A 72,089-nucleotide genomic window follows, 5' to 3' on the forward strand; every position below is an offset into this window, starting at 1 on the left:
TGTTTGGAGGAGGTATTGTGGCCCCGGTATCAAATTGGGTACCGGGGCCACCCCACTATGCAGTCCAGATACTTGTTTGGTGGAATTCCGACACGTGGAGGGTTTTTTAATTATATTGTGGCCTCGGTACCAAATTGTGTACCGGGGCCACCACACTACGCAGTCAAGATAGATAGATGCGTATTGCGTATCATAGATAAAGTACATTCAGTGGTGTGGGGCAAATTGAAAAATATTCCAAATGCACTGACATTATCAAAAACAAGAGGTTGTCACACGCTAAAACTCCAACATGTATATGATGGAGAGGATGGAGGAGCAGCCGTATGTGTAGTGTAATGCAGATCTGTTGAAGGTTTTTTATATATTTTATTGTGGTGCCCAGTGCCCACTCCTCTACGCAGTCCAGATACATTTATTGGTGCGAATCATAAAAGTTCAGGGTTTTTAATATATATTGTGGTGACCCACTCCTCTACGCAGTCCAGGTACATTTATTGGTGCGATTCATAAAAGTTCAGGGTTTTTAAGATATCTTGTGGTGACCCACTCCTATACGCAGTCCAGGTACATTTATTGGTGCGATTCATAAAAGTTCAGGGTTTTTAATAGATATTGTGGTGACCCACTCCTCTACGCAGTCCAGGTACATTTATTGGTGCGAATCATAAAAGTTCAGGGTTTTTAATATATCTTGTGGTGACCCACTCCTCTACGCAGTCCAGGTACATTTATTGGTGCGAATCATAAAAGTTCAGGGTTTTTAAGATATTGTGGTGACCCACTCCTCTACGCAGTCCAGGTACAATTATTGGTGCGAATCATAAAAGTTCAGGGTTTTTAAGATATTGTGGTGACCCACTCCTCTACGCAGTCCAGGTACAATTATTGGTGCGAATCATAAAAGTTCAGGGTTTTTAAGATATTGTGGTGACCCACTCCTCTACGCAGTCCAGGTACAATTATTGGTGCGAATCATAAAAGTTCAGGGTTTTTAAGATATTGTGGTGACCCACTCCTCTACGCAGTCCAGGTACAATTATTGGTGCGAATCATAAAAGTTCAGGGTTTTTAAGATATTGTGGTGACCCACTCCTCTACGCAGTCCAGGTACAATTATTGGTGCGAATCATAAAAGTTCAGGGTTTTTAATATATTGTGGTGACCCACTCCTCTACGCAGTCCAGGTACAATTATTGGTGCGAATCATAAAAGTTCAGGGTTTTTAAGATATTGTGGTGACCCACTCCTCTACGCAGTCCAGGTACAATTATTGGTGCGAATCATAAAAGTTCAGGGTTTTTAAGATATTGTGGTGACCCACTCCTCTACGCAGTCCAGGTACAATTATTGGTGCGAATCATAAAAGTTCAGGGTTTTTAAGATATTGTGGTGACCCACTCCTCTACGCAGTCCAGGTACAATTATTGGTGCGAATCATAAAAGTTCAGGGTTTTTAAGATATTGTGGTGACCCACTCCTCTACGCAGTCCAGGTACAATTATTGGTGCGAATCATAAAAGTTCAGGGTTTTTAAGATATTGTGGTGACCCACTCCTCTACGCAGTCCAGGTACATTTATTGGTGCGAATCATAAAAGTTCAGGGTTTTTAAGATATTGTGGTGACCCACTCCTCTACGCAGTCCAGGTACATTTATTGGTGCGAATCATAAAAGTTCAGGGTTTTTAAGATATTGTGGTGACCCACTCCTCTACGCAGTCCAGAAAGATACCTTGTTGCAACGTTTTGGACTAATAACTATATTGTGAGGTGTTCACAATACACTGTAAATTAGTGGAAATGCTTGTTATTGAATGTTATTGAGGTTAATAATAGCCTAGGAGTGAAAATAAGCCCAAAAACTTGATTTTTAAACTTTTTATGTTTTTTTCAAAAAAAATCCGAATCCAATACCTTAAATCCGAACCGAGACCTTTCGTCAAGTGTTTTGCGAGACAAATCCGAACCTCAAAAATAACGAAAATCCGGATCCAAAACACAAAACACGAGACCTCAAAAGTCGCCGGTGCACATCCCTACTTTACACGAAAGCGCCGTCATTTAAAGCAAAAGCGCCATGTTCTATTCAAAGCCGCCGGCGGCTTTGAGCATTACATCCTGCCGTGACATCGCCGGCGGCTTCAAATTGAAGCTGAAATGCGCCCATTAGTAAATCCGGCTGTTTGCAATGCAAACCCGCCGGAAAACCGCCGCAATGCATTGCGGCTTCAAAGCGCCATGCATCACGCCTGTTAGTAAATCTAGCCCTAAGTTTGTAATACCAATAAATAAAGGTGAGTTATTTAATAAGCCTCATTATGAAATAGACATACCTCGTATGCAGTAATGAATTCATGGCGCTCATGTAACTGACCCTGCCACACAATTACATAAAAATGATCATTACCAATGACATTATTCCACTTGAGACTTCTTAAATACAAATGGGTACATTAACGTCATTACAAACTTAGATTGAAATGAAAGATCAAGAGGTGCCCAGGAGAATATATTGAAGTGTATTCACTTGTTTATAGAGTTAAACACTTTACATTGACTGCTTAATGTTATAAAACATTTTGCTTCCTAGCATTCTGAAAATAAGTTGTCCACCTCAGCTAATAAGGATCATTTGGCAGACATAGCATTCTACAAAGTTGTTTGATGTTAGAACTCTAAAGCCTTTTTGCTAAAGCAAGGAATAAAAGGTTTTGCTAATTCAGGCTAATTGATAGATAATAGACATAAAGCTCTCAATAGTTTTACTGTTCTATTGTACTGTTTGTACTCAAACCCATTAATGGTCAATATTAACTTGATCAGACTCGTTTTGTTCAATTATGAATTTGTGTTTGCTAAACCCTCATTCTTTTAGTGCACCCTTCCCCGTCCAGAACTTAAACTATTTCCTGATTTGGTTGCAGCAGCTAAGTTTGGTCAGATAATTCAATCCTGATCTGGGGAAATCACTACATGGGTAGATAGAGAAAAACAAGGTAGTTGGATGGGCAGGTTCCACAATAGACAGTTACCAATATATGTAAAACCTTTCAGTGAGGTGCAAATCCACATTCTGTCATAATGATTTCTTCCCTGAATTTTTAGTGTCTTGACCTTTAGATCAAAATTTCTTATGAATAATATGTTATCACCAATAAAGTCTAGTTCCTGACAGATAATATAAAGCTGGACACTATGGGTCTATCAGACTAATAAGCTCACTGATCTGGTTGTTCAGTGCTCACTGCTTATGGCACACTTGACAATGAAGGAAAAAGATAGATAAAAAGAGAGGCCTGATGGCCAGTAACCAAAGCTGACAATTTTACCAGTAAACATTACAGCCCCATGAACAGTATACAATGTAGCCCAAGGTCAATATACATTGCACCCCCATTTACTAATATATGATACAACAGCCAACAGCATAACCAATATTCAATTCACCAGTATACAATGCAGTCTTGTAACCATAATACTATGCAAACACATGCCACTTTATTTGACAAGCATACAAATGCAGCCTAAAGAGCAGTATAAAACACATTAACAAAGTCAGCAGCCTATACAGGCATCCCCATGGTCTGAATACAATGCAGCAATAATTTGAGTCTGAAATAATTTGTGCGCTGTTAACGTTTTTTTAGAGATGCTCAGGCTCAGTTCCCCAGTAGCCGAACACACCCGAACTTAGGGGATCCGAGTACCGAGTCGAGTCGGCTTGGTACTTTTGCGCTTTTTCGGAATCGAAAAACGAAGCAAAACATCATCGCTACGTCGTCGGCTCTCGGGAGTTTTGGAATCTATAAATACCGCCCTCCACGACGATCTAGCGCCATTTGAGAGACGGACACAGAAGGGGTAGCACAGGGTGTAGAGCAGTTGGACAGGCAAAGTATAGAACTGAAAGAGGAGGGTGGTAGCAGTGTTCAACAAAGTAATCAGTGACATTCAGGCTAAATTTTGAGTTGTGCCATAAGATATATATGTATAGAGTGTTTATGTACCTTTTGTACAATATTTGGTTTCTTATAAAAGTTGTCCAATGCAGAAAGACTATCACGCGCCGGGGAATCGGGTCAAATACCCGATTCCTGGCTTACTTACCTTCTCCTGCCGTCCGCTCGGTCCGTGCTGGGCGCCACCATCTTTCCGGGTCTGCGCATCTGCCAATTAAGCTGTCCCTCTTCCTATTGGTTAGGAGTTTTGGCTCCAAAGTTTAAAAGACACCTCCTCCCTGTCCTCAGTGCCTGATCTTCATGTACCTTCCATGGGTTCCTGGCTCCCAGTCTGCGTCTCGTCCAAAGAGTTGACTATCAATTGGCTGTACTGCTGTTTCACCATCCCTGTATCCTGCCGACTGCTGCATAGAAATCCTGCCGCCACTCCAGTGGTAAACAGTTGTCCGCAGAGCTGACACTCTACAGCGTTTCTTGTGTTTCTGCATAACCTGCCGGCTACTTCCTGCAGTTCATCATCACCATCCGTGTATCCTGCTGACTGCTGTATAGAATTCCTGCCGCCACTCCAGTGGTAAATAGTCATCCGCAGAGCTGACACTCTATTGCATTCTCGGGTCCTCCTCTATTTGCTGGCTACCTTCCTTAACTCATTTCAGCGATTCGTGAGTAACCCGATACTTTTGTGGCTTATATCTTTCATATATCAACTGGTTGCTTCCAGTAGGGGCCGCGACCTGCAAAGGGGTGCAGCTAAGTCCAAACCGCCTTGCGGCTGGTCCCTGGCCACTACCTCTCCCTTGTTAGACTCCGCGCCTTACTGGGAGTTGTATTAGTTCCAGGCTGGTTACCGTTCCTTACCACTCCTGTCGCAGTATTGTGATGCGGAACCGTGACAAAGACTAGCTGCAATTTGTTAGTATCTCAAAACCATGTGGGCGGTGTGGGTAGTGCGACTGCCCAGGGCCTGTTTAATAAATTTAAAAAAGCTTTTGATTTAATTTCCAGCTTATTGAGGTGGAGGGAGGGCTATATTGTTCACTCACTGCTCAACTTTCAAGGAAGTGAATAATAACTATCTACCCCAACATTCCAGGATCCATCCAAGCAGCACAGGAACTTAAGACACCAGAAGCAGCACCAGGTAGTCAAAACTACAAGAACAATTAGGAGAGCACATCACAGTGTTGGAGAATGGTCTTACACTTGTAAAGACTAGGCTTGTCCCCACCGTAGGATGGCTATGCCTCCCCGGTGATGCACCACCATTGAGACATAGCATCTACCTCCACTATGATGGGGGAAGGCGGGTGTGCCAGTGTTCTCTCTTGCCCAGAGCACTAAAATATCAATTTACGGTTCTGCTTAAAACAACAGAAGTGGAATTGTCCACACAATGTAACATTAAAGTATGAAAGCAAATGGTAAATATGTTTCTCTACTGAACCTAGACATTGGAAATGTTTAATACAACTGGACAAGTTGGTAGAAGCTGCTGTTTCTGGTATTTATAGGTCCTGATGCAGAAAAATAGAGAGAGCTAACAGGCAGCGTACTTGTTATAATGCAAAGGACAAAAAGAGTGTGTTATACCGTAGTCAGGTCCTAGTGTGTTCTGGAGATCTGTCTGTAGCAGACAAAAAGAAACCACACATATTAATAGACAAAAGTGAAACTTATTGCAACCTCCACAATAATGTCGGATACAGCCCAAGTTGTTTTATGAAAGACATCAAAGCTCAGATGAATCAATAGAGCAGTTGCTAACTCAGCTAAAACTGATTTTACAGCACTGCATGTTCAATGACACAGACACTATGATGAGAGATTACATATTAAGGTTAAAACAGAAGGGAAGAAAAAACTACTCCTAAAGAAGATTTGAGCCTAGTGAAGTTATTAAACAATGTCAGAACCTTTGAAGTGTCAAAAGACAATATGAAAGTATTGGAGTGTTCAGCAAAAGAAGTAGATGTTATAGGACATTCGCAGACAAGCATGTATAGGTAGAGCGGAAACAAATATACAAGTACAAGGCACAAACCACACACAACAGACACAAACCACACACAACAGGCACAAACCACACACAACAGACACATACTGCTGAGATCGTAGACACAAATATTACAATTAAATTTGTCCAGCACAAAAACAAACTGGGACATTTTACAAGTCTATCTAGAACTGAGAGTTGGAACTACAGAAAAAGACAAAGCACTGCACAAGAGGGACATCGGGGGAGGCAGACACTGAAGGTAATGCAGAGCAAACTGAAGAATTTACATACATAGAGCCATAGAGGCTGTTAAACATGGAAGAGATAGCAAAGCTGGAGATTATTGTGTACAAGAAGTGGAAACGGGCAAGTACCATCTCTTTCTCTCTCTCTCTCTGACCTATGATTAAATATACAATGTAACCTCTTTAGTGAAGTCTCAATCCTGCCAGCATGGCTAATGTATTAGTTCTGAAACCAGAATGCTTGCTATATTTTCTAAAGAAATGGCCATTATGTCCGGTAATACAAGTTTACAGCAAATCTCCCTCACACACCTCCGTGCATCTACACCATACATACACTGGTGCCTGACTACCTTTCCTGAGAGTCTGAACACTTCCCCCCAGAATGTATTAATGTTTACACATTCCCACCAAATATGATAAAATGATTCAGGTGCCACATTACATCTCCAACAAATCAATAAAACCTTTTGGTAAAACTTGTGAAAGGATGTGAGATATCTGTACCAACTGGTTAAGAGTTTATATTATGTCTCTACCACTGAGACTCATAGTGAGCATTCATGGGTGACTTGATAGGTCTTAGGCCAATTGGATTGCAGCTGAGGACAAATGCATTTCCCAGGTCTCAAAAAAATTTGCTTAGGATTTAAAAAGCTCATCTAAGAGTGTATTGTAGATGTAATATATGGTATGTGTTGGGGAATTACGTGAAGCACGGACAGTCTCAAATTGGGATAGATTACTATCAAAAATTCTAGCTCAACCTGCAGACCTAAGGAAATGCTGCAATTGAATGTATCCCAAGAACTCCTGGTCCTCAAGAGACTATTTCACCTGTAGCTCTGTAAAAGAGCACATCTTTGCAATGACCACCAGTTGACATACTCTTATGATGCCCACATTTACCCACTGGCATGGGCAAAGAGAGAAATCTGGATTGAGCACAATAGGTGCAAAATGAGTGATAAACGGGATGAGTGGATAGAGACATAATTTTGCATCCTCAGTTTGTTCCAAGCTTCATGTAGGGCCTATTGTTGGGTGAAGCAATCTGGGTATTTTGGAGAGCCATGGTACTATGTATACAGGGGTTTCCAGAGTGGCAATTTACACTTCAACCCACTGCTTATCCCCATCCATCTGAGTTTACTCTATAACTTCAAGGGATATTGCATAATGATAACTTATAACCATGGTTAGTGGCACACCTCATTGATGCTTACCTCTAAATAGTATAGAATGTTTAAACCACGGCCTCTTACCTCTTCAAACAAAGTTCCTGACCACCTTCTGGAGGTTGTTAAAGAATTTAGTAGGTATTATTAATTTATTATTGGAACTGTCTAAAGAATGTAAAGAACCTTGTGGAGTGCTTTCAATTTTATAATGTTGATTCTCGCAAACCAAGGATTGTATAAATTTCAGACAAGAGAGAGGAAAATTTCAAGTGAAACAATGGTCTCTGGCAATAGCAATCCCCAGATGAGGGGATGTGGGATACCAGTTGCCATTTACATGGGAAGCAGCTTGAAGACCAGCTATAGTGTTCAGGTACTGAAGTTACTGAAATGTTAAGGGCAGTTGACTTTACTTAATTAATTTTAAAATCACATAGATGGCCAAATTACTTAAATTCCTACATCAAGTTGGGCAGGGCCGTGGTCATATTGGTAAATATGGCTAGTAAATTGTCATCAATCAAGGCCAGGCAAAAATATTTGTTACCTAATTAAGGACTAAGATATTTGGATTTTGACAGATTGCCCTGGCCAGGGCCTCCATTAAACAAGATTAGAAATTAGAACAATTAACAGCAGTGGAGGGTTCCCCTCGTGAGTGCTGTTGATTTTTACCTTAGCCAATGGGGATTTATATAGGGCCAAAATTTTGTGTAAATAAGAAGGTCCCATCCCCATGTGCCCCAGAACTTTTCTCATGAAACACAAGTCCATGCTATCAAAAGCCTTTTCGATAGGAGAATGGTGGGAATTCTAGAAGTTGAAATGAAGTGGATCATATCTATGACTTTGGTGGTGTTGCCACGTGCCTCCCTCCCACACACAAAACCCACCTGGTCATAGAAGTGTGAGATGATTTGTGATAAGCTTGGCAAAAAAAATTACATCAATATTAAGCAGCTAACTTGGGCAGTAGCTAGGGCACAGGAAAGGGTCATTACCCTCCTATCAGTGATATGAGCTTCCAAGGATTGTGCACAAAAAATGGTCTTGTAAAATATCTCATTGAAGTCCTGTAGAAGGACGGGTGATATTTTATTTTTAAAAGACTTATAATAGATGATTAGTAACATGTCATGGGGCTTTTCCCAAGAGGGGACAATTTGATAGCTTTGTCCAATTCAGCTAAAGTGAAATGAGAATCTTATGCCCAATGAGTCTCTTGGAGGAATCTAGGAAACTGTACGTCATTTAAGTATTTCATTCTCTCCGGAGAGGCAGTCCTCTGGGGAGGCTGGGGCACTTAATTATATAATTTCAAATAATAAGCCTGGAAATCCCCAAGCTACTGTATATATTTGTCAGTGTGTAACAATCTGCCATCCCCAACCTTCATAGACTGGATGTAGGATAGGGACCTCTGAGTTCTGAGAGCTCTAGGCAGGAGCTTTCCTGGCATATTTCCCCATTGGTAGTATCTGTTTTTGCATTGTCTAAGAGCCAACTTAGTTTTATCACTTAATAATTTGTTTACAGTTGATATCGTAGATTGCAGTTCATCTAACACCTCCAGAGAAAGAGAATATTTATGTTTGGTTTTCAAGTCCTTAATCTTAGAGCTTCTCTAGCCTCTTCATTTTGTTTTTTCAGAAATCATCCAAGTTAGATACATTTCCCAAGAATAACGCACTTAACACACATAACACATTACCTTAGATGTTTCTCCATTGTCATTGAGGCAAAAATAATCATCTAGGGCAGCATTTGTATTTAATAGTAGGAGTCTCTTTGAATTTCCAGGACCACTGCCTGGGAGGGCAGTCAGCCAGGTCAGCTATCATGCAAATGGGCGTGCAATCAGATTCTGACGTACACATGAGTCTACCACTAGGTCAAAGTGTCTATGACTGATGAGCAAGTAATCAATTCTCAAATGACTGGAGAGAGAGAATAAAATTTATAGTCTCTATCGATCAGATGGAGATATCTCCAGGTATCGGCTAACTCGTGGACATGGAGCTCACACCTAATTTTATAGGAGTCATTTAAGGATACTCTGGGAGTACCAATTGAGCTGTCAACCTGAGGGACCAAAGTACAATTAAAATCTCCACCTACTGTCACGGCACCCTATAGTTTAACCTCTATAAGTTTACCAAAGTAAATACTTGATTAGAAAGATTGATCTTGACTAAGAGGCCTCTGCCAGTACCCACTGGGATCTCAGACACCTCCATCACAAACATTTAGAAAAGAGGATTGCTACTCCGCTTGCCTTCGCTGTCAAATAGTTATTTAAAAAGCAGATTGGAAATTAAGTTTTTTATATTGGGAGATGCTCCTATTTTGAAATGTGTGTATCTGTGTGTAAAAAATGTAAGAGCCACAAACTTGCATGTCCAAACCAATTATATTAATAATTGGTTTGAACATTGGTGGTCTAGAATGATGCTGATGGTTCCTGGATCTCTTGTTGATTCCATTCTTCTTTTCTCGATATCTCTGACTCTAGGGTAAGGAGGGGAACATAGAGAGAGTAGTGGAGGGATAAAGAGAGGAGGGAATAGAGAGAAGGAAGGAAACATCAGAAACAGCACAAACAATAAAAATGTTTGATGTACATGCACAAAGTCAACTTGTGAACCCTCCAAAGGAGAATGCAAACTTTTAGGAACAGCAGGTAATATAACTTGGCCAGTTATAGCGTTCACACACTTGCTTCGCCATGCTCATGTTCCTGAGAATATTCAGCTCCTGTCTGATATTCGGTTTTGACCTCTGCCTGTGACCTGACACCCCTGACTGCTGCCTGGATAGACCTTTTGTTTGTGACTCCGACTATGTATTTCGCTGCCTGGACCGACACTTTGCCTGTTGTTTAACTGTGCCTTTCATCTGTGAGATCATCTCCTAGCCACAGGATTATGGTGCTCGCTTTCTGCTCCATTGGACTCACCTTCATCAGTTGTGTTTCACCGTCCAGATTTGCAGCTCAATCTTGCTCCTGATCCTTCCCTTGCATTGTGTGTTTCTCTCCGGCGTTATCTCCACACAGGCCATAACCGGTACTACACCCATCCTCAACTCTACACTGTCAAGCAGTTATACTGGTGGAGGTTGGTACTACATCTTATTGCAACTCAGTATATCTGCTTAATCTGGTTCAAGTGCATCCTGCATTCCTGTTGCCATAGAGATCTCTGCTCAGCATCAAGTCCTCTGTCGTATCCACCTACCTGAGTTAAGTTACCGCTACTCGATATTAAGTCCTGGGGACAACCGAGTATCGGAAAACATATCTGGCTCCATGGGAAAGGGGTTTACTAAATGTGAAGCTCTCGTCAACAGCAGGTTCTGAAAACAGTGGTTATATTCTTTTTGCTTGTTATACAGGAAGGGATTCCTGAGTATTGCTGCTCTTGCTGAATTGGAGTTGAGCGCAGTTCCTTTTCCTTTTATATATCTGAAAACTTAACTCGTAGGGTAATTTGTGACACCCCCTAGACAATATTTAAAAGGTGGACTAAGGATATATTGGTAAGTGTGAAGGGACAGTCCTAAATGGGTAAGTGTGGTGGGGAAGCCCTAAATAAGCATTCTAAAACATAGGAATATGAAATGGTTGGAGACTAGTGTGAAATTGCAAAGCAGAGAATATTTTAAAGTAACCGTGGGGAGAAAACCGGGGTGATTATTGCCATGATCTCCATGAATGGACTGGGTGAAAGAACAAACTATTAAGCTCTTATTGGGCTGTCAAATATTAATAATGTATAAGGAGCTGTGTGAGAAAGACCCTGTAGAAGGGGCAGTAAAAATAAATCTGTGGAGGAGAGATGGCATCCAGAGCCTCACAACGTTTCTAATATTTTGAATGAGCTAAGAGACGGAGATGAAGAGTTCATTCTTAAGGAGTTTAATCTCAACATCAACAAGGATGGATAAAATACTACAAGATATCAAGAGAGAGAGTCAGTTTTATTATCATCATCTATTTATTTATATAGCACCAGTAATTCTGCAGCGCTGTACAGAGAACTCACACAGAACTTACAGTCTAAATTACAGACAGACTAGGGTCAATTTAATAGCAGCAAATTAACCTACTAGTATGTTTTTGGATTGTGGGAGGAAACCTGAGCACACAGAGAAAATCTACACAAACACGGGGAGAACATACAAACTCCAGCCAGGTAAGGCTATAGTTGGGAGTTTGAGTTAGGAATCATGGTTGGGAATCAAACTCATGACCCCAGTGCTGTAAGGCAGGAGTGCTAACCACTAAGCCACTGTGCTGTCCACTATACGCTTCCAATTGTTAAAGTCCAAGGACGAAAAGAAAGTACTAGAAAATATTACAGTAGTAAAATGTTTAGCTAATAATTCTTAAATGTAAGTTGTAAGTCCATCCAGAGACTTGGCAAGGGAAAACAATGAGGTTGTGATGGAAAACTCAGGTATCACTCTTCTGTATAAGCAGAAGCAGTACTTGTGGGCACTATGCCAGTCTCCCTGACTGGGTGGAGGGTAAGAGTTCACAATCATTGAGTACTGATGCCAATCTGGTAACTCAACTTTTGGAATTTTAAGGTTCTCGCAAAAAGAATCTAGCTCGTCATGCACCCTGAGTGTGATGAGCATGCTGTTATGGTTCACCCGGATGTTGAGTGGAAATCCCTGGCGAAATCTAATTTTAACTCATTAGTGAGAGGCCTAAGCATCTTTCTCTGCCACAAAAGTTCTTATGGATGAACGAATCCTCTTCACTGCCTGGAAGGCAAATCTTGTCAGGCTAATTTGGTGTCCAAAAATACACTCAAAGCTGCCAACTGTACCTTAAGTGGTTTACGCAATGCCTTTTCTGAGCCCATCCTGGAGGAAGTCTAGGATCTGCAGAATGGTGGCTTCTACTGGATGGAATCTGGTGCTGCACCAGAAAACTTTTACACTCTGCAGGAACAGAGACCTGTGCTAATTCTAACTGGCACTATCAGACCAGGGACGCAGAGTCTAACGAGTTCCTCAGTGCACTTTGCTGCTAAGAACTCGCAGATCGCAGCCCCCTGGACTGGTTTAGGATGTAACACTAGGCCTAAAGGGTGGATGATGTACCCAGAAGATAGCGCAGAGGTAGTGATAGCACTGGATTCAGGGACTTCAGATGTAACACAGAATAAACAGGCAGGCAAGGATCTAGTACAGGGAATCTGGCACAGAGAGTACTGACCGGTTAGGATCAGGTACACGAGTAGTCATAAAATGCGTAGTCACACAAGCCAAGTTTGGTACACATGTGATTCAGAAATGCGTAGTCAGACATGCCAAGATCGGTACACAGGTGATCCAGCAGCTTAGGGTCAGATAGGCATGGAACAGTATACAGGAGATTCAGGCAGCGATACAGGGGAGCAGGGCAAAAGCACAGACTAGCCAGTAGTCAAACGACACAGCAACTTTGTTGCACTGACACAGGCTGCGTGTCAGTGCAGCATCTAACTAATGCTAGACATTCAAAATACCCACCCCGACAGACGGATCATGTGACCCACCACCCGGAAGTGCCGTGATCAGGATGGACGGAGCAGTGCTGGAGTGTGGAGCAGATAAGTTTTGTTACAGAAACAAACTTCTTCCAGATGCTTAAACATATCTGAAGAATTCTTCTTTCTTGTCTGTAATATTGTATTTATTATTTGTTATGGGCTGGTTCTCTGGATCTGGATGCAGAATTGGACCCTGGCAAAATAAAATGGATGAAGAGATAGAGTCTGCGGCTGTTCTCTGAGCATTTCCCAGGCCTCTCAAAGTCATGGATGTAAGCTCAGAATTAAAGAATTACTATGACTTATGCTTTTTCCTTCCTGACCAGTCTTAGTATGCAAGTGATCAGTGGAAAATGGAGGGAAGACAAACCCCATCTGGAATGCCCATGAAATAGTCATGAAATGAATAGAGCATCTGTCTCTGCTTCTTTTGGATCCCTGTTTTAAGTAAAAACCTGAGAACCTTTGCATTTCTTCTTGTCACCATGACATCCACTTGAGAAAGGACATATCTTTCCACAAGTAGCTGGAACACCTCCTTGTGAGACCACTCTCCTGGATGAATTTGCTTTTGGTTGAGGTAATCTGCAACTATGTTCTATTCTCCTGCTATGTATAATGCTGAGAGATGATCTTTGTCACTTCCATCAACAAGGCGTGACTTTCAGTCTCCCATTGCTGATTTATTCCCCCACCCACTATTATTCCTGTGGTGGATAGGAACATTCCCACCAATCTCAGACATTTCTGTTTTGAAACTTGCTTCTGAGCCTGCAGTTGATGTGCTTGGGACTGAATCTTGATAATCTTTTCCTGCATCAATGACACATTGTTCTGTATTGTGTCTGTCTGTTCACACAGGAATGTAATCTTTTGTGATGGGAAAAGATGACTTTTCAGTTTGCTCACAATCCAGCTATACTGATTCAGAAACTGTATTGCTTCATCATCTATTTATTTATTTATCATCTATTTATTTATATAGCATCACTAAATCTGCAGCAGTGTACAGAGAACTAATTCACATCAGTCCCTGCCCCATTGGAGCATACAATCTAAATCCCCTAACATACACACACACAGACCGAGAGAGACTAAGGGAAATTTAATAGCAGCCAATTAACCTACCTATGTTTTTGGAGTGTGGAAGGAAACTGGAGCACCTGGAGGAAACCCACATGGAAACACGGGGAGAACATACGAACTCCACACAGATAAGGCCATGGTCGGCAATCAAACTCATGACCCCAGCGCTGTGAGGCAGAAGTGATAACCAATAAGCCATTGTGCTGCCCATTACTTGAGCAATCTTGCTACTGACTCCTAATTTCCGAAGTTCCCACCATAACAATGTTGTCCAAATAAGGTCATATTTTGAACCCTTTTTTCCGTAGTTCCCCTATAAGCACTTTGGTATTTGCCCATGGAGATGTTGTTAGCCCGAAGGACAGAAAAGTGAACTGGATGTGTTGGCACAGGACACAATATCTGAGAAACTTCCTGTGATGAAGAGCCACAGGGATAAAAAAATGGCCATCCTGAAGGTCTATGGATGAGAGTAAGGCCCGGTAGCTTTTGGACATGAGGATGGAATTCACAGACTCCTCTGGTATGAACAAACTTGTTGAACCTTTTCAATTCCAGGACTGTGTGAAAGGACGCAAGGAAAAAAGTGGAGTAAAAACCTTTGCCTTCTTGACCTGCTGGAACAAGAGAAATATTATGAGACTGTATTAATGATCACAAACTGCCTTGTAGGGCTGCTAATTCCACCCAGGTATATGGAAATTTGGACTGAACAAACAGGTTTGTTTTGAGAGAGATTACATTCTAATTTGTACCCATTTCTTACAATATTCAGCACCCATTGATCTATGATGGAGTGAGACCATATGTCTTTATTTGCTATTCTACCTCCTACTAGTATTTTTGGGGACTGATTTTGGTAACAGTCATTGCTGAATTCTCTGTTTGACCTTCCATATTTGTTCTTAAAGTGATCTCTAAAGTACTGATTTGCCAAAGAAGGGTATTTAGACCTTCTATCGTGTGGCAAGTGGTTAGACCAAGCTCCAAAGGACCTTCTATAACAGTGTCCAATTTATCTCCAAAGAGCTGAGCTCCTGCAAATGAAAGATCAGCCAGGTAATTTTTTGATTGAGCATCTGCTGCCTAAGGGCACAGCTGGAGGGTTCTTCTTGCCATCGCTGTTGAGGCTATTGTCCCAATGAGAAAACAATTGTATTCAGAGATGCTTCACATAAATATTCTATGCCTTTCTGCATTATCACAATGCTTTTCAACACATGCTGTCTACTCAATTTCTCTTGGACAGCTGTATAAAATGTTTCAACCAAAAATCTAGGCACTCTCATCCACGAGCCATAGCCACTCCAGAATTCAGTGCAATCCCAGAACAAACATAAGACTTCTTAAAACAACTCTCCATCTCCCTATCCATGGGGTCTCTAAGTGGACCTCCATCCTCAACAGGAATTGTAGTTTGAGAAGACTTACTTCCCACTGAAGCTTCAACCTTAGGTGCTAAACTCTCATTTCGAAACCATATCATCATTAAAAGGGTACATAGATCCAAACCTGCCTAAGTTGGGTTTTTACAGTTATGCACCTGCTATACCATATCATGTATCACTTGATGTAAAAGAAAATCTCTTCCTTTTATATTACGTTGTTCAAAGAGGTGTTTTTTAATTTCTTGTGGAAGGCTGCTATAAACAATACCAACAGATTTGTGCTTTAACAAACTTTCTACTTTTTCTAGATTAAACATTTTGATTTGCCCAGATTTATTACTAGAGGAATTTTTTCCATGTACTTGGCAATCACACTCTGATTGCTCACACATAACTTCTAAACCAATGCTTGTTTGAGGCCTAGACTTTTTTAAATCCCGGAGGGAACACAAATCCTCCTTAATGACAAACCTCTATCTCATCCATGCTAACAGATTCTTATATTGTTCTAGAGATTGCTTTTTCCCCTTTGCAGGAGAAATTCAGGCTGCACAAAACATTAGTTCCACTCCTTTTATTAAAGACTTATCACAGACTCCACATACACTTAAAGCATCTATCAGAAACTGATTAAAATCACTTAGTTAATCTGACAATAGAACATATATATATATATATATATATATATATATATATATATATATATATATATATATATATACATACAAATATATATATTTTTACAATTGAACAATGAGTAAGAACATAATATTTTATCTCTGAAATAAAATCGGATTTGAAAAGAAAATTCTACACTACATAAAAAAAAAATACTTGGCACAAACACAAAATTGTACAGTAAACAAAAAGACAATTTCTATATGTAACATAGAAAAACTTGTCAAGCTTAGTTTTTTTTTTTTCTCCTTTTAATTATTTGTCCTACATTTCGATTAACCAGCGTCGTTTTATAAATTTAGTGGCCTGTGTACAAGAGTAGTGCTTGGGAACCAGCACCCAGAGATAATGGGGTCATATGTGACAATGGGAGAATGAGGGGGATGACAAATGTGACAAGGGGAGACTGGGAAGAACATATGTGGCATATTTTGTCATTAATTAATAATTAATGTTTAATTAAAAGAGACCACATATTAAATTAATAGCCCCACCTGCTGCATTACATACATACAAGACCCACCTGGGCATGCAATGCATGTGGGTGTGAATGGGTTAAATAGCACAAATCCACAAGGTCTGTTTAAAACTGAATTAAACCCCCCAAAACTGAAGTCTTCAGTTGCTTCCTGATTAATCCCAAAATCAATCACAACCTAAATTAATCAGTCATTGTAAACCAAACAATTCACTACGTAAATGTTGTGTAAAAAAAAAAGCCTATGGCATGTGGATTCTTTAAGAACAGAAAGACAAAAAGTTATTAAATGGGATTTAGTATGACAAAAAATGGCAATTCTTATTGCATAAAAATAGTAATAACAAATTGGCATACACAAATATAAATTAAACGTTTCTTTAAAATAAAACATAGAAATGGAAAAAAAACAAAGTCATCTACTTTTAAATTAGCAGCATCTGATCTTAAGAAAACTCTAAAATAACTAAACTCTAAAACTTCTAAAATAATTGCACAACTTTTTAAACTTTCTCCTTTTCCCAAACTCCTGTAGTTGTCAATGTGCTGGTATGCTAATCTGTTTTACTACCGATTTATTGGCATATTGTCTAAGAAAAAACAACAACAGGAAATATTCAGGCGCTATCCTTTTCACTTAGACTAGGTAGATGACATATATAAATATAATACTTATATTCTGGAGATTAATTTGATGGTTAGAAGGGGTTCAACCAGAGCAGTCCACAACATGTAAAAGATAAAATATACAAATAACGCAAAACTATTTATACAGGAAATATCTTAATTCAAGTAATAGAAATGTATAGTAAAAGTAGGTGATCCAGATCAATCTTCAAAGTGTAAATCCCCTTTTGGAGGAGAACTTACGAAACATAAGCTTGTGGTTATGCCTTCAAAAGTGAAAGTTGGTGCGACACCTTTTATCGTGATCTCTCCCCTCTAAGTATAATGCTTACTGTATTAAATCTTAAGTTTCACATATATATAGGTCTTTGTATACTTGATAGAAGCGATGCCATACAAAGAAGTTTCCTCATCAGATAGGGTATGACCCAAAATAAAAATAGAAATAATCTAGAGCAATATGTTATGTGGAAAAACAAAATCTTTATTTCATAACAGACATAAAAAATAATCTATTTCTAAAAAGCACACATATGGGAAACAGGTACTCCTACCGGATAAAGATAGATGCCAGGCACATGACAAAAATAGTAATTCACTCCCGGGACATTTGTGACAGCCAGCACTTCTCTTAGATGTTTAAATTCCCAGTATGCAGACCTGTGGTATTGTACTTGCACTGCAAACGTGTTTCGGCCCAATATGAGTGTCTTTATCAAGGTAAGTGCAAGTTCCACATACAGGCACCTATTTATAGTGCCCAATAGGCCACATGATCTAAGGTCAAACTTCCAAGTAATTAGACATCAATAAAATCATAAATATAAAACCACAAGATAGAAATGAATGAGTTGCTAAATACTATCTACAATAATAGAACTTTTTTTTACGATTACCTTCATACTTAGGGGCATATTCAATTAGCTTTCCGGTTTGCGGGATCGTGCCGGAACGGCCCGCAAAGTCAATCCACGGTACCGCAATAACGTGGATTTTTGTTCGCAGCCCATAGGGTTGCATACGAAAATCCACGTTATTGCGGTACTGTATTACCGGCAATACTGCACATGTTTTGCGGTAACGCGCATTGACGCGAACCGGAAAGCTAATTGAATATGCCCCTTAGTATGTAAGATTGATTGCGTTATTGTGAGCAAACTGATTAATTGATGATAACACTTCATAAGTTCTTTTCTAAAAACTTTCTAAATTCTAGTATAAACATATTTAGAAACAAATTCATCCAATTAAATACATGATTAATGCAATCTATTGTTATCCCCATTGTCATCCCCTCTATTCACATCATACATTTCAGATGATAATCAGAGACGTATCCAAGTCTTGTTTTGAGAATGTATAGAACGGGTGCTTAGTATAGCTGTAGGATGTGCCGGAAATGTAAAAAATTCTAAAAGTATATGCTCTCATTAGACAAGTCGTTATCAATGCATGAATAGGGAGAATTTAAGCCCATATAATTATGTTTCTTATTACATTTGTGTCAATTAAGTGAGCTTTTATTTTAACATTTAGTTGGTATATTCTTTATTTGTTGATTTATTTGCTATATTAAAATATTACAGTATACTGGTTGCAACCACAGTTGATCAGTGTACTGGACAATCTACAATAGTGCACTGGAAACCTCATTTAAAGAATGGGAAAACCCTGTAATAAAAAAACAAAATAAATTTATAAAAATATCAGCTTAGACACCCCCAAAAAAATCACTATAACCAGGTGCAGTGCTAGACAGGTTGGGCTGGTCACAGCATAAACTTCTGCTTTCATACAGCAATGTGCTCCAGCCCATTCAGCAAGTGGAGTATATAATGTATAAACATGTACACTATTTTTACAATAGTCGCACTCTTTATTGTTGTATTGTGTTACTGCATAGTTTACCTGGTGGGACCAAAGGTCCTACCAAGTTGGCATCTGTGAAGCAAATCCGCCCATGAGGGGCGGACCTTAGGTCATTATGAGAATCCCAGAGGGATTCCCATAATTGGCGCTCATTATGAGCTGCAACTAGATGGCACAGGTGAAGGTATAAGCTGAATAGAAGCCAATTCATAATGAACAAAGAGTGATATGTGAGCTGTCTGGAAGCATCTCATAATTAAAGAGGCCACATAGGCAGAAACCAAGAGTGACTAAACACTGCTGGCAGTGTGCAGTTGTGTTTAAAAACTGTGTGTCTTTATCCCTTCATTTAAATATTCTTAAAGATTGAAATGATATGCATATATTAGGTGAACACTGAGTCTCAGAGGGACCAAGCGATTAAAAGTCATAATACAATAGGTTTCTAAATAAGACCTAAAATTTATAGTTTATGGTGTAATTTGAAATGTAAGAAAATATTTAAGGAATACAGTGTTATTTTTTTACCACAACAGAGCAGGGTGAACAGATAGATAATATACATACACTCTTTAACAATCTCTGATAATTAATAATAATTAATTAATACTATAGTAATACTCAATCATATATTTCGCTCTAGCTGTATACACATCTTAAGTCCATTTATAAAGCCTTATAAGATATTATTTTCAGTGGGCAATAGATTATATAAGCTATAGCAATATATGAGCTCATAAGATTTAAATCTCTGTTATGGTTCTGTTCAAAACCCATTCCTTGATTACAGCCATGGAGCCAGACACATGATATTAATGTTTAAACTGTTTATTGCAGTAAAGGTATGGTCCAGGGAAAGCAAATAAACAGTAAATAGTTCAAGTTGAATGAAACAATGGATTTCCAGATCTTGGCAGACAACAGTAAATGATAAAGAAATGCAGCCAATAACTTAACTGAAACCAGGAACAGAGATACATGCAGGTAATTCAGGAACAGAGCCACATGAGCAGGCCAGGAACTTCAATGACCAGCAAAGGATACAGGAAAATGCAGGCATATATAGGCCACAGACAGGTGTGGATGATTAATAAGCAGTGCTGGTTAACCCCTGATTGGAAGGCCAAATGCATGGACTGGCACCTCAGGCTAAACCGCATGGACTGGCACCTCGGGCTGAACCGCATGGACTGGAAACTCGGGCTGAACCGCATGGACTGGCAACTCGGGCTGAACCGCATGGACTGGCAACTCGGGCTGAACCGCATGGACTGGCAACTCGGGCTGAACCGCATGGGACCAGGCCCTCTCTGGAGCAGACTGGAGGGACCGGGCCCTCTCTGGAGCAGACTGGAGGGACCGGGCCCTCTCTGGAGCAGACTGGAGGGACCGGGCCCTCTCTGGAGTAGACTGGAGGGACCGGGCCCTCTCTGGAGCAGACTGGAGGGACAGGGCCCTCTCTGGAGCAGACTGGAGGGACAGGGCCCTCTCTGGAGCAGACTGGAGGGACAGGGCCCTCTCTGGAGCAGACTGGAAGGGCAGCGCCCCCTCTGGAGCAGACTGGAAGGGCAGCGCCCCCTCTGGAGCAGACTGGAAGGGCAGCGCCCCCTCTGGAGCAGACTGGAAGGGCAGCGCCCCCTCTGGAGCAGACTGGAAGGGCAGCGCCCCCTCTGGAGCAGACTGGAAGGGCAGCGCCCCCTCTGGAGCAGACTGGAGCTCAGGAACAACGACAGCAGCTTGTGACTCGGAACTGGAGGCAGCAGCTGGAGACTCTGAACCGGGTAGCACAGTGGCAGGAGACTCGGGTGCAACGGCTGCAGCAGGAGACTCGGGGCCGGACACAGTGGCAGCAGGCTCAGGGCCGGACACAGTGGCAGCAGGCTCAGGGCCGGACACAGTGGCAGCAGGCTCAGGGCCGGACACAGTGGCAGCAGGCTCAGGGCCGGACACAGTGGCAGCAGGCTCAGGGCCGGACACAGTGGCAGCAGGCTCAGGGCCGGACACAGTGGCAGCAGGCTCCAAACTGGAGGCAGATGATGTGACCTCAGAGCTGGAGGCAGATGATGTGACCTCAGAGCTGGAGGCAGATGATGTGACCTCAGAGCTGGAGGCAGATGATGTGACCTCAGAGCTGGAGGCAGATGATGTGACCTCAGAGCTGGAGGCAGATGATGTGACCTCAGAGCTGGAGGCAGATGATGTGACCTCAGAGCTGGAGGCAGATGATGTGACCTCAGAGCAGGAGGCAGATGATGTGACCTCAGAGCAGGAGGCAGATGATGTGACCGCAGAGCAGGAGGCAGATGATGTGACCGCAGAGCTGGAGGCAGATGATGTGACCGCAGAGCTGGAGGCAGATGATGTGACCGCAGAGCTGGAGGCAGAGTCTGGCACCTCGGGACAGGAGACAGAGGCTGGCACCTCGGGACAGGAGACAGAGGCTGGCACCTCGGGACAGGAGACAGAGGCTGGCACCTCGGGACAGGAGACAGAGGCTGGTACCTCGGGACAGGAGACAGAGGCTGGCACCTCGGGACAGGAGACAGAGGCTGGCACCTCGGGACAGGAGACAGAGGCTGGCACCTCGGGACAGGATACAGAGGCTGGCACCTCGGGACAGGAGACAGAAGCTGGCACCTCGGAACAGGAGACAGAGGCTGGCACCTCGGGACAGGCGGCTGGAGGTGGCGCCTCAGGACAGGCGGCTGGAGGTGGCGCCTCAGGACAGGCGGCTGGAGCTGGCGCCTCAGGACAGGCGGCTGGAGCTGGCGCCTCAGGACAGGCGGCTGGAGCCTTAGGACTGGTAACTGGGATTGGCAGATTGGATCTCATCCCAGGGAGCAGAACAGGTGAAATGTAAACAAATCCAGAGTGCGGAGAAGTAACAACAGAAGATGGTTTGGTAGACTGTCATGGTCTGCGGAGAGGACAGGCTTGTAAGAAGTGTATATTACTTGCACAGTAGAGACACAGTTTGTTGGTTATTCTGCGCCGTCGCTCCGGTCAGGTGGGGGCTTGGACCACCTGTGAACCGGGCATTTGTTACACTGTAGTTGTTAGTTAAATGCAAATTTGTCATAGTACTATTAAGAGGTGCTGGCAGCACAGTTTCAGCAGCAGACAGAGTTGGCTGAAGCAAATCAACAGTATTGGATTTCAGAGAAACAGATTCTGATAGTCTCCTGAGTGGGTCCAAAAGTATAGCAGAAAATTGAGCCAGCTGAGAGCGTAACAGAATTATGTCCGTTTGTAGACACTGAAGCAGAGGCTGTTCAGCCATTTGTAGAGCAGACATATTGCAGGGAGAAAACAAATGAAATCAATTGCAATGAGAGTTCCAGGAGAAATCTGAAGCAAGGTTTTTCCACATGACTCCAAGGCTTTCTTTTTGGCTGGCCATTCTGTTATGGTTCTGTTCAAAACCCATTCCTTGATTACAGCCATGGAGCCAGACACATGATATTAATGTTTAAACTGTTTATTGCAGTAAAGGTATGGTCCAGGGAAAGCAAATAAACAGTAAATAGTTCAAGTTGAATGAAACAATGGATTTCCAGATCTTGGCAGACAACAGTAAATGATAAAGAAATGCAGCCAATAACTTAACTGAAACCAGGAACAGAGATACATGCAGGTAATTCAGGAAAAGAGCCACATGAGCAGGCCAGGAACTTCAATGACCAGCAAAGGATACAGGAAAATGCAGGCATATATAGGCCACAGACAGGTGTGGATGATTAATAAGCAGTGCTGGTTAACCCCTGATTGGAAGGCCAAACAACAGCACCTCTGGAGGATCACAGGTACTGCAGGGTAATATGCACACAGGAAAACAAGGCAAATAATAACACAGGGTAAAATGCACACAAAACTATAAGGCAGATCATAACACTCTCATTGTGAACTATATACAAGGGCAGGCTGGGCTGGGGGAAGGGGGCATCTGGCTCCTGGGACAGTCCCATAGTGGACTAACTTGAGCTGGGTCACAGGGGCACCTGAATATTTTTCATTTAAAATAGGCTGCTGAGTCAGGTCTTGCCACCCGTTCTATAATTTGCCAGCCCTCCCCTGACCATATACCATATATTCCCATAGATTGTAAGCTTGTGAGCAGGGCCTTCTTACCTCTCTGTCTGTCTGTATTACCAAGTATTGTTTTATTACTGTGTTTGTTCCCAGTTGTAACGTGCTACAGAATTTGCTGGCACTATAAAAGTAAATGTTGATGATATTGATGATGTATTGATCTTTCCTATATTAGATAATACTGAAGAAATTTATATTAATATCTAAATAAAATATTTTCAGTTGATACACATTAATAACATTTTAGATTAATGCTAACCATAATAATAAGGAAGTTAATACATTTTCCTAATTAATTGCTAGAGATAAGAATTTGGTTTTTAACATTTCACCCAACATATTAATGGGATAGATATTTTTAATGCATACTATTAAATATTACGTTTTAGTTTCATAGCCCTTGAGTACCATCTAGTGGAGTAACCTTTTTTTACTCTTTTGGCTTGACATTAGTTTTGTATTCTGAGTTGCTCCGCCTACTGGTGAAATAAATAAATTACAGTCTTCAATAATAAATGGGATAGGGCTTTGTATTGTTCGATATAGTTTTGATCTAGCACCGTTAGAAACAACATTGTATTTTATATAATCTGCCAGCATTTTCTATTCTGTCTATACTGTGCCTGCATTTTGTCTACCCTACAATATACTGTAATCTGCCAATATTAATTCTATAATACATGTATTCAGCTTTTAACTACCCTGCAATATAATATAGTCTGCTTGAATTTTATATGTACTGTTTTCAACACTGTATCCAGTAGAGGGCTAATGCCTGCCATCATATCCCAGGTGGATGGGCATCCTGTGCTGCTCTGTAGTGCTGAGGAGTTTCCTGTCCAGGCACTCCGTGTTGTACTCTGATTGGTTGAGTGACATCATGCAGTCACTCAGCCAATCGGAGCATAGACATGCCCCCTACCCACACTGTCCCAAGCCACAGAGGAAGCTGGAGGCAGCACAGCAGTAATATGTAAGTGTGATGGGATGTGAGTGTGAGTGTCAGTGAGAGAGTGTGAGTCTGTGTGTGTGTGTGAGAGAGACATAGTGTAAACAGGGGTGGATTAGGAATTTAAAGTGGCCCTGGAAAAAATTCTTGAAGTGGCCTCATGTGGGCGGGACCAAATCAACTTTAGGTGGGGCCAACACAAAAGTAGATGGGATTTAGAACTACTGGAATGTGGTTGTAGTAACATTTAGGAAAACCTAGATGTGATGACATAAGACACAGTAGGTCATTTCTAGAGCAACACAGAGAAAAAGCTCAATGGAATAAAAGATATACTGACAATCGCCAATCAATTAGGAGAAAACAGTAATTTACATGGCACATATCCGTAAATGACGAGGTCTAGTGCACTGATTGAATTTGAATAAAATATAAACAGTCTATAAGGATAAAACACATCCTAAAAATAATACTGCCAATATACAACAGCAATGAAGTATTATGAATAGAATTCTCTATGGATGTTAATCACGTAGGTAGAATAGAGACAATCAGAAGACCTCTCTGTATGGATATCCGTTAAGACATCCAAACTTAGATGGCCACTCTATAATCACATAGTATAGATCTAAAATAACACCCTCGAATATTGCCAGGGATAGGTATACTGACAAGCACCAATCAGTATAGGAGAACAAAATAGCAGAAAAGAATAATAAAATAGCGATCTTCGAAACATATATCATGGTATAATGCAGACAAAGTCTGAAAAGCCTATAATAATAAAACTAATCTTGAGAGTAATGCTGCCGTATATAACGGCTAAAAGGTCTATAGGTGTAATCGTCCTTTGATAGTTCTCATTGATCGGTAGCTCCGTTCCCAAGATGTAAATAAACCTGACAGTCCTGTGTTATAAAAATACATGAATCCTTTAACATTATCTGCGACTGGCTTATGTCTCTGTGCTCAAACTTGTTTAGTTGCCTACTAACACATCCTTCCAATATCCCTTTCATAGAAACATATCTGACTTTGTTTAATAAGTTTAACTATTACAAAACACAGAGCAGTATATGAGCACCTCACTGCACTGTTGCATCTTCCCCTGATGTCATGATATGAAAACTACCAGCCAAACTTCTCTCTTTAATATATAAAAATGTGTACTGTGTGTTTCAAAAAGTGCATTAAAAATAATCTTTATAATAAATGGCTATCCAGTGCGATTACCACAAAGGTGAAATGCTTCAAGCATCTGCAAGAAAACACTTCTTTTGTAGCAATTGTGTTTGAGCCCTAAATTTGCGGGTGGTGGTTTGAATTAATAACAATGCAGGGAGGGTTGGCAGACAATGGCATAAGTGAAGGGGAGAGCTATTCCAAGTGCTTGCTGTTGATATAGTAAGTGCAAAGGAGGAAGGATTAATGTTATTGTTAGTGCAATGGTAGAAGGCAGGCAATGGAATCAATGCAATAACCACTAAAGTATCACCAGAGCTGGAATAAGACTCTGGGGATCTTAAGACAGGGATTATCATTTTAGATACACTTTAGACAAACACACAGGCAAAACCATGTGTACTACTGTTAGGTACACACACAGCTCTGCCTCCACGAGCAGTACAGTATGAAGCAGGACATACCTCCCACCTGTTCTTGTTGTCAGATCAAATCCTGACTTAGCGAGGCAGACGCCCATATTCGGGGCTGGCCCACCAGATTCCGGACAGTTGGCAGACTGTCCTGCTCTCTCCTACCTGTTCTTGTCACTTTCACCACCTGTGGCTGCTGGTATCTTTAGATAGGTTGCTACTTGTCTGGATCCTGGAATGTTGGGGGCCCTATTTGGAAAAGAAAATGGGTACATGTAATTTATAAAACTCCAACCAGCCCCGGCATTAAATTAATAGCACATACATTTAATAATTAGTCCTCCCTCCAGCCCCAACATTAAAATAATAGTACTCACATTTGATAAATACACCTATTTCCCTTCAACCAACCCCAACATTAAAGTAATAGTGTTCCCATTTAATAAATAAACCTATTTCCCTCCCTCCAAAAAATAAATTAATAAATTAATAGCATTTACGTTTAAAATAGCCCTCCCTCACTAATAACAGCCCCCCCTGCCCTCCTTCACACATAAAAGCCCCCCGCCCTCCTTCACACATAACAGCCACCCTGCCTTCCTTCACACATAACTGCCCCCCATCCTCCTTCACACATAACTGCCCCCCATCCTCCTTCACACATAACATCCCCCCCTGCCCTCCTTCACACATAACAGCCCCCCCGCCCTCCTTCACATATAACAGCCCACTCTGCCCTCCTTCACACATAACAGTCCCCTCTGTCCTCTTTCACACACATAACAGCCCCCACTCTGCCCTCCTTCATACATAACAGCCCCCCTGCTCTCCTTCACATATAACAGCCCCCCTCTGCCCTCCTTCACATATAACAGCCCCCCTCTGCCCTCCTTCACACATAACAACCCCCCCCGTCCTCCTTCACACATAACAGCCCCCCACTGCCCTCCTTCACACATAACACCCCCCCCCCCCTCTGCCTTCCTTCACACATAACAGCACCCTTGCCCTCCTTCACACTTAGGGAGGAGAGGAAACAGATAATTGTCCGGCCACATTAAGAAAGGTGGCTAGTCCAGGAGGAGGGGCCAGCCACCCACTGCATCCCCCACCCTATCGCTGGCACCCGGTTCAAAGGGGGGGGGGGCGCTCCACATAATTTTTTTTTCTATTATTATTTTTTTTAGCTCAGAAAAGACATTAGGCAGCCTCCTGAGGCCACTGGCCTACCGGGAAAAATCCACGCCTGAGTTTGAGTCTGTGTGTGTGTGTGAGAGAGTATGAGTGTGTGTGAGAGAGTATGAGTGACTCAGCAGCCTGTTAGGAATATTTTAAGGAAATAAAAATGCAGGTGGCCCAGTGACCCAGCCCATGGTAGCCCACTATGGGACCAGCACAGCCTGCCCCTGTTATGTGTTGTACAAACCAAGAAACATGTAATGTTTGTAATTAATGTCCTTGTTTTTAAAGCACATTACAAAGATTTTAGAGAGATTAATTTAAAGTGGGGACACCATTAGTTAATATGCTACATTAAAGGGGAATTATCATGAAACTTTAACATTTTTCTAATTATTAATAAAATTAAACTCATAATAGTACACATGTGTGAAATGTACTGTTCAGTTTTTACACTGATTTTTCATTAAAATGTAAAGTGGTAGTGATCAACTGTCCCCCATCACAAACACTGAAACCCCGTCCTAAATATTTAGGACACTGCACTATGTGAATCCAATACACGCTCCAAATCACACAGTAAGACACAAAATGTACATTTATCAAGCTGCAGGTTTGAAAGAGTTGAGATGCCTATAGCAACCAATCAGATTCTAGTTTTCATTTTGTAAAATGTACTAAATAAATGATAATTAGAATCTGAATGGTTGCTATAGGCAACATCTCCACTTTTCCAAACCCGTAGCTTGATAAATTTACCCCCAAGTCTGTCAAACAATATCAAATGCCAGTGTTGGACTGACCCATCAGGGTACCCCAACTGCCACACTCCCCATCCCTGCTACCAGTCACCCCCAACTGCGACACTCCCCTTTCCTGTTCCCTGCTGCCAGACACCACAACAGAATAAGGTTATGCATCACTAGATTCAATCTGAAAACTCACTTTTGAGAGTAGCTTAGTAATATATTATACCATCATGTCTGTTAAACCATAATGTATTATCTGTACTGTATGTAAACGTTTTATGTACCATGTTTATGATCCCGAAGTTATCTTTGTGAAGTAAAATAATTTGCACCTTGGCTTTGTTTGTGTGTTTAGATAACTGAGAAAAAAAAATAATGAATGATTTGTTTATATTGATAATGCAGCATAGTGAAGTTGATGATAGATTGATATTTATTTAGCGAATAATACATAATGGTGGGTTATTTGAAGAGGAGGTCAATACCTGTGTAATACTTGGGTGGTATAAAACCCAGTCAAAAGAATTGCATGAGTCACTCTTACGGATTTCTCTTTGGGACGCGATAGCGACGGCTGGGACTACCTCTTTACGGTTGGCATGGTACAAGGCGTATGTTTCAAAAGGTTGCGCAAAATGATGTCTCTTAAGTACGTCTGTGATGTCACAGGTGCGTATTATTCAACATGACTATAATAGCGAAAAGATTGAACATTTCATTATATCCCAGTAATTTGTGAGATTAGTTATTAATAAAATTAAAGGCATTTATATCATTATAATGGCAGAACAAAGTTTCCTGTTACAATGTCTCATACATGTTATTCCACAATACATGTAATAGTTGAAAGTAAACACACACATACACAAATGGTTAAATACACTTTATATTGATTTTAAAGATAAAAAACAAAACTCCTCTTTAACCACTTTTTTAACCAGCAAAATCTTTTCCGGACATAGACTATGTGGAAATAAAAATGTATTTGCAACACAGTAACTGAGTACAGTATTACATTAAACAAGTTGCAAGTGTTTTCCAAAAGTCAGCCAATGGCATTGGTTCTAGAGTGATAATGACAAGTGAGGCCATAAGCCGAAGGCACTTAAAATATTGTGCTTATGTGATTGTCAGCACTTACCCATTCGTGGTTAAATTTTCCATGCATAACCAGTCAATCGGTATCCAATGGGAGTCTTCGGGAGTCAATATGAGATTGAAGAGGGTCCCATTTTTCCTGCTTCTCCCAGCACCAGAAACTTGATTATAAGTGAGGTATCAATTCTGTGTTTTATCTTTTTTATTTTATAAGAAACAATTGCGTTATATTTGTATGCCTTTTTATTAACTGTTTATCTTAAGCATTGTGGATGTATTTTCCATATTAAATTACACTTAATAAGTTCAAGTCTCTGTGTTCTTACAAATTCACGTGACAGTTTGGTCAAGACGCTACATAACTTAAACGGGAGAACATTGTGGTTGATGTGAACACTGATTAAAGTAAATTGTGCTAGATTAATTCTAGGGAGAACCGAAGGCTTCCTAAATAAGAGTGTTAGCTCTTCTCAGAAAAAACCTTGGTGGTGGCATAGTTGGTACCGCAAAGCTAGTGTGTGGCATAGATAGGGAAGGATTTAATAATTTCAGACAGACCAGGTGGTTGTTTTTTCTGTTAACCTTGTGTCAAACACGCATCACGCAGGCTCAGGTGAGTGCTGTTCGTGACAAAGTTAGTGTGTGGCATAGATAGGGAAGGATTTAATAATTTCAGACAGACCAGGGGGTAAATGTATTAATGTCCGGATTCTTCAACTCCGGCGTGTTCAGCGTCTTCGGCGATTAAATTTAAAGCGGAGCTGCATCGTAAAGGGAAACTTCCCTTTACAATGCAGCGCCGATTTAAATTTAATCGCCGAAGACGCTGAACACACCGGAGTTGAAGAATCCGGACATTAATACGTTGACCCCCATGTGGTTGTTTTTTTGGTTAACCCTGTGTCACACACACATCATGCAGGCTCAGGTGAGTGCTGTTCGTGACAAATTGTAAAGCGCTACGGAATATGTTGGCGCTATATAAATAAATGATGATGATGATGAGGTGTCTAGTCTTTTCTATAAATCATACCTCCAAAAGAAGCTGGGAACCTTGTTGTATAGTCAGGGCCGCCATCAGAAATCGTGGGGCCCAGTACAAATGAAGCAGGCAGGGCCCCCCGACGACCCCCCCCCCCACACACTCACCAAATATTGGCATTGTCCCTACTAGAATCACAACATTTCACAGACTCTCCTGCTCTTTCCTACCTGTTCTTCTCACTTTCCCTACCGGTGGCTGCAGTTTTCTTTAGTTGCGGCTTGTCTGGATACTGGAATGTTGGGGGCTCTAGTTGGAAAAAAAAATGGGTACATTTAGAAAATTACAGCCAGCCCCGGCGTTAAACCAATATCACCCACGATTAATAATTAGGTCTTTCTCCAACCCCAACAATAAAATAACAGTATTCACATTTAATAAATAATAATATATTATAACATACCTATACAGACCCATATAAAGTCGATGTCAGATGTTGTTCTCCTGAATACTAGGTGACTACCATAAAAGGTTGGAGGATGGAAGCCTGTAGCAAGTGTATGCTGGAGGTGACTTTTTTACTTCACTGACTACATGTGAAGGTTTGTCCAAAGTTTATAACTCTAGTTTAGAACCCAAAATGTCTAAACCAGTGGTTCCCAAACTTTTGCAGTTCGTGGCACCCTTAGAGTCTCCATAATTTTTTCAAGGCACCCCTCCAAAATAATTACTGAGCAGTCCTGTTTTAGAAGTAGTTAGGTCAAAACAATTTAATAAGTATTAATTAATATGTAGTTCTTCACAAATATCGATCCAATAATGTAGAGTTTCCCTCGATTAAATCGAACTCCTAGACTTTTGTAGCTGGTCTCAGGAAGAGAGCACTAATGCTGCACACTGGAAGCCTTTACTTGTGCAGGACACCTGAGAGCCAGCAGTGTACGATTCGGACAAATGATAGAATCTGACTGTGCAATGAAGAAGTGCATAGATAATGTGTTAAAGGAGTTCGATTTAATCGAGGGAAACTCTACATTATTGGATCGATATTTGTGAAGAACTACATCTCGGGTATGATTTGGGTTTGACCACACTATCTGTCCGGTATTATGGAGTGATATTATATATTAGAGGACCGACGAATCTGATGAGTTACATCTTGCATACAGGCTTGTTTCACTATACTATTTGGTGAGTGCGCAACCCTGAGGGGTTAAGTTTAACCCATCATCACGTGAGGTGTTCCCGTTTATCTATTATTGCACGGAGTACATAGGGATTTTTCTCCTCCATCTACATTTTTGATATATATGTGGATTGCACTATGTTTTTTCTCCTTCTCTTTTACATGTATGACCTATGAGGAATATTGAAATATTTGACTTGATCAGAAGATTCCATAACTGTGCCTTTTGGAACATAGGACTTCCTTTATACTCATATATACTTTTTATGGACTTTTTATTATTGATTTTTTATTATTGATTTTTAATTTTTTATTATTGATTTTTTATTATTGATTTTTTATTTTTTATTATTGATTTTTTATTTTGGTGGACCTACTTAAACCAGCTAAAGGTGCACCTGCTACAGCAGCTCCGCAGACAGTTTAGGAGGGAGTGATGGTGCGCTGCGACAATATAGCCTTGGTTACAGGGATACGGCCCTGTGTGAAAAATAGAATAAAAAAGGGATATATGTGGAAATGTTCTACTTGATGGATATAGCTAAGAAAGAGCTTGTTGCAACGTCCAAGGGGCATAGGCGAGGGTGCATATCGGACATTCCCAAATTGGCTGTCTGAATATTGCGTTTTCGCCGCGTCCTATTTAGAAACCAGGCCAAGGGCTCTCATAAATGTCTGGCATTATCTCTATTTGATCCCTGAAATGGTAATTAACAACGGGGCTAGCGTCTGGCGCACATATGACGACAGTTCTGGCGTAAGGCTAGCAGACAGGAGTTTATCCCTTTCGAATGCAAGGGTGTTAAAACATTGATGGCATTAATGTATCCACCGGGTGGTGCCTCCAAATCAGCAGGAAACTCCAGGTTTTCGGGATTTGAGAGGCATAGCACTCCCCACAGAAATCAGAATCACTGTTTCACATTCAACAATACTACATGCAGCAGGGAAGTGGTATGCAGATAGACATATTTGCTCACACTATGCACGACACTGCTCCAGGAACACAGTGGGTTCTGGCAGAGGTCCGGAACTAAAGGCCCCTTCCCAAATTGATTTGCACACACTACACACATGGCTTAGGCTTTTCCCGGATGCTTCCCAGGCCAATTTCCTTGCTCAAGGCTTTCTCCACTTTTGCCATTATCAGGGAGGTGCGGTCGAGTTTGGGATGTAACCTGAGGTCAGCCTCCTTGCTCCCGGAGGTATTGGCTGACAAGGTGAGAAAGGAAGCTCACCTGGGACGCATGGTTGGCCCTTTTCCTTCCCCTCAGTTTTCGAACCTAATTATCTCCTCTTCAGGAGTACTCCCCAAATAGACAGCTGGAAAATACTGCTTAATTGAGCACCTCTTGCACGTCCTTGGCTTTCAAGTGAACAATGCCATAGACGCAAGCCATAGCTCAGTGACATAACAGTCCTTCGGGGATGCGCTGGCACTGGTCAGGTTATACGGAAAGGGGCCCTCTTGGCTAAACTCGATGTGGAATCCGCATTCCGGCTCCTCCCTTTTCACCCGGAATCCTTCAGGTTCATGGGTTTTAAATGGAGGACGGGTATTACATCAACCAATGTCTACCAATGGGCTGCTCAGTGTCTTGCGTGTATTTCGAACACATTAGCTCCTTCCTGCATTGGTATGTACAAGCAAGAACGAGTCACACCGCTATCGTCCATTACTTAAATGACTTTTTGTTCATTGACCCACCCTCCTCCTCAGTTTGCTCGGATATCCTGTTTGCAATAAAGGCTTTTTTTCCTGTGATGGGGGTACCGGTAGTGCAAAATAAAACCAAAGTGCTGGCAGTTTGTCTGTCCTTCCTGGGTATTGAAATAGACAACATTGCTGTTGGCTACCCAGGGAGAAGATCATCGAACTGGAGTCAACCACTTACGACACGCTTAGCACAGCCACTAGTACACTACGTTGAGTACAATCATTTCTCGGTTCATTTAATTTTTCATGCTTGGTCATATCAATGGGCTGAATTTTCTGCAGGAAATTGCAATTGACCAATGCCGGGCTACTGCGTCCCCACGCACCTGCGGTTAACAGCGGAGATACGGAGCGACCTTCGGATATGGGCTGAATTTTTGTGGAACGTCAATAGAGTTCGAGTTTGGCCTAGTAAACAAATATACAACCTAACCCTGGATCTTCACACTAATGCTTTGGGTCCATGGTTTTGGGGCCTTTTTACAGGGAGAGTGAAGCGCAGCCCCCTGGCAAGCAGAATGGCGTCTCAATGGGCTGGTAAAAATTTTGCTGGTTCTCAAGCTGTTTCCCATTGGAGTAGCCTTGGATTGTGGTCCCGTCGCCTTGCTGTCCAGAATGTTGTATTTTGGTATGACAACCTTGGTATGGTACAGGCGATAAATCACCAAAGCCCTCTTCTCCGCCTGCGGTCAACCTCGAGTGTAGATTGATCCTGATATGTTTAAACAATGATGTAGCCTTTAATGCACGGGACATGCCAGGCACAGACAATGTTATAGCGGATGCACTGTCCCGATATTAGTGGCACTGCTTCAGGGAGTCCCGGGCACCCAACTAATCGGACTCCCTTGTACCCCTTCTGCATGGCAGATGAGAGATGGTCGAGAGTGCGATGGTAAAGGTCATTGAGGGGATTGGGAAGTGCCTGGGCTCTATCCATGAAGAGGGCGGATTGGGCTCCTGGCATCAATGGGGACGTTCTGGGCTTCTAAGCTCAATTTTAATTTAAATCGCCATACATATGAGATGTTAAATTTTATGTGGAGCAGGTATCAGAGCTGGGCGTCCAAAGTGAGCATGGTGGCAACATTAGCGGGCATCTCCGTCATGGCGCGGCTGTATGGCAGGACTGACCCAACCAAATTCTTCTTGATCTCAATGGCCCTGAGGGGTTAGGCAAAGGCTCATCCCAGTGAAAGGAACACCATGTGGTCCATTTCTATCGCTATCTTGAAGCAGTAGATGGGAGCGCTAGCTGTAGTGACATCCAGACCCTATTATGGCCTTATTATTCAGCACTGTCTTTTCCCTGGCTTTCCATGGAGCGTTTAGAGTCAGTGAGCTGGTTGCGAGGTCCAGGGTAGAAATAGGTGCAGCTCTCCTCTCCAAGTATACTATTATTACTGACAAACCCGTTGCCTGCAAATTGTTGCGCTCAAAAACAGATCAATTTAGTAAAGGAGCCGACGCCAGATTTAGCACTGGCCAATGGTAAAGATTAATTCTTGGTCCATTGGCAGAGGCGGTTTAACCTCCCACTGCCTACATCTTGCCACCACCAAAAAAGAACAAGAACTTACTTTAATTAAAATAAACTGTGATTTTTTTTGCCCAAAGTTCTTAATGTGTTCACGTGCTTATTTCAGGTTAAGTTATGGTAACACACATCACATGAGGGTATTAGGGTTCAGGAGAAAAGTCACATTAACACATTTTAACTGCTTGCGATTGGGCTACAGTATGATCCAATGTATTATAAGATTGACAAAATACAGCATACATAACTGCACTATATATTATTGTAGGCCTGAACTCTGTCACACATTAAACATGCGCGCCACAGACTATAAGCAGAAAAACACATATTGACTGGGATGCAATAATGTAAGTGTAAATGGTGAGTGCACAATCCCTAAAATCACCATTTCACTCAGCTGACATACAGTAATGTTAAGTTAACAAAAATTATTTTTGTTTTCCAGAATATGGAAATGCAGCTGCATAATTGGTGGTGTTTGGTGAATCTGCTGAGCACCACATTGTCCCTATGGCCCACATATACAGGACATGTAATGGAACATTTTTGTATACTACAGATTGTGTTTGTAATGGTACAGTGATTACAATATTCAAGTTAATTTTACTCCTTGTGTCCAACACTACTTATTGTAGTGTGATAACATGCATTCGTTTACAATGTAATTATTAAGTCAGTTTTGCTAAAGAATAGAAGGCAGTTTATTTATTTGGTTTATTTTCAGACTGAGAACACTTGTTTCTGCTGATGTCGCTTGAGGCTTATTGTCCTAGGTCGTATGGTCATGACCACATGGTAACCTGTTCTTGGAATTGACCCCTGGTTGAGGCTATTTGTTTTTCAGCTGACACATGTGAGTGTTGCACTCCCTGTACCATACGCTAAGACACACTTGAGTGTGGGACACACCTTCCAAATGTGACCATAAAGTATAAAACTGTATAGTACATATTGAACAAAATGTGCTCCAGTGAAGAAGAGCAAACTAACTACTAACATTTTTTTTACATGGCTCCCTCCATATCCCATCCTAAGGCATCAACGGCATATACTCCTGTCTATACATTACGGACATTGTTATTGTATGCACATAGTTTTAAACAATACAGTCTTCAGTTGTTGTTTTTTTTTCCTTTGCAGGAATTTTAATTTATAATAAGATTCCCAATTAAATTTTGTTCATGAAAGACATTTTTGATTTGTAATAAAGCGGTTAAAGTGAGATTTCAAGGAGTCTTTTATTTCAATAAAATGTTTTAGCTCTTTGTGCCAGTATTTTATTTACTTACTTATTATTAAGTTTTAATGTAATATTGGAAGAGTAAGAGTGATTCAGATCCCAGCTGTTACCCAAGTACCTAAAGTCCGGGGGTGTGGGAAAAGCCTCTGTGCTTTCACTTTAGGTAGTAGCTTATTGAGGAGGGGGCACGCATCATCTTCCCAATAGAGATTATAGCTAAACAGGTTGATGCTGGTTACAGATTTTAGGGTGGTGCTACATAGCCGTTATTCCATTCATATAAATGGGGCTCCCAACTCATGCCCAAATCGATTGATTAAATATGACATCTGGTAGAAGGTATTGCATGTTAAAACAGGTAATTGAAACTTAAAATTTCGGAAATCTTATGACACAATGTCTTTCCATAAGGTGCCAAGGCTTCTTACACAAACTGCAGTGTGACATTCCTGTTGTCACTATAGTGCTTGATACATGTACATTTTAAAATTTCCATAGTTTATACATAAATATCCTGCTGGTGAACTATATTTTGAGCCTTCACTATTTTCTGCCCTCATCTTAATACTCTAGTTCACATGGGCACAAGCATACAAGGGAAGAATTGGTTAGGTGTTTTCCAATAAAACATAACAACCCATTCATCTGGAAGATCACAAAATTCTCACATTTTCAGAGGGAGGGGAAGGGACAATATTTTGCACTCCTTCAAGTGGATTTTGTGAAAATACTGCACAAAACAAGGCACTGTACCACTCACTAAATAGAACCAGTACATTCTCTCTGAGTAGAGAATACATTTGATTCATATCATAATCATTGATCATACCAACATTGCTTGTAACATTACTTATTTCCCTGTTTCTCTGTCTAGACAAGCAACAAAATGTAAGTACTCCTTCATGACTACTATAAAAATACTTATACTAACCTTAAAATACTTTAGTCAGACTTCATAACAAGAAACTGTTTTATCAATTAGAAGTTAATTGAGTAAAAAGCTCAAAAAAATGTGACTACTGGAGTTGGCTCAAAATAATCCAAATATACTGTATTCCGACAACAACTGGTGCCAAAGAATTGTTGTGGAAATATCGCACAGAATATAATGTAGGTGTTGACTGATCCAAATGTTACTTTTATTCTCTTCAGGATGGATCCATTAGGTGAGATGTGTTCTGACATGAAAGATGTTATCATTATGGAAGCTACACATGAATATATGGTAATACTATGAAAGTACAGTCACAGGAAAATATGAGAGCACAGCATGTTTTAAAAGTAATAAAATCTTGTAGGATGAAACTACCAGTTAAGCAACAATTTGACAAAAAACAACTTGCAAAATAAAGAAAAACTAGCATTACTTTTAAAGCATCTTACAAAAGCAAAAAACTGTAACAAAATTGTCATATGTTTTAAAATTTCCATCTGTCATGTATTTGTTTTTGATTGATAAAGTAGCTTTATTTGTATAAAGTACAAAAAAACACATACAATATGTTACATTCAAGTGTACACAGTACACCATAAAACATAATCATGCATACATTTTAGTACAATACAAGGCATAAAGTACAAGATATAACACTATACATCAAGTACTGCACTAACCATTCAAACTTAAACAATATAACATTTCAAGAAATTACAAAAGGGACAGTGAACATATCTGTACAGGTTCCAGGAGTGCATAAATGAGGGTCCTGCGGATGCAGTTACAAACAAAGAAGGCCCGCAGCATGGTGGGGATATCAGGGATCCCTTTCCCACCTTTGAGGGGCTCCTTGTACATAACTGACCGCTTCACTCTCATTTTGGAGCCCCAGATAAAGTGGAAAACTGTCCTTGTGATGGTCTTGCAGACGGCAGCAAGAGGTGGCCAAGTTTGGGCCATGTACTGCAAAACGGGAAGTATCTTGTTGCGCAGTACCAGTGCTTTGCCTCCGATGGTAAGGTCTCTGAGGCTCCACAGGCCAATCTTCTGTCTTACTGTCTCCAGTCTCTCTTTCCAACACATCAGGGCCGCCTCCTCTCCACCAAACCAAACTCCAAGGTTCTTGATGAAGTCCGACTTGATTGTGAAGGGGAATGCAGCGGGGGATGACAGGTGCCACTGTCCGAACAGTATGGCCTCTGACTTCCCGCAGTTGACCTTTGCCCCTGAAGCTCGGATGAAGTTCTTGCAGGTCTGGATGAGTGCTGACACCAAACGCTGATCAGCGCAGAAGACAGTGACGTCCTCCATGCAGAGAGAACACTTGGCCTCTAGACAGTCTGGACCCGGTGCAGTGATGTCTCTTATCTCTGGATTTCGCCTGATGCACATCGCGAAGAGCACTATACAACAAATAAAAAGAAAAGGTGAAAGAGGACAGCCTTGTCTGACCCCAGACAAGACTGAAAAGGGGTCAGTCTTACAGCCGTTTACCAACACCGAGCTGTAAATATCAAGGTACATCAGGTTAACATAAGAACAAAACATATCACCCAATCCAAACCTGCACAAAACCTTACGCATAAAATCATGAGAAACACGATCAAAGACCTTCTCCTGATCAAGACTGAGCAGGGCCACGTGTGCATGGCAATCTTTGATATAGTGGACCGTGTCCCTCAACAGCGCAAGGCTGTCTGCAATCCTGCGACTAGGAATGCCACAAGTCTGATCCGGATGAACAATCTGCCCAATGACAACCTTTAGCCTGTTGGCTAGTACCTTGGCGAGGATCTTGTAGTCCATGTTCAGGAGAGAGATGGGCCGCCAATTTTTAAGGTCACATCTCTCCCCCTTGCGCTTATACAGAATCATGATCAGTCCCTCTCTCAGAGTTGAAGGCATTCTGCCCTCCACCACCATCTCCTTGTACAGCTCTAGCAGGTCCAGGCCAATGAGGTTCCACAGCTCTACATAGAGCTCCGCTGGGAGACCATCACTGCCCGGGGCCCTACCCGGCCTAAAGGATTTAGCGGCAGAGTGCAGCTCCCCCAACGTCAGGGGGGCGTCCATGGCTTCTTTACCTGCAGGATCAATAGTGTTAGTAACAGGAATGATTCAGAAGCATCTGTGTCGGTTGTCTTAGGGGAGTAGAGGTTGCTGTAGTACTCTGTAACGACTCTTATGACGCCTTTTTTCCATTTCCTGGGAATACCGATTTCGTCGCGCAGCTCACTCAGGGGCATGTGGCCGGAGTGGAGTTTTCTGAAAAAGAAAGAGTTACATTTCTCACCCTTCTCCAGGTTCTCCACCTTGGAACGGAAGACGATGCATCTGGACTCCTCCTCGAAGTGCCTTTTCAGGCCCCCCTTGGCCTCCGCCAGATCATCCTTCACGTCCCAGCTGCAAAGTTGGAGATCCAGCAGGGACTGCAGCTGACGCTGTAGCCTCCTGAAATTTCTCTTACTCTCACACGCCTGCTGTCTTCCCTTAGCCTGAAAGAAACTGAGAATTTTGACCTTGACATATTCCCACCAGTTAGACATGCAAAGTACAGTTTATCATTTTTCCAAGTGCCATAGGCATCCCTCAGCTCCTCCAACACCTCTTCTCTTTCCAGCAGAGCACAGTTCAATTTCCAGGAGCCTGGGCCGGGAGGAAAACCATGGCCCAGAACCCCCCCAAAGAGAATGGCCCTGTGGTCCGAGAAGAAGCAGGGAACCATGGCATACCTGTTCTGCCTTATTGCTCTCGAGGTAAACACGAAGTCAATCCGGGAACGCACTGAGCCATCAGGGCGGCTCCAAGTATAATTTACAGAGCCAGCCCCCAGCCTCCATCCGTCATGTATTATTTCATTAGATCAGGGGGCCTAGATTAATGAACTGAAAGTGGAACTTACTGTCACGGGCACTAGGAGTCTTTACCCAGGGATCACCAGGTGGTAGGCTTACCAGAGCAATGTAGATGGTAATAGGGTACTCTGGTAGCTGGGTGATCACGGAACAGGAAACAGCAGATGATGAGATGCTCAGGAAAGTCTATGACTAGCAGCACTGGTAATATGGAGGTAATAGTACACGAGGAACTGTAGGACAAGGACACGTGAAGGTAGTCAGTGGTCTGCGATAGCAAGTTGTACCACTGCTATAGTGAGGAGGAATGTCCAACAGAAACGAGGAGGTGATGAGAGTCAGCGGTCTGCGGATAGCAAGTGGTACCGCTGTCTGAGTGAAGGAATGGAATCCAAGTGGAGGTATCCGGAGAGTCAGTGGTCTGCGATAGCAAGTTGTACCACTGCTATGTGAGAGGATACTGGAACAGGTGATACTGGAAACAGGGATCAGTGGTCTGCTACTAGCAAGTTGTACCACTGAATATATATGTGAGGAGGTGCACGGGGAGAGACTGCAACACAGGATATACACAGGCACCTTATACACGATCCACAGTAACATGCACAATATATATAAATGACTGAACAGGTCTGCAAATATAGAAAGTCTCTTGAAGTAGTCCAGCACAAGTTAACACAGTCAATGATGGCAATAGACTCAGCGGATAGCAGACTCCAGAGGAGAACCAACACAGTCCAGCAAGATATGCAATACACCAGCACAGTCAATGAGAAGTATGCATACCGTGGTTCAGAAGCAGGCAGTCAGATAGGAGTGCAGCGATACCTGAGCGGCAGGAGGCCGGCTGGATGAGAAGTCCCAGGATAGCTGAGGCAGCGGTCTAGTAGGTGCAGCGCACAGATAAGTAGACCAACAGGGACACGAATCCACAGGAATCAGTAACACGTGGAACTGGACTCAAGGAGGGCCCAGGAGAGTGGAGATGATCCAGCAGAGGAGTAGTTGATGAGATATAAATCCAATGCTGACAGGAGGGTAGACCAGCGGAACACGTGAAGGTGTGGAGAGCGGGTCAGCGGTAGATGGGTGATAGCGCGGTCAGCAGCAGCAGGACTCTGCGGTACACGGAGGTAACCAGTAGCAACCAATAGGTGTCAGTAGCGATGGAACACGGGAGAGCAGAGTAGACCAGGAGCTGTTGATCACGGAGAGTAGCGAATGGCAATGAGAGCAGCAGTCTCGAGGAAACACAGGAGAGCTGAGAAGAGACTGCAGTGCACAGGGGCAGCGGATAGGAATCAGCTAACTTGTCACGATGATGAACACAGGCGAGTTGTAGGCTGGAGGCTGTAGTGCACGGAAGCAGCGGATAGACATCAGCTAACAGTCACGATGATGAACACAGGCGAGTTGTAGGCTGGAGGCTGTAGTGCACGGAAGCAGCGGATAGACATCAGCTAACAGTCACGATAATGAACACAGGCGAGTTGTAGGCTGGAGGCTGTAGTGCACAGAGGCAGCGGATAGGAATCAGCTCACGGACTTGATGAGGAACAGGTGAGTGGATGTAAAGTAAAGGTTAGAGTGCACGGAGGCAGCGGGTAGGAACCAGCAAACAGTCACAGTGAAATATAATAGCGTGATGTGGATTAGAGGACTGTAGTGCACGGAGGCAGCGGATAGGAATCAGCAAACAGTCACAATGATATGTAATAGCGTTGAAGTGGTTTGGAAGACTGTAGTGCACGGAGGCAGCGGATAGGAATCAGCAAACAGTCACGATGATACAGTTGATGGTAGAAGTGGTATGGGAACCACAGTAGTAGAAGTGGTTTGGAAACCACAGAGGTAGAAGTGGTTTGGAAACCACAGGAATCAGCAGCGCTGAAAACACGAGGAATACAGGAACACCTTCAGAGACTCATAGGGAATGAGACTCCAAGATCAGGCAACGTGGTGTTGACCACAGGTGCTTAATATAGGGAGTGTTGCCTGATCTGCCAATTGAGTTAAAGGGACATACACTGAAGTATAGGAAAGGGCTGCGCATGCGCAGACCCTCAGGATGGAGGACGACCACGGTTCCTAAATGTCCGGGAAGAGGCACTCACAGTACGGTGAGTGACAGTACCCCCCCTTTTAAAGGTGGGCACAGAACGCCTGGAACCGGGCTTGTCCGGATTTTTGGAGTAGAACTTCTTCAAAAGGGCAGGAGCATTAAGATCTTCAGCTTTGATCCAAGAGCGCTCCTCAGGACCAAAGCCCTTCCAATGAACGAGGAAACGGAGGACTCCTCGCGAAATTTTTGCGTCTAGTACCTCAGTAATCTCAAAATCCTCCTCCTGATGAACTTGAACTGGCTGCGGAGCTGAGGGAGGATTTGAGAAACGGTTGATAATAAGAGGTTTGAGTAAAGACACATGGAAGGCATTAGAAATCCGAAGATTCTTAGGAAGAAGAAGTTTCACACATACTGGATTGATTACTTGAATGATCCTATATGGACCAATAAAACGAGGGGCGAATTTCATAGATGGAACCTTCAAACGAATGTTTTTAGTAGATAACCAGACACGATCTCCAATTTTTAGTGGTGGAATAGCCCGCCTCTTCTTATCTGCGAAAGATTTATATTTGATAGATGTCTTCTTTAAACAGGTTTTAACCTGAGACCAGATATTTTTAAAGGTCTGACAAGCAGTCTCCACCGCAGGAACTTGGGTGGGCGGGAGGGCAGGAAATTCCGGAAAAGACGGATGGTGACCGTAGACCACAAAAAATGGAGTTTTGGATGATGACTCATGGTACATGTTGTTATGGGCGAATTCAGCCCAAGGAAGCAACTCTACCCAGTTGTCTTGATTGGCTGAAGAGAACATCCTTATAAAAGTCTCAAGATCTTGATTGACACGTTCAGTTTGTCCGTTAGATTGCGGATGGTAAGAAGATGAGAGTGCTAATCGTATGCCCAAGGTTTTACAAAGGGCTCGCCAGAATCTGGAAACGAATTGTACTCCTCTATCCGACACAATCTCAGAAGGACATCCATGGATACGGAAGATCTCTTTAATGAAATGTTCAGCCAGAGTAGACGAGGAAGGCAAACCAGATAGAGGAATAAAATGAGCCATCTTCGAAAATCTGTCCACCACCACCCAAATAGTGTTATGATTCTTACTAGGTGGTAAGTCAGTAACGAAATCCATACTAATATGGGTCCACGGTTTGGACGGAATGGGTAGTGGTCGCAGCAACCCTGCTGGAGTTCTGCGGGAGGATTTGAACTGGGAACATAGCTCACAGGAAGCAATGAACTCTTTGACGTCTCTCCTCATTGAGGGCCACCAGTAACTTCGAGAGAGAATCTCAAAGGTCTTGTGTTCACCGGCGTGTCCAGAAAAACGAGAGGCATGGAACCACGAAAGGATTTTCCTCCTTAGAGTAGGAGGCACGAGGGTCTTCCCAAATGGTAGCGTTTTGGTGGATGAAGCAGCCAGTGAGATACATTTGGGGTCTAGAATGGTATGGTTGGAAACCTCTTCTATATCAGAGGACGTCACAAAAGCTCTAGATAAAGCGTCAGCTTTTTTGTTTTTGGCAGCTGGTTTGAAGGTTATTATTAATTCAAAACGGGAAAAGAAAAGAGACCATCTTGCTTGACGAGGGTTCAAGCATTGGGCAGACTGGAGATATGACAAGTTCTTATGATCCGTGAAGATCGTCACCGGATGGCGAGCTCCCTCCAATAAGTATCTCCATTCCTCTAATGCAGCTTTGATAGCTAGTAACTCCTTGTCCCCGATAGTATAATTCTTCTCTGCGGGCAGGAGGCCCCGAGAATAGAAGGCACAAGGATGGAATTTTTGCTGTTCCGAGCATTGAGAGAGAATGGCTCCTAAGCCCACATTAGAGGCATCTACTTCCAGGAAGAAGGGGAGTGTCACATCAGGCTGTCGAAGGATTGGAGCCGAAGAGAAGGACTCTTTTAGTGTTTGAAAGGCTTGAAGAGCCTCAGGTGACCATTGCTTAGGATTAGCCCCCTTCCTAGTCAGGGCCACAATAGGAGATGCAATGGAAGAAAAGTCTTGAATGAAGCGTCTATAGTAATTGGCAAAACCTAAAAAACGCTGGATAGCACGAAGAGTAGTTGGCTGGGGCCAATGTAGTACAGCATTCACCTTGTCTGGATCCATCTTCAGGCCAACTCCGGAAACTATATACCCCAAGAATGGAATCTGGGGTAATTCGAATGAACATTTTTCTAATTTACAAAACAATGAATTTTTCCGTAGCCTGGAAAGGACTTCTGCCACATGTTGGTGGTGAGAAGGCAGGTCCTGTGAAAAGATCCATATGTCGTCCAGGTAGACGACGACACATACATATAATAAGTCCCGGAAGATCTCATTGATGAAACCTTGAAAAACAGCGGGGGCATTACACAGCCCGAAAGGCATTACCAGATATTCGTAATGCCCGTCTCTGGTGTTAAACGCTGTCTTCCATTCGTCACCGGAACGGATTCTGATTAAATTGTAGGCACCACGAAGATCCAACTTAGTAAAGATACGGGCTCCCTTGATGCGATCGAATAGCTCAGTGATCAGCGGAATGGGATACCGATTCTTGATAGTAATGGCATTGAGTCCACGAAAATCTATGCAAGGGCGTAAAGATCCATCCTTCTTTTTAACGAAGAAGAACCCAGCTCCAGCGGGAGAGGTGGAAGGTCGAATAAACCCACGCTGGAGGTTCTCCTGTATATACTCAGATGTAGCTTGAGTTTCAGGTAACGAGAGTGGATAGACCCGGCCCCTGGGGGGAGTCTTGCCAGGTAGAAGATCGATCGGACAATCCCAAGAACGATGAGGAGGAAGACGTTCAGACTGAGCTTTATCAAAAACATCAGTAAATGAAGCATATTGAGGAGGGAGTCCCGGTGAGGTAGATGAGATGGAAGATTGCTGTACTTTGAGAGGAATGACTTGGGAAAGGCAACGATGGTGACATTCAGACCCCCAAGACGTGACTTGAGGGGTGCGCCAGTCAATCTGGGGAGAGTGACACTGAAGCCATGGAAGGCCTAAGACAATTGGACTAGTCGTAACAGGGAGGATTAAAAACGATATTTCTTCATGATGCAGGGCACCAATCAGAAGGGTTACTGGAGACGTACTCTGGGTGATGAGACCGTTGATGAGACGTGATCCATCTATAGCCGTCACAGTAATGGGTGTTTTTAAGGTAATCACTGGTAGGGACCATTGATTTACTAATGATTTGGAAATAAAATTTCCTGCTGCTCCGGAATCAATCAATGCCTGTGACTCAAAGGTTTTGGTAGCACAGGAAATTGTAACATCAAAGGCGCAGACTTTAGATTTCATGGAAGATGGAGAGGACTCCAGGGACCCTAACTTCACCTCTCCAGAACTAGTTAGGGCCTGGCATTTCCCGATCTCTTAGGGCAAGAGCTGAGCATATGAGTGGAATCAGCACAATAGATACAGAGTCTATTCTTTACTCTTCGTTTCCTCTCCTCTGAAGATAATTTGGAACGTCCTATCTCCATGGGAATCACAGAGGGTGAAACTGGACGAAATTGAGGGTTAGAACGAAGAAGTGCTTTAGCAGAAGTTGTTTTCTCAGCCTCTCTTTCACGAAATCTCATATCAACACGATGGCAAAGAGAGATCAGATCTTCAAGTGACGAAGGAAGCTCCTGGGTAGTCAGTGCATCTTTAATTTTATCGGAGAGCCCCTGCCAGAAGGCGGCAACTAGGGCTTCAGTGTTCCACTGAAGTTCAGAGGCTAAGATCCTAAATTGAATGACGTACTGTCCTACTGTATGAGATCCTTGTCGCAGACGGAGGATGCTGGAAGCAGCGGAGGTCACACGACCTGGTTCATCGAACACACTTCGGAATGTAGAAATGAATTTGGCACTATCTTGCAATATTGGGTCGTTTCTTTCCCACAGAGGGGAGGCCCAAGCCAGGGCTTGTCCAGAAAACAAAGAGATAAGATAGGCCACTCTGGAACGATGGGTAGAAAAATTTTGAGGTTGGAGCTCAAAATGGACTGAACATTGGTTAAGGAAACCCCTACAAGTTTTGGGGTCCCCATCGTACTTTGACGGAGTAGGCAGGTGAAGCGTAGAAGCTGTAGACACCTGGGATGGCACTGGGGAAACGGAGGAAAGCACAGGAGCCTCAGTAGTAGCTGTCACAGTCTGTCCAGATGTTCCTTGGGAGGTTAACGATTGATAACACTGAAGTAACAGCTGTTGGCGGGCATCCTGTTGCTCCACACGGCTGACCAGATGCTGCAGCATCTCTTTGGCTGTAGGTTCCGTATCTGGGTCTGTCATGGCCTGATCTTACTGTCACGGGCACTAGGAGTCTTTACCCAGGGATCACCAGGTGGTAGGCTTACCAGAGCAATGTAGATGGTAATAGGGTACTCTGGTAGCTGGGTGATCACGGAACAGGAAACAGCAGATGATGAGATGCTCAGGAAAGTCTATGACTAGCAGCACTGGTAATATGGAGGTAATAGTACACGAGGAACTGTAGGACAAGGACACGTGAAGGTAGTCAGTGGTCTGCGATAGCAAGTTGTACCACTGCTATAGTGAGGAGGAATGTCCAACAGAAACGAGGAGGTGATGAGAGTCAGCGGTCTGCGGATAGCAAGTGGTACCGCTGTCTGAGTGAAGGAATGGAATCCAAGTGGAGGTATCCGGAGAGTCAGTGGTCTGCGATAGCAAGTTGTACCACTGCTATGTGAGAGGATACTGGAACAGGTGATACTGGAAACAGGGATCAGTGGTCTGCTACTAGCAAGTTGTACCACTGAATATATATGTGAGGAGGTGCACGGGGAGAGACTGCAACACAGGATATACACAGGCACCTTATACACGATCCACAGTAACATGCACAATATATATAAATGACTGAACAGGTCTGCAAATATAGAAAGTCTCTTGAAGTAGTCCAGCACAAGTTAACACAGTCAATGATGGCAATAGACTCAGCGGATAGCAGACTCCAGAGGAGAACCAACACAGTCCAGCAAGATATGCAATACACCAGTACAGTCAATGAGAAGTATGCATACCGTGGTTCAGAAGCAGGCAGTCAGATAGGAGTGCAGCGATACCTGAGCGGCAGGAGGCCGGCTGGATGAGAAGTCCCAGGATAGCTGAGGCAGCGGTCTAGTAGGCGCAGCGCACAGATAAGTAGACCAACAGGGACACGAATCCACAGGAATCAGTAACACGTGGAACTGGACTCAAGGAGGGCCCAGGAGAGTGGAGATGATCCAGCAGAGGAGTAGTTGATGAGATATAAATCCAATGCTGACAGGAGGGTAGACCAGCGGAACACGTGAAGGTGTGGAGAGCGGGTCAGCGGTAGATGGGTGATAGCACGGTCAGCAGCAGCAGGACTCTGCGGTACACGGAGGTAACCAGTAGCAACCAATAGGTGTCAGTAGCGATGGAACACGGGAGAGCAGAGTAGACCAGGAGCTGTTGATCACGGAGAGTAGCGAATGGCAATGAGAGCAGCAGTCTCGAGGAAACACAGGAGAGCTGAGAAGAGACTGCAGTGCACAGGGGCAGCGGATAGGAATCAGCTAACTTGTCACGATGATGAACACAGGCGAGTTGTAGGCTGGAGGCTGTAGTGCACGGAAGCAGCGGATAGACATCAGCTAACAGTCACGATGATGAACACAGGCGAGTTGTAGGCTGGAGGCTGTAGTGCACGGAAGCAGCGGATAGACATCAGCTAACAGTCACGATAATGAACACAGGCGAGTTGTAGGCTGGAGGCTGTAGTGCACGGAGGCAGCGGATAGGAATCAGCTCACGGACTTGATGAGGAACAGGTGAGTGGATGTAAAGTAAAGGTTAGAGTGCACGGAGGCAGCGGGTAGGAACCAGCAAACAGTCACAGTGAAATATAATAGCGTGATGTGGATTAGAGGACTGTAGTGCACGGAGGCAGCGGATAGGAATCAGCAAACAGTCACAATGATATGTAATAGCGTTGAAGTGGTTTGGAAGACTGTAGTGCACGGAGGCAGCGGATAGGAATCAGCAAACAGTCACGATGATACAGTTGATGGTAGAAGTGGTATGGGAACCACAGTAGTAGAAGTGGTTTGGAAACCACAGAGGTAGAAGTGGTTTGGAAACCACAGGAATCAGCAGCGCTGAAAACACGAGGAATACAGGAACACCTTCAGAGACTCATAGGGAATGAGACTCCAAGATCAGGCAACGTGGTGTTGACCACAGGTGCTTAATATAGGGAGTGTTGCCTGATCTGCCAATTGAGTTAAAGGGACATACACTGAAGTATAGGAAAGGGCTGCGCATGCGCAGACCCTCAGGATGGAGGACGACCACGGTTCCTAAATGTCCGGGAAGAGGCACTCACAGTACGGTGAGTGACACTTACACAGTTGCATGGAGACAAACAGTGCTCCGTTGCATATTACGGTACACCAGTGGTGAGCAACAGGCAGCTCGGCAAGACTTCACCTGTAGCTCAGGTTTCTGAGGGCATGTGGGGCTATTTTGAAACAAGTTTGTGATTTGAGTTGCATGTGACAGAACTCTCTAGCAACTAAGGGCATTTTGAGTTGAGTGATGTGGGTGTGCCAAGGTCGTTTCCCAACATTTTTTTATTCTTGAAATTACAGATGTGCTGCCCTTTTGAAATTTGGATGACAGCATATGCAGCCCTTGAAGTATATCAGGTTGTCCTTTACTGCAGTACACCTTTTGATTCAGTAGCCTCTGCTTGCGCTTGTCTTAGGGCTGTTGCTGCTTCTCCTCTAATTTTTGTCACTGTAGTTATTTCCCACATGACCAAATGTGAAATTATTTTACTGTCTACTGAAAACATTACTCTCAGCAACAGTCTAGCGTAAAAACCCTGCTTGTCTCTTACCTTTATCTTCAGTGAGCCACAGAAAGCTAAATGAGATCCTGTACTTGGGCCATGCAAAATGTTATGTTTTGGCCTGGTTTGGATGCCAATCACAAGAGGCTAAAGGGGGCGGTCTGGGAGGAGCTGAATTAAGGCTTTTGGGGACCTGTGTGATCTATAATTAATGACATAGTGTTCATCATTCACGAAAGAATGAAAAATTGTGTCACTGTTATCCTGTTAATCTTATTTCTCTCATTACTCCATACATTTATCTACCATTGCAACCCCCTTCCCATGGCTCTCATTATAGCTTCCTCTGTTGATATCTCATTGCAGCCCCCTCCCTATACTTCTCATTGCAGTCCCTCTCTATAGTTCTCATTGCAGTCCCTCCCTATAGTTTTCATTATAACCCCATCCCTATATTTCTCATTAAAGCCCCATCTCTATAGTCCTCGTTATAGTCCCCTCTGATATAGTTCTCATTATAGTTATAGTCCCCTCCATAGCTCTGTCTTGTTGCATTTTACTTGCTGAGACCGCCAGCGCCGTTGTGCAGCTCTGCTGTGCACTCCTTGCTGCTCAGACAGGAAATGAATAGACCTCCTATCTAAGCACTGGACTGTGGGGCTGCCTGAGGTCTCCTTGGAATACTCAGAAAGCATTTTAAGGAGTCTGTGAAGTTAGTTTAGCCGCATGCATTTAAAAATGCAACAGGCAAATAACTGTCTAAAGCTGTAGGCGCCAAAGGGCCCACTGAGTGAGGTGGTTTTCTTCCTCTTTGTCACTGGAAATTTTTCTGTGATAAGGCTGCTGTGGTGCAATCTACTTGGTGAAAGAATACACTCTCTGTTTTACATTCATTGTTGCATAAAATTTCTATTGCTTATTTTTTTTTCTCCTCTTTTCTCGTTTTTCTGTTTTCCCGCCTTTTGTTTTATTTTCCCTGTCTACCTTTCGTCTCCATTATTGTTTTTTCCTTCCCTCCCTCAACCTGCTATATTGCATTATATTGTGCCAGAAGCTCAGTCTCTCAGCATCGCCTTGAGGGTTCAGCTGCCCCCCTGGCAGCAGCCTACGGAGTACCCACTGTCCCTCCCACCCATGGCCAGCCATTCTGCCCATCCCTACTACCAGCCCAGTGCTAACCATCAAAGTTGCCCAACCTCCACTCTCTCATCTCCCAATGGCCAGGGGTGCATTTGCATTTGTATCCCTTTAGCCCGGATTTCGCCCCTTCAGGGTTTGGTTTTGTGCCCCCTTTAATGACAAGGTTTCTTAAATTTGCCCAGCCCCCTCTATTTGCCCCACTTTACCATGCCCCCTTAGGTTCATATCAATTGTTCCACCCCTGACATGTGCCCCAGTTTATTCAGTTTTTTCCCTGGTCACGCTTGCACTTTGCTGCCATCCCCTTTATCCCACTTTAGATCCCGCCCCCTCTCACCCCTGCTTGAAAGTCTCTTCCTGGCCCAGCATGCTGCTAACCTCTTTTCCTGCCCCCAACATGCATGATTTTGCCCATCCTGCCACATCTGCGAGATCTCCAATTTCCACTTCCCCTGTCATGCATATTTCCCTTTCTCCATCCGTTACATAAATCCCTGCCCGGATTGTCCCCTCACCCTCTACCCCAGCCTTAGGTACCCTAGTTGCACCCACCTTTCCCAGTTTCTTTTCCACCGAGTTAGGACCGCCCTACGGTCTCCCCTTTTCCTCAATAACATGTTCATGTCATAACAGTTGAATCACTTTGCCCAGCTTCTGGTCCCCTCTCTTAACTTGCCCATGGAAGTAAGTGACAGAAGTTAAATCTGTGTTTCCGAAATGTTGAACCCGGCAGGGCAAGGGAGGCCTAGCACACCCCATTTCTCCAGTACGAAATGGTTTTCCTTCAACAGTGGCAAATATGACAAAGGTTCAGCCTGCAGATTCAGGCATGCTGGTGCCAGTTCCTAGGAGGGACTGCAGTAGATGGACAGGACAGGTTCCAGCTGAGTGCACAGTGTCCGTTGGTCCCCCTCAGTTACGCTTGTACAACTGTGGTGCTGGAGGAGGTTGCCAAGTGTCTGGGGTGGTACCCCAAAAGGGAGAAGGCACAAATCTTATATTGTGGATTTTTTCAGGTTGCCTATACAACGAGAAATCTGGCCTGGAATTTAAAGTTGGCTCAGGAAATGCCTGACTTTGTGAAGAACAGTCTTGAAGGTAATTTATTTGGGGTGTATGTGTGGCATGTTTAAAATATCCCCAGTCCAAGGTTTGAATGCCGCGTAGTGTATCAGAAGGGGCTATGCTAAAAGCTATGGGGAAGGTGAAACATTTTAATGGGGTTCGTTTGTAGGTCCATCCTCCAATGTTGAATCGTGACCTCCAGCTATTTAATGATGCTGCTGGGACGGTATGTTTTGGGACTTACCTTGAAGGGGATTGGTGTGCCGAGCAATGGACGCTTATTTGGCATGAGGAGGGGCTTGCAAAAAATTTGCTTTTGGTGGAATTCTTTCTTTGATGGATTTTTGGTGCAATAATCCCAGGGAGTTAGAGACAAACAATAATAAATGAGCTCCATGCCCCGGTATATATGGTTAATTAGGCACATGGAGGCCTTTTTATTAAGCCTAAAACAATGTGGAAATGGCTTTTTCTACATGGGTTAGACATTTCTAAGTATCCAAGCTATTTAACAAAAGCATAATACATGAGATATTATAGGCTAGGTATCGCATTAAACCTCAATCCCCATAATTCTCAATGGGGACTGCAATGTGGGACAATTTATCAAGCGTGAACCCGAAGATGGCGTTAAGCATTCTGGCCTATTGGGAGAGCATCGCAGGAGAGGGATCTTCATGCTCTCCTCTCTTTTTCAGTACCAAAAAACAACTCTGCAAGTCTAACCCTCTTTAAAGACTTTGGCTCAGATCCCGGCGTTAATAATACAGTAAAGTCATCGCCGGGACAGCCTGTTGTCAGGTGCACTGTCCCAGGATGATTTTTTTAATAAATGTTAGCATAAAATAATCCCTTATCATTGCAATAAGGGATAATAATTAAAAGGGGGGGGTGCAGCCATTCATAAATAACTTGTCTGGTTTTAAAATGTACTTGTAGTTGTTTGCATGTACTCTAGTTTGGTTGAAGGTTACCCATACCAAATACAGTCAACTACCACCAGAAAATGTGTTAAAGGTTTTATTCCTAGGATTGGGGAAAACATTATCCTAAATTGTTAGCTCGTCTCTAATAACAGAAAACAATGGGTAAATGCTATGGAAATATTTCAGTGTCATATGGATAGTGTTTAATCATATTTAAAAATGAGTATGCATTTATTTTTTTTCTGTGTAATCCCTCTGCAGTGTGGATCTAATGCAAAATGCATTGTCAGCATTCTAGAATAATAACATATTTGCTAGGTGTAGTAGCTCAAGTCATAAAATATAACCTGGATTATTTATTTTTCTTAGAATAGCAAATAAATATGCAAATAACTACTATCTTGCCCATACTAGCCCTTGACCTAAATAAAAACTTTACATTTTATTTTATTTGCTTCACTTTTTGGATGCTTGGAGAGACAATAATTGGATGTAACTGACGTTTAAATTCTATGTAAAATGTTTATTAAATGAACAGCAACGACAACAAAGGGTTGTTCTTCCCAGAAGGTCAGACTGTGCCTGTCAATGGGGAGGTGCTACAGAATGAGTCGGTTGTGATAGGGGAGGGAGAAAGTTTCCTGTTGCAGAAAGGAAGTTTGCAGCGCTCTTCATGCAGATCTGCACGGACGCTAACTTGGGGGTGGGGACCCATCCAGGCAGCAGCGTACAGAACTGCTTAGCGAGGATATGGAAACGCTGAATGTTCCTGAGCGCATACAGTTGGTAGTGCTCACATAAGGGAGCTAGAGCTGCAAATGGCCATGGCAAACTCTACAGACTTTCATGCATGAACTGCCATTTAATATACAGATCCCACCTGGAGCTGCAGGATCCGTGTCTGTGCCTTCATTGTGAAATGCACGGAAAATCAGCAGCGGTAAACCCTACTGCATGTGAGCTGTGTACCGAGCAACTCCATAACTCTTACCAGCATCGCCAACAACAAATAAAGTGTCCACTGAAGCTCCCTGGACAACAGGGACAGATCCACGAACTATTTCTATTTGGCATGCAGCAGCAGCCTCAGAACATGACTGCAACAATAAACGAGCTACAACACCACAGCCAGGAGGAAGAACTACTCCAGCGAGGTGCACAAGATGTACGCGAACAGCATTGCAGACCGCTCATACTGCAGTTGTCCTCCACCGCTAACCAAGAAGAGCGAAGTATACGAACTGCGCTGCATTCACCAGGACGCGACCATTTACTGCAAGGAGTTAATCGCCAACTTGAAGCAACAGCTGTAGTTAAAAGTGTGCCGGTATCAACCTTGCGGAAATGTGTACAGCACTTAGAAGAAGACCCACAGGGAGACCTGCAGAGCAAATTGCATGGGCTAAATTTGGGCGAGCAAGATGTGCACAGTTGTAATGAGGAGCAACCGTTGCACCGATCTTTGCGCACATATGGTGATGCCAAGCTGCACTCTACAGACACCAAATACCCAGAGGCCTTGGCCACAGAAGAGTCACCCCGAAGAAGAGCACGGTCATTACCATGTAACTCTATTCCTGAGGTGGATGTAGAAGAAGAGGAAGACTCTCTTATGTGCTGCTGTAAATTAAAGAAGAGGGTGAAGTTTGCAGACTCACTTGGGCTTACTCTAGCCAGTGTCAAACACTTCCTGGCTTCTGACGAGCCCCTTGTACCCGAGGCTGTGCTAGCCAGACTGCAGAGCTGCCCTCCAACCTTGTGTGCGAGAGAAGCAGAGCTACATTTACAGGAAGAAATGTATGGAGCAGAATGGGTTCCTCCATCCATCATCCCTGCAGAGTTGCTGACACAGCTGGATGAGCAGGGGGTGTGTCTGGAGCAAGTATCTTCATCCCTTTGGGGGGTACGTGGGTGTGTTTTAGTGAAGAACCCAGGAGAAAAGGCTCAGGTTAAAATCCGATACACCTTTAATGAATGGCTGTCTTTCCTGGACTGCTCTGCAAGTGCTGCTGAGGAAAGTCTTGCCCCATCTACAGCCCCAGGCTCTCAGCGTTTTCTCTTTAATCTGAACTACCCACCCTCTACCTCCAGCATACATTTTGCCATATGCTTTAATACAGGGCATGGGCAAGAGCTTTGGGACAACAACAAGGGGGAGAACTACACAGTGAGTTTTAAGCGGGATCTGCCCCCTGAAATCCGCTCCTCAAGCCCTGAGCAGGAGGAGTGGGGTTGTTCTCGGCTCTGGTAGCATCCTGCAATCTCAGCTGCTGCAGACACACTTTGTTCTGAAATGTTTAAAAAGTAACTGCACCCATCACTTTAATTTCATATAGACTGTGCTGATACACAAGTACTATTGAAGTGATTGGTGGGTCAACTTTCAACTAAAGGACTAACTATACATATTTGGGATGAAAGAGCACTTTTTAATTTTAGACTTTTTCACCTTGATCGCTAGTCATGGTGAAATCCTGTACAATTCAGTGGAGAAATACTCATCCGGCTTCTGAGCAATGTATGCAACAGTTTATTTCACATGTGTCATATAAAGAAATTTGGCAATGAGCTAAGTGTTACTGACTTTGGGCACACAGGAATATAAGGGAGACAGGAGAAAAGGACAAAAAAAACCTTTGTTTTAAAATGCTTAACACAGGATTTATGTCCACATGTAAAATGCAATGGTTAAACTGATTAGCTGCTACTAGTTCTGTGATGACTACTTCCTCAAATCTGTCTTTAGTGCACAAATAAATATCTAAATGTATGTCTGCTGATAAAGTAGTTATTTAGAAACCTATAATAATTTGTTACAACATGTGGAGAAATGAGTTCTTTGCACACTTAACTGCAGGCAGAAAATAGCACTTATCAACTTAAAACAGTTGTCCTTTTGCACACAAGTCTATATCTATATTTGTAGTTTTTATTTTCCTCAGACTTTCGTTCTTCACAGATCCAATATAATTTTAGCCTTTAATGCATAATACAGTATTCCTTAATGAAACGTTTATATTTACTTAAAGAGGCAGAACAGTTGTCCAGAATACTGTGTTGACAGATTAGTCTATTGTTATGTTGTAAAGTTGGTAGGAGTGGTAATTACAGTGATCAGCTGTATTCAGGTCAATTGTTAAATATAAAAGGCTTGCACAGTTTTCTGTGAAATATGTTGCATGTTCAGTTCATCCTTTATGGTGATAAAAATGTATGCACTTTATGTCTTTAATCTATGCACTTTTCTATTTTTTAGATAATAAAAAAATTATGATTTTCATGCATTATTGGAAAGTTGAGTGTCTACACTAAAGGGTATTAGCCAGCTAACTTTTACAAGTCTAGTCCTAAAAATGTGTACACATGTAAACTTCAAAATAAAAGCTGTAGAAAACATATAGGCAACAATGATCAATGTTTATATAAACTGTACTGACGACCTCTATAAATGTTCCCCGCACCCAATAGCACCGTATACTTGTTTTACTTTACGGTAGGACACTGACCAGGTTTTCTTGCAAAAATTAACCTTTTATAAATTATTCTATCTGGCAGTGGCAGACTGGGCTGGGGGGCATATGCCCCCCCCCCCCCCTGGGCTGGTCACATAGTAGGCTACCTTAGGCTGGGTCATTGGGCCACCTGCATTTTGTCTCCTTTTAAAATGTTCATAATAGGCTGTTGAGTCAAGGGTTACCCACCCCCCCCCCTCCCCCCCCCCCCCCAACCTGTCACCTTTCCAGTGCCAATGCAGGGAGCACACGCCAATCTCCTGTGCTCTCTGCATTATAAGTATGGCTCTACTGAGTGCCATTTTTTGTAAAAGTATAGTTTGGAAAATGGTTTTATAAATGCCCCTTATTGTTCTCGCCCAAATAAGAAACTCATTGGTGGTTTGTGCCAATATTCGGATGTATTTTTATACAAAGCAAATGTTGGCAAACAGTAACTATTTACAGTCTCCACTGCCCTACTCCGCCAAGCTGCCAAGTATTCATTACTAAATCATGAATTGTATTGCTTCTTGTCTCCCAGTTCCAAAAATATTACTGTAGAATGTTATCTGCAACTTTTTTCCTGATTTATGGCATTTGCTATGTCAACCGACAGCCTCAGAGCCTATTTGGCAGCCATGAATGTATTTGTCTTTTGTCAAGTATTGCATAATTAACATGATTATTGACACAACATTTTGTCAGGGCTTTTATATTCTTTAAGACTGGAGTACCATATATTGGTCAGCACAATTTGCAATGAATAATGAGTAACCGTATAACATAGAGAAATCACCTTTATTTACAGAAGTCTACAGTTAATCTGCAAGTCTATATGACCAAGCACCTCATTTTCGACAGGTGCCTGATCACACTTAATTTGGGTTATTTTAGTTGAAATATACCCAATTTCTAATACTTTAAATTAATAGAAGATATGAGCATCTTATTGTATAGTGTGCAGATAATTCACTTTCATTTATTCATATTTAAATATATTGAAAGGACATGGAACATTTTCCCAAGGAAGAATGGTGAGATTTAAAGGAATACTATAATTTTTTATAATTTATTTTTCTTTGTATTTTGCTGTGTAAATTAATATAAATTAACGTTTGTTTTTAGATTTACATCTTATTATACACACCTTTTAGCTATTTGGTTCTTTTTCATTATCTGTTGGTGTGAAGGCTAAGTCAGAAAAATACTTTTTCAGTGAATCTCAGTTATGAAGAACACTGGACGTGAACCACAAAATGCTTTGGATTTGCACCAGTGCTCCTAGAAAAACTTTTTCTGATTTAGAACCACACCTTGTGTCACAATGAGATTTTTAGTATTAATTCAGTTTAGCTTCCTGCATTGGTTAAATTAATGTTTTGGGAGACCATCAGGACTGCCTTTAGTACATGTGGCACTTTAGTGTGTTTTGAAGATTTGATTTCTATAGGACAGAGAGAGTGCCTGAACTGTCACTAGAAGACACAAAATGCTTCTCATGAAAAGTATAGGACAAGACATCTTAAAGCAGGCGCAAAAATACTTTAGCAGAGTGGAAATGGAAAGCCCCCAAAAATGCACCCTTGCCACCTGTTCATCACGTTTCAGTAATCCCAGTCCTGAAAATGAAATCTTGTTTTTGCATTGCTCTGAAAAGTTAGACTTCACTGGTGCACCGACTCTATACTTTGCATTGAATGCTCTCATTTCACCCAACAATTTCCACTGACTGATTCAAACTCCTATTCCTCAGCAAATACCAACGTCTTGTTCACATGCCCATGTACTTTGACGGCCATCTTGATATCGCTGTGCCACAGCCATTTACCCTTTGTAATTAGGCCCATTGTGGGGAAAGCGTTCAGTCACAGACAGCATTGACAACTGTAAGGATTCATTATGATGGGCAAGTATGTTTTTCTTGTATTGTGTTCCAGGTGATACAATCCATGTAACCAGTGAATTTTCCGAATGCTTTCCCTGAATATTCGTTCTATCTGGAATGCAATTTAAGAAATTGTTTCTTTTGAAATTGAGGAAGATTATTTGTCATGTTGCTGTATTTATGCTCCCATTACACAGGGTTTACATTCTTTTATTGAGTTTTGATTAACATTTACAACACTTTTCTTTTGCATGCCAGCTGATGACCAGTTAATTTATATCTGTCACAAATATATAGTAGTGCTATATTGCAAAAACAGAAATATATATTATTTACCATATATCACATTAACATGTACTTAAACAATTGGTAACCCAACTTTAAAAAATACACATTTGTTGACAATTGTAAAACTATTCACTTATTTCATATATTGTAGTTGGATATCACAGGTGTATTCTGACTGATAATTTTATTAGTATTCTAAGGTTGAAAAGGATAAATCTGGGACACTGGAGTAAACTTATTAAGCTGCAAGTTTTATATAACAACCAATCAGATTCTAGGTGTCATTTTGTAGAATGTACTAAATAAATAACTAGAATCTGCTTGCTATAGGCAACATCTCCACTTTTCAAACCCACCAGTAACTTGCAGATTGATAAATTTACCCCACTGTATGCTATCCTTGAGTAGTGTAATTTGCAAAAGTGGAAGGAAGTTGCCCCATGGGTGGGTGAGTTTGGTAATGAGTTCAAGGTAAGTTAAATTTGCATGATTTTGTTGTGTATGATTGAAACCATTCAATATATTGATCTTTACTTGATTTGTTTTTTTATTCCAGAGGAACTGCTTTCAGACTTGGATACAGATTTTGGGACCATTTGATCATCATTGACAGCTGAGAATGGTGTAGAAAATGTATTGGCAATTTTTAGTACAATATCTTTCATATTCCCTTTTGTTTCTTACACATTCTTTTGGCAGTATATGAGGAACATGTTTCTTACACTTTCTCTTGTTTTTACAATTGCCTTATTTACAGTCAAGATTAGTATTAGTCCTGTAACAAGTAAAACAGAAATATTTCCAGTGTACCATTGTTATTATGTAAAGGGGAATGACTTCTACCTTCCTTCCCTGAAAGGAAGGTCCTGGGAGATTTGCCATGGAGGTTTCACAGAAACTAAATGGATCCTTGTAATTGAAAAGGTTCTGCCTCAGCACAAATTGGTAGAGTGTGGAGTGCTCTGTAGTTACGCTCTGGATTGTGTAAAAGCAGTATCTGTATTGCCAGATTCAGATCTGGTAAAGTGACCTTTCAAGGTCTCAGTCCAATGCACTTCAACCCTCTAGATTAGGGGCGGCTTCAAGTATAATTTTAAGCACGTGTGCCGGCAGGTGTAGCAATTACCTGGAGGGGGAGTTGTTAAATACACGTTCCTCATAAAAAGTATCCAATAGGATCACCCTTAATGGGTCTAAGTTCAGGTGTTCCAAATTGCTGTCTTTTCACAGAAAGTGGTGGGTTTTTTTTGTTTTTTTTTTTAAAAAGGTGGTTTTGTTCACAATAAAGTTTAAAAAAAAAAAAAAAGACTTGTTACATAATTTAACCTTCCCTATTAAAAGAAATGTAAGTCTTCTTGCGGATAGGTGTTTTGATATGTAGTAATTATGGAATGATCTTTTTATTACGTGTTTAGATACCTGCGTGGAAAGAGTAGATAAGGAGGACTTAGGAAAGGAAGGGGGTTAAAAATTACTGTTGTAATGGTTTTTAATATTAAAATTTAAGGAAACTACCTAGGTCTGTGTCTAGATTTGGAGCATTTGGTGAGGGGGTATTCACAATGATTATCCACTTTGCCTCTTTCGAGATTTTTGTGATGTAGTTTCTCACATGCCACGTGTTTAAACAGTCGTTTTGATAGTCTGTGATATATGTATAGTATAATGACTTGGTAAAGCCTCTGAAAATAAACTATTGTTTGGGAAATTTATTTTCTGCGCAGAAAATAAAGGTGTATGTAAATTGAATGATTATAAAGAGAAGAGTTGATTTACTGTTGAAAAGAGATAGCTGTTGTTCAGGTGTGTTTGACGAAACGCGGTAAAAAGGTGACCTGAAAACAAAGGTTCTGTTTGAAAGGATAACAAGATATAAAGAAACCTTTGTGTGAGTGGTGTTCTGTTCTAAAAGAGAACAGGGGATAAATAGACGCCACAGAGTATTCATGTCAGGTATACTTGAAGTGAAAACAGGTTTTCGTGACATTCCCAATAGTAATCACAAAGCTTACTGATAGGTAGTATCTGTAAGCGGTGCGATCAGACTGCATGGTTGATTGTGCAGCTGTGATTGTGACTTGGGAGTTGTGGGAGGAAATACGCTGCAACCACTGATATTCTGATAAATATCGAGTGCTAACAGTTGTAAAGTGCTTAAACTAGGAAAGGCAGGATATTGCAAAGTTGGTACTTGTCTGATCCCAGTTATTGTGTTAGGTTGTTCCTCGATTGACGAGCTGAGGGGACGTACCAGTTGAAATCGTCCATGGCCGTCTCTAGGAGATGTGTAGCGTTGGAAAAATATTCGATTTTTCACATGGGAGCTAAGCATATGCTAGAGATGGCCAATGGTGTGCTGCCTGAGGAATGGCCGATTGGTTCGGCGAGGTATATTATGCATAAGAAATACGGTGAGTATGCAACGGCATACTGTGACAAATGGGTCAAGATGACCCGGGAGTGTGTGACACCTTTTCCCAAAGAAGGTAGTATTTGATTTAGAGGCACTAAAAACTGTAACTGATAAATTATGGTTGATCGAACAACGAAAGAGAATTAAACACTGTGACTGTTTAAAACTGTGGCAACAGGAAGGTAACAACACGTGGCAGGGAATAATACATGCGTACTGGAAGCGCACCGGAAATAAGCGTCCCAGAAGTGAGCATTGCAAAGCGTGGAGAACTGAGCACAAGCGTGCCCCCGCCGCCAAATGCGGTTGTGGTGGTAAGTACAATTGATCCCAAAAATGTTAAAAATGTAACTTGTATGTTGTATTAAGTCATGTTAAGAGTAATGTTTCAGACGAAGAAAATGAACCAATCGTCATTTCAGCCATTGCCCATGCCAGAAGCATTGCACGGACAAGGAAAAGGAACGGTCCCACCAGCAGGGGCAGCGGCTGAAATTGGTAAGAATAATATAGAAATTAATAGAAGAGGGGACATTCATTGTGCTGCAACAGTAATTCCAGCAAGTAGTCCACACTGTAGTGATTTGGTAGGTTTACATCCTGTCCGCACAATAGCAGCTCCCAATGGGAAGGCGGACAAAGATGGTGTAATCTGGAAAATATTAAACAAATAATCTCACAGTTGGCCATATATTTTCCGGTGTTAGTGAAGTGGACCAAGATTCTCACTATCAAACAAAAGGATAGTGAGATGGCAACAGACTATTTTGCTAGAGCTCTATCAACAGTGACTAAGTACACAGGGATATCGGGTATAAAAGATACTGTGCACCACAGGGAACTAGCTGTTGCAGTACTAATGGATGGTCTCAGGGAGAGTCTAAAAGCCAGGATACAAACCTCTTTACCTAGTTGGAGAGGCATCACGGTAGATGCTCTTAGAGAGTCTGCCGTGGGGCATGACAAAAATATAGGTAAGACTAAAGAAGCACGAAGGTTAAGGATGGTAAGTATTCAGACTTTAGAGGGACTGCACACATGACCACAAGCTGACCACACACACAGAAAGAGGTATGAGACAGTAAAGTGTCACAACTGCCATAAAGAGGGACACATAAGGAGATACTGTAAAGAAAAAAGATCAAGGACACCTAGTAAAGGACTGTACAGAAAATACAAAAGTGGAAGCAAAGAGACTTGGGTATAAATAAATAAATATATATATATATATATATATATATATATATATATATATATATATATATATATATATATATATATATATATATATATACAAAGGGAGGCATTTATCTGACAAGATGCAGAGAAAACATACAAGCAGAATAAAACATTGGCGCAGTTATGCACCTAGATTGAGGTTAAACCAGGTAAAGACTTATGTATAGTTTAAAGTTTGGTTAACTTACATGATTTGAAAGCCCCGTCCTCTCAGCAAACAGACAGGGTGTGTCTGTTAGTGCAAACAGAGCAGTGATGGGCGTTTCCTTTTAAAGAGAAAGTGGGTGTGTCACCTGCCAATCAAGCTAAGGCTGGGGGAGGAGTATCATGCATAAAAGCTTATTTGTGTCATTTGTGCACAGATACCAACGCTGGAGAAGCTGGCTGGTCTTGAGAGAGATTGTCTATGTCTAGCCAGTGTTTAGGGTCTCCATATCTGCTGTGAAATTCATACGGTGTCAAATATATTTTAAACCATCCTGACAATAAAGCTGCATAAAAAGAAGTTGTTCGCGTGTGCTTCAGCAGTAGCAGTATATATATATATATATATATAAAAAATCTCACACACACGGTGGAGACAGAAGACTAGCTGAAGGTAAATTAAGTAGTCATACAGATATGCATCTCTGTGTAGAACAATGGAGTAGGATTTTTGCCACAAGACCTGACATATTGTGAAACCATAGAAAATGTAAAAAATTTTCATGTTTTTATATTTTTCACCGTTGGACATACATGTACTGGATAATTGTTATAATTGAAGAGTGTTATAGAAATTGACCCCTTTGCCCTCCTCATTTAGCCAAGTAGCTGAACGTGTGGGATTGAAAATGGCATGTGAGTTTGCAGAGGGAAAATAAATTGATATACATAGGTCTTCATGTTTTTCTAGTATAGGGGGCGACGTTGAGGCGACTAAAGAACTTTTTATAGCAATGGCAGTACATAAGTAGGACATTACATGGAGGACTTGTGACAGTGACACAGTTACCAAACTGAAGTAGCTGTTAGTTAAGTCCACACTTACACACATAACTGTACATGACTGTCACACCAGGGCGGACATGGCTGTCAAATGGACATCAGAGTTTTACGTGACAGCTGACAAATCTGTTTTGTTTTGGGTGTTTTTGTATTGTTTTAAATTGTGTACATACACACACACACACACACACACACACGTCAATATATGAGATTTATGTTGCCTAAAGAATAAACAGTCTGGAAGGTGAAGGGAGGTGGTCAGGAGTCTTCTGGACCCTGGAGAGATGGACAAGGTAGACCAGTAGCTCCCAGAGGGTATCTTCCAGACCTAGCGGAGGCAGCACATGGTCTGGCCCAGTTGGGTAAAGAAGGTATGTGCAAGCTGGTAAGAGTATATTGGTATGCATCAGACATTTCTTCTCAAGCTAGTAGGAAGCCAATGTCCTGTCTTGAGAGATGGTGTCAGGAAGTCAATACCAATAGAGTCATCCCATACCCCTCCTACAGATGGATTTTCTCCAGGTAAAACAAATCCACGTCATCCATTTACCACCTTGCAGGATCCTCAAGTATGCACTGGTGTACCGATGAAATATATCTGGGTAAAGGTGTATTGAAATGTTTCTAATGTATTGCTGTGTCATACTCAGGGCTTTTGTTATTCAAAGTGGTATCCCTAGAGTTATAAAAGGTGATGATGGTATTCATTTTATTGGTAATAACTGTATAACGTATGAGCAGTGATAGCAAGTTACATACTTTTGATTAGCCACAAACCAGTGGAAAAATAAAGTAATGGTACTAGCTAGAATAAATTAAATAGAATGAGGATTGAAACTTGATTGGAGTGGCTAGTAGCTTTTGCCAGTAGTCCTCCCCACTATCAAAATCACTCCTAAACTGCCTCTTAACCTGTCATCTTTTGAAATGTTTTTGACTTTTCTGTGATGAGTTTGTAACGGAGAGATTGTTCTAGACCTTGAGAGGAAAAGCAAATAGTGAGACAGCAACCGAGAATGTTCGAAACACTATCTCCTGAAGTTACACTTACTGTTATGATGTTGGAATGGAAGAGTAAGTTGTGGAACTGTAATTTCCTAGGCTCAGGTTGGTTGACACAGGTACCAAGTGTTGACGACCAGCATCACGTCCTTAGAGGTAGCAGAGAGACATTCCATCCACTGCAGAGGAGTAGACCGTAGGAGAAGGTTCCAATTACACTCGTGAATCTGGTCTGGGAGACCCCAATTGCAGTAAACAACATTTGAGCCAAGGACTTTGCAAAGACAGTTGTCCAGCATGAAGTAGTAGTTTTTCCTGTTCTGTGTTTCTCTCATCTCTTTCTCTTTTCAGGACAGTCAATTCTTCCAATTGTGAACAAGTATATATATTTCCTATTTATATTATTTCCAATCCACAGTTGTTTATGAGCAGATGTTATTTGGTTTATAGTTATATATTATAAGGTTATATGTACACATCAGTGAGATCTAAGGTTCAGGTCATAGGAAACATGTCATGTCTAGTATCATTCTAATCCCCTATTTATTCGCAGACATCTGGTTCATTTGCCGAAAGGATCGCTCCTTGCGTATGCTAGTTATGAATGATAGTATCATTCTAACCATTTATTCCCTGACACTGGACCTTCCTGAAGCCTGCACCTATGTTAACTTGCCATGTCACCGGTATTGTATTTACTGTAACACCAAATGTGTATATATACTGCTCCCTGTAATCCGCTAGTCAGTCACTCTGACCGCAGTCTTCAGGACTGAAGGACTGTCTAGCTGGATCGAGCAGAGCACAGCGGGCGCAGCGTATGTATCATGTATCGGCAGTACTGTACTTATTTATTTAAATGTTAAGCTTTTGCTAAATTGCTTGTGCTTTGGAACCACACAAATCGCATAGACAATGCTTATTGGAAAACAATGAAATTACTTTAATTCTTCTTAGCCAAGTTTTTTCTTTGTGTTTTTTTGAATTGGAAGAGCACTTGTCACTAATTTTAGTTTTAAATGTTCTGCTTTTTTGTAAATTATACATGTGTTTTTCTGGAAGTTTGTTTCTTAGTTTTTCATCTTGTAGTAGAAGTGGACACAATTTTAGCAAATTGGCTTCTAAAGATTGACTTGTTTGCACTGGATGGTGAATAACATACTCACCAACATTGGGTTCAAGCTGTCCGGGAGGGGGCTGTCATGGGCGCATGGCCACAAGATTTGCATCATTAGGCATCACTCCCTGTCAAACGCTGTAAATTTTGGCCTATCACAGATAGGGCAGGGCCAGGATGACTTGTTTAGCCCCACCAACTTCACCAAAGAACCAGGCATGATCCAGGAGGTTGCCCTGCTCTTTCGGGAGTCTGTGAGAGCAGGGAGAGTAGGCAACTATGGTGAAGGCTCTGCATGTCTCTTCATCCTTTGTTTTGCAGTAGTGATTTCCTTTCCATGTTTCTGGCGAGTTTTTCTTATATTTTTTTTCCAGGTTGAATTTTCTTTTTGAACTGACCTTTAGGAATATTGGATAACCAGGGTACGTAGTGTTTACTTGTTGCAGGTATCTTTTGATATATGTGGGTTTTTTTTTTTTTTTTTTAATGGTTTGAGTTTCTATGTAGATATTCATGTCTAAGACTTCAACCCTTTTCATTGCTGATTTGTGGAATTGAATTTTGTATTGAGGTTTTACTCGTTGAAATATTTTAAGAAAACTCCAAGTTCTTCTGTACCCTTCTATACACAGATTGTCACCTATGTATCTTTTCCATATGTGAGTATGTTCTCGATGTGGGTTATTGTTTCAGATACGGGTTTCCTCCCCGGTGTGCCTTTAAACAGTTTCACATTACTGGACGTGAACTTTATACCCAGTTCCGTGAACCTGTTTGTGGTTCACTCCCTCAAACCAAAAGTGCTTATGGTTAAGTATGAAGATAATTCAATAAGAAAATTGATGTATTCCAGGGCCAGGTTTAAATTTGATAGTAGTTTGGCGTTGTTGAAATTGCATCCTACTTAGTGGTCAATGATGGTATATAATGAAATGACATCACATGTTACTAGAAGGTAGTGCTCTTTCTATGTTTCTTCTAGAACGTTAAATACCTGTGTGGTGTCTCTCGGGCAACTGTTTTTTTGCTGAGTTGGAACCACATTAATCGGACAATCTTTATTGGTGACAATAGGAACATACATTACAATAAATATTGGGAGAGGTTGAAAGTAATAGAATTGATGCTGGTAATGATGGGTCTTCCAGGTGGGTGGGTAAGATCTTTATGAATTTTCAGTAGACAATAGAATACATGTAAGATGGGGTTGGGGTGTTAAACCAGAACATAACTGTACTCTTGTTTTGTATTATTGAGAATTCCACTTGTGAAAGCTTTATCTAGGAGGGTTTTTAGTTCTAATTTATAGTTGATGGTTGGATCTGTTTTTAGTCGCTCATAGGTAAATTTATCTTCTAGTAGTGTGATTGCTTCCTTGATGTAATGTCTTTTATTTTGTATTACTATGCCCTCTACTTTGTCTGCCGGTTTTTATAATCAGATTCTCCTTTTCTCTTAAAACTTTTAAGGCTTTTTCTTCTGTGCATGATAAATTGTATCTGTCTTTCATGGATTTTGTAGAGCTTTTTATTTCTTCTCCTTTGACGATTTTCTGGATGGTTTTAGTGTAAGGGTTTTTCAGAAAACTGATAAAAGAACAATTTATTTTTCGATTCTGTCTATTTAAATTCTGCAGTTTTCAGTGGTTAAATTTTTTTTCTTGGAGAAAAACCTGGTTAGGGCTAGTTTACATTTGGTATTCGTGTCAATACATTAAGTTTATTCATGGTGTTACTTGGGTGAATTTTGGCACCTTGTTTAATAGTTGAGTTTGTGGACTGGTGAGGTTAGGTTACTTAGATTGTAAATGCCTTCTGGTTCTCGGTTTTTATTTTTGATTTTGTTCCTGTCCTTTTAATTTCTCTTCTTCCTTTTCTGATTCTGATCTTTCATTTCTCTTCCTTTTTAGGGGTGTTTTGATTTTGGTGTTTGTGTGTGTGTTCCGGGGGCAGAACCTCGAGGGTAGCCAGAGCTAAAAAAATTAATAAAAATAAAATGGGTAAGGCATTATCCAAGGTTTTTTTTATTCTTCTCTTTGTATCTTTAGCTGGCTTTCAGTGTTGGTAAACTGGGATTCGTATCTCTTTTGGTAGTGGATATTGCATTGTACCCTTTTTCCTAGTATTGTTTTTCTTCTAAAAAAAAAATAAAAATAAAAAAAAATATATATATATAACATTTTTTTTTATTGAAAATGTGGTTTAATGTTCATTTTGGAGTAGTCTTTTCTTGCCTTTTCTTTTCCAGTTTCTATAGTCTGTCTCACAAGCTTTGATGTTTCTCTGGAATTTGTTGTGTTTTGTTAGACATCTCATCTTCCAGTTTTAATGGTTTATTTTGAACCAGAATTTCTAATATGTGTAAGTCTTATAGATGTTCTGTGGGTTGCCATTTTTCTTGCCAAATTATTTTATCCCTAACTCTGCTTTTTTCCTAAAGGATTCTGTATCTTTAGTGATTATTCTCATCAGTTGGAAGCAGAATCTATCTAATTTAGAGTTTGTCATTTGTGAATGTATTGTCTGTTGCTATAAAGGTAGGTTCCTTGTGAATTAAGCATCTAGGGATAATTTTATTCTCTATGTATTTTCTTTCAGATTTGCATTGCCACCATTATTTAATTTCATTTATCATGAGGTGTTCATATCTCAAAAAATAGGCACTGAAAGGGTCTTCATCAATGTGTGGTTTGTTTAAACTCATTCTGATTTAAAGACGTCATTGATCCTAGTGTTTCTTAGATTTTTATGAATCTGCATTTGTTTAGTAAGGTGCTGTTATTAAACCGAAATGAACAACACCATCCTAATCATTCAACGTAAGTCTGTGGAATTTGAGTCTTCGTGGTTTTGCGAATACCACCTCTAACCTCAATGCCCCCATACACAGATTCTATTTTAGTGAATAGGAGAAGAATGCGGCCAACATGGTTGACTGAATTAATACTTTAAATCCACTTTAATCACTTATTTCCTCCCAACTAAAGCAGAAAAATGGTGTGATGTTACTATTTGAAAGATATTTGCAATTTAGGACATGTCCTTTTAAAAATTAAGTTTCATACCTGTATAGTTGGTATCTCTCCCTGGCTATTCTGCACTGGGTGGACAACCCTCTTATGTTGAAATTAAGCTGTAGCATGACGCAGCAGGTGTCAAGCCTGACAATGATAGCTATGCTGAGCTTATTATCCTACATTGTGGGGGCTTTATATTTCAGTGATCACCCCCATTGCAGAGGAAGTCGATGTGATGAGACAGAACCCAGTTATAAAAGTACGGAGAGAGGTGCAGTACATTTTTAAAACTAGAAGATTTTATGAAATGGAAATGTCTTCTAAACACAAGCTGCCTGCATGTAGAACGCTTATATTGGTGTGTGTATGTATGCTTGTTCTGTATTTGTGATATATAGCACAGGGACAATAAATTACAAATGAATTTAGGAGCAATAAGAGGCGTCCCGAGAGATTCTACTGTGGGTGCGTTTCTGCATGTAAAATTTAACTGCATTTCTAGATATTTAAGTGCAGTCACTGGTTGTCTATTTGGTTGGTGAACCCTCTTGTACATAAAATTCAGATAGACATAAGATAGCTATTGATGTCTTGTTATTTTGACATCATACTAAATATTATAGTAATTATTAATATCATAGATTTATAAGACACCACATTGTTCCGCAGTGCTGTACAGTAGGGAAAACAGGACATACATAAAATAGGAACATACACAAAATAATGACATACAAGGCAGACAAAATAAATACAGACATGAACACAAAGCGTATAGAGGATCCTGCTCATTAGAGAGCTTACATTCTAAGTGGAAGAGGGCATGGCTGAAACAAGAGTAGCAAGTGTGGCTTAGGGTGGAGATTGGGACAGCTGTGAGGGTGTATTAGTGTGAATAGTTATCAGGGATAAGGTAAACTTTAAAAAAAACGTCAAGATTTGAAGACTGTGGGAAATTCTTATTGGGCATGGCAGGGAATTCCATAAGTGGGGAGCAGTACGGGAAAAGTCTTGTAGGCGCGAGTGAGAGGCGGTTACTGGAGACTAAGGCGCAGGTCAGAGGTAGATCTAAGAGGGCGGGAGACAGAGTATTTTGATATGAGATTTGAGATGTAGGAAGGGGTGGTGTTGAGGGCTTTGTAGGTAAGGGTGAGTTAATTTGAATTGGATTCTGGAGAACATAGGGAGCCAGTGTAGGGATTTGCAAAGTGGTGAGGCAGAAGTGGAGCGCTGAGAAGGAAAAATCAGTCTTGCAGCAGCATTTATGATGTATTGAAGTGTAGATATATGGGGGTCGGGAATGCTAGATAGCAGGAGGTTGCAGTAGTCAACCTGGGAGATGGTGAGAGAATGGATAAGAGTTTTGGTAGCATGCTGAGTCAAAAACATTGCCAGAATGTGTCCTTTTCTAAGGTGCAATCGACAAGACTGGGAGAGAGTCTGGATGTGAGGAATAAAGCAGAGGGCGGAGTCAAGTGGGAAGATTGGATATATATTTGATTTGGATATGTTGTGTTTTGGTAGCGTTGGAACATCCATGTTGAGATAGCTGATAGACAATTTGTTACGCATGATAGTACAGAAGAGGGAGTGGTCTGGAGAAGAGATATAGATTTATGTGTCATCAGCATAGAGATGGTATTGGAGGCCAAATAAGCGAATTAGTGCCCCAAGAGAAGAGGTATATAATGAGAAAAAGTAAAGGGCCAAGAACAGAACCTTATGAGAGCCCAACAGATAGTGGGAGTGGAGTGGAGGGGAGGAGGTGGCAGAGGTAGAAACGTTAAAGGACCAATTTGATGGATAGGAAGTGAACCAAGAAAGAATTGTCACGTAGGCCAATGGAGTGAAGTGTGTAGGAGAAGAGGGTGATCAACAATGTCAAAAGCAGCAATGAGTATGGAGAAATGACCCTTAGACTGTGCAGTAAGTAGATCATTAATCAGTTTCAGCAGAATGTTGGGGTTTGAACCCTGATTGCAGAGAATCGACAATGGAGTGAGAGGAGAGAACATGAGACAGGCATTTGAGCACTAATTGCTCAAGTATAGTTGGAGAAAGAGGCTGGATTGAGAGATGGTTTCTTTAGAATTGGTGAGATGAGCTCATGTTTGAAGGAGGATGGAAATGCACAAGTGGAAAGAGACAGGTTGAAGCGGTGAGCTAGAAATGGCCATGCAGTGGAGGAGCCAGAGCGGAGTAGTTGGGAGGGAATAGGGTCGAGGGCAAGTTGTAGGGTGAGATGATGAGATGAATGTAGAGACTTTAGTTACTGGAGAGAATGAATTAAGAGTGGATTGGGGAGTGTAGGTGAAGGTGGGGAGAGTTGGTGAAGTGTGTGGAATTTGGCATGAGGAAATATGTTATCGATTTTGTCTTTGAAGCAAGTGGCAAAATCATGGGCTGCGAGGGAGGAAGGTGGAGGAGGTGCAGGTGGGCAGAGAAATGAGTTGAAGGTGGCAAAGAAGCAATGTGGGCTAGAAGACTGGGTGGATATTAGAGAGATGAAGTGTTTGTTTAGCATCTCGGAGTACTTTTGCAGGTAGGTAATAGTAGTATAGTATTACCTCACCTTCCATTGGAAAAACGTTAATAAAAATACAGGACTTAAGGTGATAAAAATAAGTCTGATAACAAAGAATATAATGTTTGACATAGCACGCCTACATCCATTTGAGTTGGCAAGTGTTCTTTCTGTAAATGCGTGAGTGATATGTACATATGGCATTACTTTGATATAGTGTGGTGTGGGCCAATATGAAGCTGCATGCACAGAGTTCATGATGGTTTCCATACATAAGTTTTTACCCTGTATAAGTTGTATAAACACCAATATATAAAGTTTCATATTCTTGCCCAGGGACACACAGATGCAGAAAGCCCTGCAATTCTTTAGATTGTGGGAATGCTTTTATATCCCGTTTTATGATATAAACTTATACCCCATAATAAACTGGTCTCCTTCATTTGGTAGCCTAAGGGGTATCGATGATATGGACAAATATCTCCATGAACCAATAACTTCCAGACCTATACACAAATCGCTTTTCTAAAAAACAGAAACAGAAATCGAGCAAGTCTGACTCTAATTCCCCTCTTCCCCTATCCTACACATAATCTTCTAATTCCTATGACAGCCCTAGTAGTTCCCTGAACACCCCAATTTCACTCACAGCAACTAAAAACTGTTATCATTCATGTTCTTTGGTACGACCATGGGCAATATAGAACATATATCTTGAACAATGCTGTAGTGACACTGAGAACATCATCCTCACTCTGAAAAACACTGTGGGTCCCAAGCTAAGTCTATGTAATCTCTTGTGGACAAAGTACATAACCTTAAAATTCAGTTTGGGGGTGTGTGGCCTAAAGGCCATCTTAAATGGTTGCACTCTGTGCTGTCCTAAATTGCCAAATTATCCCTTTATTCAGGAGAAGACTGTTACCCTCCACCCCCCTTGCCTCTGGAGAAGTACCCGATCACTCCATTTCCTGTGCCCAGCCATTTCAGCTCCAGAGGATTCTCTACCACGAATAAAGGGAAATCTGAGGCCTCGACACCTGTCATCTTTCCTGCTCTGGCAGCCTCTCCCGCACTGTCCTGCACCCACTCCCTCATCCTATCCTCATTGCGGTTGTGGACTGAACACCTATCCGGCCACTCCCTCCCGACACACACACTGTCGTAACTGGCCAGCTCAACCACTGCTGCAGCTGCTCTGTGTTACTCAGCCTCCGCGTATCTGACACTCTGAACCTCTTGGCCTGTGGCTCCACTGATTACTGAGTTGGGCACTCAGTTAACACACTGCTTGCAACCTCTGCACATGCTCTGCATCTACCTACCAAAGACCTACACCTGGAGAGATTCCTACCACCCGGATACCCCACAGAAGTCCCTCCTCTCATCTATTCAGCTGTCTTCCCCTAGGAGGATCCCCAACTGCCTGCATCTAGCCTAATACCAGTGCACCCTGTATTGGATTTCAACCACAGGTAAGCATTCTTCAACTAAGATCTATATATCTGGGTACAAGATGTACCAGGGCTCCGCTTTGCCTTCATATTGCCACACACATACTCGGATACCTAGACTGCTCATCCCTATTTATTAATCTGCCGTCTGCTCCTATTCTGCCTGAACAATCCCTACACATGCTCTGGAGCCGTATGATCTGGGACATTTCTCTACCCTCTGGCGGTGACTCCTGATGTTACAAGAATCTCATGTTTTAGACTTCCATTTTCCTTTTCAATTACGCCACAAAGGCCAAAGATGACTCTGTTCTAAGACTGTCCTCCTGCCCCTCTTAATCCATGGGTATGCTAGCAGTGCAATCGGCCTCCCTTACCTGTGCTGTCCCCCCTTTCTGCCTCTTGGTTTCCCTGCCAAAATGCAGAAAGGAAAGAAGTCCTGAGGTGATAGTCTCCTTCCCAATCTTTCCAGACAGAAAACTCCAGCCAAGCCTAGGAATGACAAACCTGGATCGTCACACGAACAGTTCCGGCTCTGATGACAATGAACTCTAACCTGCAAGGTATGTCTATTAAATAACAAGACTGTGATTCCACCTAGTAAACAAAGCAGTCAGAACCGGTAATAATGCAAACGTAGTAACCTTGAACCGGTCTGAACCTGCACGACAATCTGCAACACTCTGACGTTCAGTTGATTGTGATTTAGTTGATCGCCATTTAGTTTGGTTGTATTTTCTGCAGAGTGCCGAAAAAATGTTTTTAAAAGTTAATCAACGTGCCAATTTGACATTTTTAGTAAAATTGCACAAAACACCAACAGAATGTTTTTAAATGCTTACTATGGCCTATGGGAATTACTGTCTGTCTGTTGCGTGTGTGTTTGAGTGGCACAAAAGATTTAGCGAGGGATGTGAGAATGTCGAAGATGATGAAAGCCCTGGATGACCTTGCACTTCAAGAACCGAAGAAAATGTAGAAAAAAATCAGTCAGATTGTTCGACAAGAACACCGACTCAATGTTCAAATGATAGCTGAATCCTTGAACATTGATAAAGACAATGTATGGAAAATTTTGCGTGAGGATCTTAACATGACGAAAGTTTATGCAAAGATGGTCCCAATGGATCTCACACCAGAGCAAACATAACGTCGCAAGGAATGTTGACATTCTGCCGCAACTTGACACAGATCGAAACCTGTTTCATAAAGTTATCACTTGTGATGAGACCTGGATCTTCCAGTACGATCCTGAAACCAAAAGACAGTCAATGCACTGGAAAACACAGTCATCACCAAGAATGAAAAAAGCTTGTCAAAATTCAAAGCAATGTTCATTATTTTTTTTTCGATATCAAGGGTGTAATTGTGGAAGAATGAGTTCCAGAAGGCACAACCGTTAATCGGCATTAATTTAAGGAAGTTTTGAAAAAGCTGAGTTAGAAAGAAACGT

General features: G+C 41.9%; 1 protein-coding gene and 1 long non-coding RNA gene across 2 annotated transcripts; both read left to right on the forward strand.

Moving 5' to 3' along the window:
* Positions 1–24,081: 24,081 nt before the first annotated feature.
* On the forward strand, positions 24,082–35,343 carry LOC142157766 (uncharacterized). Its single transcript, XR_012692616.1, has 3 exons — positions 24,082–24,117; positions 28,185–28,285; positions 34,861–35,343. It is a non-coding gene; the product is annotated as an uncharacterized LOC142157766 (long non-coding RNA).
* Positions 35,344–51,879: 16,536 nt separating this feature from the next.
* On the forward strand, positions 51,880–54,500 carry PPP1R3G (protein phosphatase 1 regulatory subunit 3G). The gene has a single exon (XM_075211316.1). The coding sequence runs from the start codon at positions 52,071–52,073 to the stop codon at positions 53,469–53,471; it is 1,401 nt and encodes a 466-aa protein (XP_075067417.1). The 5' UTR covers positions 51,880–52,070; the 3' UTR covers positions 53,472–54,500.
* The last annotated feature ends 17,589 nt before the right edge of the window (positions 54,501–72,089 follow it).

This window comes from Mixophyes fleayi, chromosome 5, assembly GCF_038048845.1.
Source record: "Mixophyes fleayi isolate aMixFle1 chromosome 5, aMixFle1.hap1, whole genome shotgun sequence".
Lineage (NCBI taxonomy): Eukaryota > Metazoa > Chordata > Amphibia > Anura > Limnodynastidae > Mixophyes > Mixophyes fleayi.

What these genes read in the sequence shown, in the direction of transcription:
- PPP1R3G (XM_075211316.1), top strand. Translation starts at nt 52,071, where the DNA reads ATGAACTGCCATTTAATATACAGATCCCACCTGGAGCTGCAGGATCCG.